Raw genomic sequence first — 69,730 nt, forward strand, 5'->3', positions numbered from 1 at the left:
AGCTTATGAAAGAAATTGAAGAAGACACACAAAAAAAGGAAAAAGATTCCATGTTCCTGGATAGGAAGAACAAATATTGTTAAAATGTCAATACTACCCAAAGCAATCTACATATTCAATGCAATTCCTATCAAAATAACACGAGCATTCTTCACAGAGCTAGAACAAACAATCCTAAAATTTGTATGGAAACAGAAAAGACCCCGAATAGCCAAAGCAATCTTGAAGAAGAAAACCAAAGCAGGAGGCATCACAATCCCAGTCTTCAAGCTGTATTACAAAGCTGTAATCATCAAGACAGTGTGGTACTTGCACAAAAACAGACACTCAGATCAATGGAACAGAATACAAAAACCCAGAAATGGACCCACAAACGTTTGGCCAACTAATCTTTGACAAAGCAGGAAAGAGTATCCGTTGGAATAAAGACAGTCTCTTCAGCAAGTGGTGCTGGGAAACTGGACAGCGACGTGCAGAAAAATGAACCTGGACCACTTTCTGACACCATACACAAAAATAAAACCAAAATGGATGAAAGACCTAAATGTAAGACAGGATGCCATCAAAATCCTCGAGGAGAAAGCAGGCAAAAACCTCTTTGATCTTGCCCGCAACTTCTTACTCAACACGTCTCCAGAGGCAAGGGAAACAAAAGCAAAAATGTACTATTGGGACCTCATCAAAATAAAAAGCTTCTGCACAGCAAAGGAAACAATCAGCAAAACTAAAAGGCAACCGATGGAATGGGAGAAGACATTTGCGAATGGTTAGTATCCAAAATCTATAAAGAACTTATCAAACTCAACCCCCAAAAAACAAAGAATCCAGTGAAGAAATGGGGAAAAGACATGAATAGACACTTTTCCAAAGAAGACATCCAGATGGCCAACCGACACATGGAAAACTGCTCAACATCACTCATCATCAGGGAAATACAAATCAAAACCACAATGCGATACCACCTCACACCAGTCAGAATGGCTAACATCAACAACTCAGGCAACAACAGATGTTGGCAACGATGCGGAGAAAGAGGAACCGTTTAGCACTGCTGGTGGGAATGCAAACTGGTGCAGCCACTCTGGAAAACAGTTTTGAGGTTCCTCAAAAAATTAAAAATAGAACTACCCTACAATCCAGCAATTGCACTGGTAGGTATTTACCCAAGGGATACAGGTATGCTGTTTCGAAGGGAGCACATGCACCCCGATGTTTATAGCAGCACTATCAACAATAGCCAACGTATGGAAAGAGCCCAAATGTCCATTGATGGATGAATGGATAAAGAAGATGTGGTGTATACATATATAATGGAGTATTACTCAGCAATCAAAAAGAATGAAATCTTGCCATTTGCAACTACGTGAATGGAACTAAAGGGTATTATGCTAAGCAAAATTAGTCAGTCAGAGAAAGACAAATATCATATGACTTCACTCATATGAGGACTTTAAGACACAGAACAGATGAACACAAGGGAAGGGAAGCAAAAATAACATAAAAACAGGTAGGGGAGCAAAACATAAGAGACTCTTAAATATGGAGAACAGAGGGCTACTGGAGGGGTTGTGGGAGGGGAGATGGGCTAAATGGGTAAGGGTCATTAAGGAATCTACTCCTGAAATCATTGTTGCACTATATGCTAACTAACTTGGATGTAAAATTAAAAAATAAAATAAAACTTAAAAATAAATAAATAAATAAATAAATAGAAACAATATCTTAAAAAAAAATAATAGATCTTGTAAGTTTATCTGGGTACATAGCCAACAGAGAGGAAGATGATACTTACCAGCCTCCCTTGCAGCTAAGAAAGGCCATAAAGCTAAGTTCTGGACAATGGAATATAAGCAGAGTGTTTTATGAAAATTCAGGAAATATTCTTATATAAGAGGAGTAGTACACTGTTCTTTATATCTTCCTCCTTTTTGATGGCCAGGAAATGAATATGATGGCTAGAAGTAGAATAACCATGCCAGACCATGAGGTAGAAACCTAATGCCAACTAAAAACACTTCTAAGAAGCCTAAATCCTTCATGATTATGAGCCATCTGTACTAAATCCCTATGTATTTTTCTAGAAATATATCCATTTCATCTAAATTGTAAAATTTATTTGCATATTCATAATATTCTCTTACTGTCTTTAGAATATCTGTAGGATCTGTAGTGATGTCTTCTTTTTTACTCTTGATACTGATTATGTCTTCTTTCTTTTCTTGATCAGTCTTGCCAAAGGTATATTAATTTTATTAGTCTTCAAAGATTTGACTTTTAGATTTATTGATGATCCCTTCTATTTATATATTTTCTATTACCATTATAATTTATTTCTTTCTATTGGGGGAGTGTTATTTAACTATTTTTCTACATTCTTGAATGTAGGAATATAAATCTTTCTTGCTTTCGCTACATCTCATAAGTAATCATATGTCATATTTTCATTATCATTCATCTATTTTCTAAATACCAATTCTTGTTTGTCCCATAAGTAATTTAGAAGTATATTTTTTAGTTTCCAAAAATGTATGGATATTCTAGTTCTCTTGTATTTATTTATACAAAAATTGTATAAATTCTGAACAAATACAATTCCTTTTCCACCTCCTATAGAATAGATTTTTTAAAATATCCTGTTTGTACTTAAAAATAACTCTATTCTGTCTTTCTAAGAAATTGTTCTATAATTTGTTCACTCTGTTACTCAAGTCTTTTAAATTCTTACAGATTTTTGTCTAATTACTCTGTCAATTACTCATAGATGTATAGTAAAATTGTCCACTATGGTTGTGAATTTGTTTACTTATCCCTGAAGTTTTTATAATTTTTACTTTATATATATTGAGATTATGCTATTTGATGTAAATTTAGAAATGTTTTATAAACCTAGTGAACCGTCCTTTTGTCATTATCTAGAGATATGTTTATTTCTAGCAATGCTTTTTTTTCCTTAAAGTCTGTTTTATCTGATATTAACATAGCTACTTTGGCTTTTGGGTTTGGTTTTAATTTCTACAGTATATCTTTTTCTATGATCTTAGTCTTTGTGAATCTTTATGTTTTACCTCTGTCTCTTATAAAGAGTATATGGTTTCTTTTTAAATTTTTTTTTTCAACGTTTATTTATTTTTGGGACAGAGAGAGACAGAGCATGAACGGGGGAGGGGCAGAGAGAGAGGGAGACACAGAATCGGAAACAAGCTCCAGGCTCTGAGCCATCAGCCCAGAGCCCGACGCGGGGCTCGAACTCACGGACCGCAAGATCGTGACCTGGCTGAAGTCGGACGCTTAACCGACTGCGCCACCCAGGCGCCCCTATGGTTTCTTTTTAAAACAAACTGCTGATGATGTTAATTAGTATCTTTGCTCCATTTATACTTAACACAATGACTGATACATTAGCACTTATCTGTCATGATGTGGTATTGTTCTGCCTATTCTACATCCTTCCCCTTATTTATTGCTGCATTTGAGTTGATTATATTTTAATCATTCAGTTAGTTGGCTCCCATCCATTTGTTCATAAGCTATATGCTGTTTTGGAATTCTCCCAGTGTTACCCTTGAAATTATCAGATGCATTTGGGGCTTATCAAAGTCTAATTAATTACTGTTAATTAATATTCTCATCCTCATCCTAACAATGCAAAGACCTGAAACATTTTTCACTGCATTCTCTAACCCTTATCTAATACCCACTAGCATGCTCTTGCTGTCCTGCATTTAATTTTGTATATATTTTTGAATTCCAAAAGACATGATGATGATGATGATGATGATAGCAATATTTTTTTCCATTTACCCACATATTAAGATTTTTATTCATCTTGGGGCACCTGGGTGGCTCAGTTAAGTCTCCAACTTCTCCCTAGTCACGATCTCGTAGTTCCCGGGTTCGAGCCCCACGTCGGGTTCTGCGCTGACAGCTCAGAGCCTGGAGCCTGCTTCAGACTCTGTGTCTCCCTCTCTCTCTGCCCCTCCCCCACTCACACTCTGTATCTCTCAAAAATAAATAAACATTACAAATTTAGAAAAAAAAAGATTTTTACTCAACTTAACTTCTTCCTGCTTTTTCATCTGGCATCATATTCCTTTTGCCTGAAGTTAACCCTTTAGTATTTCCTTTACTACTGATGGCAAATTCTGTTTCATTTTGTCTGGAAATGTCTTTATTTTCCCTGCATATGTTAGTACTTTTCTTCTCTCAGCATTTTGGAAATATCAGTCCTCCGTACTTGGTCCCCCACTGTCGCAAGTAGGAAGGCAGCTGTTGGCCTGTTGCTCTTTTCAAGGTAATCCAAGTTATGTTCTTGATCTTTCTCGCTATAATATGCCACGCATCGACTTCCTGTTCAAAATGTATTGGGTTTCTTAAAATATGGATTAATGTCTTTCATCGGTTTTGGAAAAAAATGCTCAGTCATTATCTCTTCAAATATCATTTCTGTTCCTTCAGAAAAAATGTGACAGATGCAATATTTCCCTCCCCTCTTTCCAAGATTCAAATTAAATGATTGTCCTACCTTCTCACTGTATTCTCCATGGTTATGGAAGGCACTCACATATATTGCCTTTTGTGTTTTCTTATTATAAAGACTGCCACTATTTTTTTTTTTAATTTTTTTTTCAACGTTTATTTATTTATCTTGGGACAGAGAGAGACAGAGCATGAACGGGGGAGGGGCAGAGAGAGAGGGAGACACAGAATCGGAAGCAGGCTCCAGGCTCTGAGCCATCAGCCCAGAGCCCGACGCGGGGCTCGAACTCACGGACTGCGAGATCGTGACCTGGCTGAAGTCGGACGCTTAACCGACTGCGCCACCCAGACGCCCCAAGACTGCCACTATTAGCATTAGCTATTTCCTCTTCTATTTCCAGTTTTTCATTTTAGTGCTTCCTCTCAGACCAAAACAAAGTAATTGCTCTAGATGCTTAAAAATTACTGTGCTTTTCAAATATTTATTCTTTTCATACAATTACCTCTTCCTCTCCGTAATGCTAGCAATGCTGACAATGGTCTTAGCTGGCCTTACCCCATCTTACCCAGATCCCTAAAGCCTTGCCAGGCTCATGACCTCATTCTCCCTCCCAGACTCTCTTGCAGAAGGGCAACAGACAAGAAACCTTAGCTGGCCTGGTTTGGGGAGAAGGGGATACAAAAGGAAGGCTCCAATTTGCTACAGGGAATTAAGGTAAATGTTTTTTGCAGTTTTTATTTTGTTTTTAAAGTTTTGTTCCCATAGCAAGGGGCTTTCCTCTAAGGACTGATCCATTGATTCATTACCTCACTGGGATGGGTCACCTTCTCAAACTCAGGACAGAAATTTGGCGGGGGGGGGGGGGGGGGGGGGCGGTGTGAAGGGGGAGCAGGGAAAATGGAAGAAGCCAATGGCCAAGCCAGTAGATGCTGGGTGCCTGCAGATGGGAGGAGTCAGAGGCAAAACAGACCAGAGGAAAAAAGACACAAAAAGTTCCAAGGCTGGGGATGGTACAACAAAATGCCCCGTTCACCCCATTTGCCCCAGCTCCCCCATCTCCCTTTTGGGCAACAACAACACCTTTACTACCCGCTGAGGCCTCCTGCCCAGCCAATCCTCCTTATCCATTCTCAGGAGGACCCTGTCTCTTCCGTGACAATGAAATCCCTTCGTCTGCTACCACACTTCTCTCCTTTCCTTCGCTGCCTGAGCTCCTCGGACCCTGGGTCCCGTCGTCCCCTCCCGCCTGCTTCCTGGGCATCAGCGTTCACTCACACTGGAGGGAGTCTCCCTTGAGATCCACATTCAATACCCACTTAGTTGTCATCCTCATATGTATTTCTCGAAGGCACTTAACATCTTCCCACTATCGAAATCTGGGTCCCCTATTACGTATTCTCCTTTTCAGTAAACAGTCTCCAAATCTCTCTGGTCACATGGAGCGGAAATTTCATACCTTCATACCTACTATCCCTCAAGCCCGTATCTGGTCCACCTGCCTATCCTGACCCCCAAGCCCCTAAACATGTCTCAAGCCTGTCCCCGTTGATCTTCTTAGCCACCACCCGATACCTGCTGACCCATCTGCCTGCACAGACTTTGCTGTCCCATCCATTTCTGTAGCAGCCACCAGGACCTCTGTGAAAATGCAAATCTGACTCCATCGCTCCCTTGCTAAAAATGCGTCAGTGATTCCTTAATGATCTTAGGAAAAAGAACCCAAAAATCCTTAAAATAGTGTAGTAACAGGAATCCTATTTTGAAACATACGCACACCCCCACACACTTTTACCTTCTGCCTTCCCCAAGAAGTCAACTGTCTCCCTAGATGGCAAAGCATCTATCCACTGGGGAGAAATTTGGCCTGAAAAGGAAGAATGCCGAGGGAAGGAAGGGCGTTCGTATCCAGAGTTTTAATTTCAAAATGGAGTTCTGCAGCAAACCAATAGCCATGCAAGGGAGAATTTTCTGAATCCCTTTATCCTCTTTTTTGGCTTAACTGGGAATCAAGACTGACTGTCCACACCACAGGGGTCTCCACAGGACAGAGCCGGTTCCCCCTGCAAAGGCCATTTGGAAAACAAAACAGAAACACAGCAAGACCTGGGGTCAGGCTGAATCATCCAGGGGATAATTGCTGGGCCCTGACCGATTGGAGGGAAGGATAGAGGAAGGGGGGGAGAGGGGAAGGGAGGAAGGGGGGAAGGGGGGGAGGGAGGGAGACCCAGCCACAAGGTGCACAGACTGCCCGCCATGGCCACCAACGTCAGCAGGGCGCTAGGTGGCCAGAGAGACAAGGGGCGCTACTGCGAAGACCAAAAGAGGCGGAGAACAGTCCAGGTCACTTCAGGGCTCCAAGGTCGCTTTTGTCACTGTTGCTACAAGTACCAAGCAAGCCAAAGCCCAGCCCCATGCTCAGGAGCCAGCCTGAGAAGTTGCCCGGTAAGCGTAGCCAAATCTAAGCATGTTTACTCAAAAAGGACTGTTTCTATTTTTATTTCACGCTAAGTTTTGAAGCTGAAATTCTTGTTCCTCAGCAGATGGGAGTTTCTGAGAAAGATGAAATTAGAGACCGATCCCCCCACCCCCCCCCCTAAAAAAAAAAGAAAAGAAAAGAAAAAGAGAAGAGGGCAGGGAAGTGGAGAGGGAAAGAGGAGGGGCAGAGGAAGGGGGAAGGGGAGGAGGAGGAACCATCACTGCTCCCCACCTGTGCCTCTGGCTATGGTGTCCTGGAACCGCCCCCCCCCCGCCCCCCTCCACCTGCTGTCTCTCACACCCCACTCTCCCTCCATTTTCAAGACACACTGTTCCCCCCCCCCCACACCTCCCCGGTCCTTTTTCAAACCTGCTCACCAACAGGCACTTTTCCACACAGTCTATCCCTCCTCCCCTGGCTGCCGCACCCTGCCCGGTGGACCGGACTGTTTGGCCCTGCCTCACTTTCCCCGAGGAAGCCGCCCCAGACCATCCCCCTTGGCCCCACACCCCTCCCCCGCCTGCAGAGGCCCCCCCTCTCCCCCACTTATGGCCCCAGAGTTCCCTGAACTTCTCCTGGTCGCCGTCTCCCCCGCTGGCAACCACGGTGCTGTCGGGTTGTGCCCTTGATTCCGCCAACCCGGAGACCCTGAGCCCCACGCTGGCAGGACCGTTTTGCTCACCCCTGCATCTCACACCAAGGGCATTCCATCAGTCTTTACCGAATGAAAGAATTGCTCCATAAATCTATAAAGAGGTGAACAATCCCATCTGTTCAAAAATGTACTGGGCTGCCCTGTGAGCCAAGCGGCCCCCATCCCTGCAGATTCAAGTTCAGCAGCACGGTTGCCATGGGGGGACACTTTAGCGGCAATGCCCACACTGGATGGTTGGCTAGGGTGCACACGGCTCAAGTCTCATCCACCTCGAGTCCCATGCTTCGCGGGATTGAAGTGTTCCCAGAGCCAGTGCCATTTCCTCAGATCATGAGGGTGGCCAAGGCATCCTTGCCCAGCGTGTGCTTGAGACCAGAGGACGGCATTCTCCACCGCAGGAGGAGGAGAATGAGCGTATGTCTGTGTCTCTGGTGGCCCTGCGTTCATCGCTGGGGATTTGTTGTTGTCTCCCCATTAGCTGCTGCTGCTGCTCAAGGCAGTGTGTGTGTGTGTGTGTGTGTGTGTGTGAGTGACGTGCATGGACACAGTACATATGTACGGGTAGGGGTGAGATACGGAACTGGGGGACCAACTTGTAACCAACATAAAATGTTTTGTGCCAGCCTCAGCATCACCATGGGTGATGCACGTACGACGTGCAGAGAAAGACCTTCTTCCAGGCGTAGCTCACTACCCAACCCCCCCCCCACCACCACCTATATCTTTATCCAAAAGGCTAACGATTTGGTTCCCCTGAGTTTTAAAATATTTTGCTTCTGAAAACCTTGTTAAAATGAAAATGCTTTTGGAAGGGGAACGGTTCAAGCTTCTATACTCCGCGTTGTAGAGACGATTGCGATGGCTAATTAAGAAGGGCCTGGAACATCAGACACAAGATGAGGAGTGGGGAACGTCAGCGAAGGAGGATGGGAAAACCCAGCATCCAGAGAGCTGCCAATGGTGGCCTCTGTCACCTGTAAACGTCACTGTCGCAACTCGGCTTGGGAGGCCCTCAGGATAACTGTCTGTCCTCAAAGGAACACTGCAGATCTCTGAGATAAAGGGGTGTGGTCCGTTTAGTTTAGATTCAAAGAAAAAGTGCCAGGTTCACTTGAGGTTCTCTGATCAAGGGCAACAAGCAACATCTTGGGGGCTCTGCAGCACCGACGGTGACAGCCTGGCCATTTCCAGGTTAGGAGAGATAAGGAGCAGCAGCAGGGAAAGCCACCTATTACTGGTGGGATGAGGTCCACATAACTGCTCTGGGGAGCTCAGGACCACCCCCTATACCCACCCCCTGCAGAGATCCTGCAGCACTCAGTGTCAAGTTTAGGGAGGACCCGGGGAAGTGAGGGTGCAGAAAGAAATGAAGGATGGAGAGAGGAAAACAAAGAAAGACAGAGAAGGAGGAGGACAGGTTAAGCATCTGGAAAATTACTGCAGGCTCATGGCTTTTGCTGCTTCAAAGCCAGGATGAGTCATCGGCTGGTTGCCTAGGCAACAGCTATCTTCCTCCTGCCGCTGATCAATTTCATCTGCACAAATGTCCCGGGAAACCGTGAGCTGTAAAGATAATATGCCCGAGTCACAGAAAGTCCTGCCAAACGAGGTCTGCATTTCAAGTGTTCTGAGCCAGACCTTATGTATGCTTACCCATCGTCTCTGTAACCCACCCCAGCCCCATTCCAATGTTCACACACACACACACAGCAGTGGGCCAGAGCAGGGGTCAGGGATACAGGCAGGAGGAGATTGTCACCTCTGCCTTATTCTGGCTATGCCGGGATCATAACTGCCCAACCTCACCGTCCCCCCCTTAAAGACAGAGTAGATATGTGGTCATTCTGTCCTCATGTCTCCAAGCAGTTCCCTGGATGATGGAATACAGCCACGGAGGGCAATCAGGGGCAACTCCGGGGGTCAGAACAGGGAATAGTGGTCACTGTCTCTACCCTGAGTCCTCCAAAGACATCGCTGTCACCTTCTAATACTTTCTTTTTCCTCCCAACACTTGTCACTACATGTGATAGACTAAGTACGTAATTGCTTTGTCTTACCCACTAGAGCACATGCTCCTTTAGGGCAGGAAATTTATTTGTCCCGCTCTCCAGTATATCCTCACCTCCCAGCCCAGCTCATCATCCTGCACACACTAGGTGCCCAGTGATAGTTGGTTGGCTGAACAAAGGGATGAGTAAATGAATAGCAATGTTTTCGGACCACCTCACAGAGAAGGCCACCCTAAAAAATATTACACAATCAATACCGTCAACCGCCTTCTGAAGGGGTTAACATCCACGGGACTTCTGTACTATCGGCGAGACAACACCTACAATATGACAAGTCAGGAAACCGTCAGTTTCCATGGTTTCCCCCATCCTCCCGCCACCATTTAGGGCGCGAAGAACTCAGGAAAGATCTTACGGGGAAAAAGGACGCGCGTCTCGCATACACGTAGCCATCCCGCAGCACAAAGCTGATAGAGTTTCCAGGCCCGTTCCTCTGCTGCCAGTGTCCTCTAGGGAATGACAGTGTGGCAGGCACACTGCGTGCATTTTTTGTTTGTTTCACCTTCAAAACAACCCAGGTGATACATATTTTATAATTCCCGTTTTACAGATGAGGAAACTGAGACAAAAGGAGGTGATAAATAGATAGATGGACAGACACTTACATACATACATAGATGATAGATAAATAGATGACTGATAGATAAATAGATGATTGATAGACAGATAGATAGATAATAGAGAGATACAAGATAGATAGATAGATAGATAGATAGATAGATAGATAGATGATAGATGATAGGTAGATGATAGATAATAGATAGATAGATAGATAGATAGATAGATAATAGATGATTGACAGATAATAGATGGACACATAGATAGATGATTGATAGACAGATAGATAAGCAGCATCAGCATGCAACCCCAGTTCTGAGTTCTTAGCCACAGCCGGTGTCACCTCTGCTTGCCTCACCCCTGCACTTGTCCCCGTTGTTCCTTTGGTGAGATTTCCAACCCCCCTTTCTCCTTCAAGCAGCCCAGAATGTCAATTTCAGCCTGAAGTGTTTTGCCTCTCGTACTGTGCTAATTTTCCAAGTATCTTCACGTAAATGATGTCCTTTGGGCCTCAAAACAATGCCGGCTGCTAAGCACCGGCTCCCCTCACTGCAGATGGGGAACATGAGAAACAGAAGGGTGATGTGATTTGCATGACACCGTTCACCCAATCAGAGCTGGGGTTTGCACATCGATGCTCAGACGCCACTGTCTCTCCAGTCCAAGTGCGCTCTGGAAAAGAGCATCCGAGGGCACTCTTCGTGTGATCAGCCCCAGGCCCTGCCCGCACCCTAATTTGGCTCTGGGCCCCCACCATTGCTCAGAGCTGTCCGTGAGAAGCCTCAAGCTGGCTCTCACTGATCCCCCTTGTCAGCTAATTCTAGGCAGAGCCAGCCCTGGGGAACCTTAGGGACCTTCCTTCTGCAATAACAGGAAAGCAACCTGAGATTTCAGAGGAAATCTGAGTATGTGAGAGTCTAAATGTTATGGCTCAATTTGGAAAATGGTGCCAGATATTTGTACTAATTTTATCTTCACTCTTTCCTGGCCCTGATCCCCTCAGCCTCAGTCTGCTCTCCACCCGCCCCCTTTCCCCTTCAAAAAGAAATAACCTTGCATCATCCGCCATGCAGTAAAAATGCTTCAAATTATAGCTCTGGGGTCATCCTTCTGAGAAACGAGTTCACAAAATATTCTTACCTGCTCTCTCTCTCTCTGCAAACACTGCTAGGCCAGGTGGGAATGAGTAATTAGAAGAGCCAGAATTATACATTTGAATCCAAACACTTATAAGATGTCCCTACTGGCCGGCAACCAACAGGCATATAAAAGAAACATGCTAATGATCACCAAAAATGAGGAGTCTTGCTTGCTTTGAGTGGTTTCTATGAACGACTCCACCTGCCCGCCAGAGCCATTCTTTTTCTTCAGTATGGCTTCCTTTCTCTATGACTTATCTATATGGACAATTTTCCTGTCTGTATGAAAGCCACATTTTTCCCTCTGTGTCTGAGCCCATGTGTTTTGTGCACACATTTGCATGTCTTCGTTGGTGGGAGGTGGACCGAGAGAGGGCCTGCCATGTGCTGGGCACTGGGCCAGGTGCTTCCGGTATGTGACCTCAGCCCCACCTCCAGGGGCCTATAACAGCAATATGATTGCTAGTGGGTTTTTTTCCTTTTACAGGTGAAGAAACTGGGGCTCGAAGAAGTTAAGGAATTCACCGACCAGCACAAAATAATGTAAAATTAATCCTAGCAGTAGACCTAGAACGTAACTGGATATCATCCACGCGTTCACACAACACTTTTATTTCAGCATGGGACTACTCTTTCCAGTGAATCTGAATGACCATCACCGCTGAGAGACCAGGAGGAGAAAACTATATTGAATCTTTAATAACATTCTTTTCCCCCATTTATAAGATCCACGAAGACAATAGAGTGTTCACCTTAATTTTGTTTGGGCCAAAATTAGTTCTCACAGTTTAACCCCTCAAAAGCATGATGTTATGTGTCAAAATTATTTACAAACCAAGTCAGAGACATTTTAGGTTTTCCAAATCCACCTATCCTCTCAACTATGAGGGCAGGATGATAACTATTTGTTATGTTTCCAGTAATACATCATTACATTAATTCTAATGATACATGAGGCCATGTTAGAATATTTAAACAATTCGTCTGTCTTCAATGATTGAGCTTAAGAAAAAACAAATTCTGATTAATGAAAAAAAATAAGTCTAATTCTTAATCAAGCCTTGTCCAAGAACATACATCTGAAGAAAAGTGGGCCAGGCCACAAGAAAATCATCCGGCTGATGTCTTCCTTAATTAGTCATATCTGACCCACAACTTGGACAGTACTTCTGTTACACTCATGTGCTGACCGATTAGATGCATCATCACCCCATCCATAGAAAGCATAAGAATGGTTACTGCTGACTTTATAAAGAGCAAAATATTCTCAAGCTACTGAATTTTTCAATATTAACATGGATGAGTAAAATTCTTTCCTTTCTTTAGAGCTATGCGCTTTGCCTTACTCTATGATTGTGGTCAGAAAGTTGAGTATAAATCGTGTTTTTATAACATAAAACATATTTTCCCATTCATTCTTGTGTGTGTGTTCTCACTCATTTATGTGATTAACGTGGGCATTTTCCTGAAGGAAATGAAAGTTTCATTAAATATAAATGGCACAAGTTTCCTATTGTTAAAATTGAGGATCTTAAACACGGTGACCTCAAGAAGATCTGGGAAAGCTCAAACACAGGACAGCAAGTTAGGACAAAAAGAGGCAAAAAAAAAAAAAAAAAAAAAACACTGGAAGATGGGGTCTTGGCTGGGTAGTGTCATTGGAGCAAAGGATGTATGGGACCAAGTGACGAGATAAGAGGCTGCAGAGACAAGCAAAAGTCAGACCTTGAAAGGCCTTATCAAGGCGCACATACTGCGAAATCCACTAGCGGGTTTTTAGGCACAGCGACATGGTCAGCTTGGAAACGAACTCTGAGAAAGATGACTCAATCAGCAGTATGAAGGTGCCCTGGAGGACAGACGCCACCGACGGCAGGAAGAATGTTTATAGTAACCCAGTGAGAAGCAATGGAGAACTAATCCAAGGCCATCGATGAGGATGGAGATGTGGTGGTGGGTCCGGGAGAGTTTAGACAGATGGAAGCTCCAGGAGGTTGTGATTGGGCCCGTGGGAAAGGAAGGAAGTACAAGTTAGTGAAGGAGCCAGCCTGGAAAGGATCATGAAGAGGCTGCTATGCCAGGTAAGGAGATAAGAAACACCAGAGCAGGTGCATGTTTGGCCAGGGATTTAAAATAATGAACTTCCAACGTATGTGTACAGCTTGTGGAGCTGTCCCACAGAGCGCTCGGTGGGACTGGAACATCAGAGGGGAAATCGGTGCTCACCCGTGGAAGCCGAAGCTGGCTCTTGGTGAAGTCGCTCACTACGTGGGTACGGAGCGAGGAGAGAAACACGTTTAAGGGGGTGAGTGAAGAGGCTTCCATGAAAAAAGATAAGGCGGGGAAGGCCCAGCAAATAGTGATGACCTTGGATGTCAAAGAGAAAGAGAAGTTCAGGAAGAAAGCAGTCCACACAGTCAAAGATGGCGGAGACGAAAAAGTACTCTTTGTTTTGCAGAGCATGGGTGAGTCTGTTTCAATGCAGTAAGAACAGAAGCCAGAATGTAACAGGTCCAAGAGTTGGAGTAAAGATTGCAGATACAATCACTGGCATTCCAGGCACGTTATATACCTGCAAAAAGGTTTACAATACTTGTTTTTCATTACAGAACAATATACCCATATGATATAAAGCTTAGCAAATAAAGAACACAAGCTCACCTGTGATTTCTATATCTCGAAACAAACCACTGCACTTGGTCAATTTTCTCCCAGTCTTTATTTATTTTTTTTTTAATTTTTTTTTCAACGTTTATTTATTTTTGGGACAGAGAGAGACAGAGCATGAACGGGGGAGGGTCAGAGAGAGAGAGAGGGAGACACAGAATCGGGAACAGGCTCCAGGCTCTGAGCCATCATGAGCCATCAGCCCAGAGCCTGACGCGGGGCTCGACTCACGGACCGTGAGATCGTGACCTGGCTGAAGTCGGACACTTAACCGACTGCGCCACCCAGGCGCCCCTTCTCCCAGTCTTTAACCATGTGAATATACTTCACTTCGAACTACTGTCTCTTAAGAAACCTGAAGGTGAAAACCTACAAAAATTCCAACACTTCCCCCAAAGGTATCTGTAGCTTGCCTTAAATATTTGTCTTACTTCAAAGTATCTTTGCAAGAGCATGGCCCCAAATAATAGGCCTTGAACTTAAAGCTGGGGCCATGTGTTGTTCATAACATACCCAAACTTAAACTTCTTTTCATAGCCTTTAGAAGTCTCACTCCAGCAAAGCCAGCAATCGAGTGTCAAACTCGGAACCTCAGCCAAGTGTCTCCCTGCCCCCAGGGGCTACTCCAGGCTTCACCTGAAACATACAAGGTGTGTGGATCAGGTCCCTGGAAACTGGAATGGAAGTGGGCAATCATCCCACATCAGATCATTTACTAGAAGCAACTTCTTTCTTATTCCATACATCATACCAAACATTCTCCAGCTTCTCACGTCGCCCAACGCATACTTAACGAACTGGGCTTGCTGGAGTAAGAACGAAAAAGGTTCAAGTTTACCTAAGCCTGACCTCACCTCCAGGCCGGCCTGGCGAATGTTGCAAGAAGGCTGGGCTGCCTCCGACGTAACACCTCGTCTCCTTCTTTGATATTCCTGAAAGCAAAACCTCTTCCGAAATTTGCCCTGACTTCACGGAGACAGGGACAAATGGATAAACGTTTTTCAAATGTCAGCAGCCAGGCTTTCATATGGAAATTTTACAAGGGAAGAGGTAATGTTGGAAGTGGTGGGATGGAGGAGTGAAAGTTTAAGACTAAAGATGTCTATGAATTTGTGCTACAGAGGCCATCCCTGGTGCTAGTAATTATGGGAGGAAAGCCACATAAATATTTGCATTTTACTGGGAGTTCCCCAGAGCCACAAGTCTTAACCCCAAGGCAGCACAGCTTGAAAAGCAGGAGTAGGAAGAGTCTGGGGATACTTCAACTTTGTGGTGTCCTTCCAATGGTACGCTCTAGCTAGTGATCTATAGCTCAAATTTTTTGGTATCCAGTTAGGGATTATTCCTTTTGCAAAGAGCTTTTACAAGTACAGAGACTCGTGTTGAATGGGCCCCTTGAAGCGTTGGGCACTAGCCCTCTTCTGTCGGTTGATAGGGTCTGGGTGGCCCTGTCTAACCATGGCTGGATAAACCTGGATAAAACTAAATCTCGTAGGCGGTCCCATGTGGAGTCCTTAGTATGGTAAACAGATCCAAGCAGACCCACCCCAGAGGACGTCAGAACTCTTCCTACTTCTCGATGGCAGCTTGAAAACCACTCATCCAACCCAATGTCCCAGTTTTACAGATGAGCAAATAGGAAGCCCAAAGAAAGAACATGACGTCCAAGGTCATACAGCTAGTGGCAAAACCAGGATCCGCTCACTTCTGGTGCTTTCTCCCGTTCCATTCTGGAGCTGCCAGTGTGACTTTCTATTTTACGCTTAGTACTCATTGGATCACACTGGTCCGGGAGACCATCAAGCCACTCGGACCCCGTGTCTAGGACTTGTGTCACCAGGACCCTCAAGAGCAAGCCAGATTCCTTTTCCACCTCCATCCTTCCAGTCCACGGCCTGATTGGAAATTTAGAATTTAGGATTCAAATTTTAAATGGTCCAGATGAGCTGGGTAAGCAGCCATTAATGAACAATGAAACTCCATTGTATTTGATCTTCCTCTGGTCCCTCCTGAATTCACAAGCAGAGAGCCTTGTAATTAATTCCTTTGCCATTGGAAACAGGGAGAGCATCCAGAGGGGTCAGCAGGGCTCTAAGGAGAGCAAGCCTGGGGACACCCTGGGTAGCATTCCTGCAGGGAGCATCTACTGAGCGCCTACTGTTAGTCATACTCTGTGCCTTGCACGGGGGACGCAAAGACTGTTAGTCCCCAGGCCTGGTCAGGAGGGGTCTGGGTGGCCCTGTCTAACCATGGCTGGATAAACCTGGATAAAACTAAATCTCATAGGCGGTCCTATGTGGAGTCCTTAACTCTACCCCAACCTGTCTTGGGAGTTCCATGATTATCTCTGAGCCTCCGAACGAGGAGAAGCACTGACAGAGTCAGGGACAAAAAGCAAATCTATCAGGTCAGTGATTATGAGGTAAACAGGGCCAGTCCTGGCCACAACCGCACCTCTCCTCTCCCCTTTTCACCCCCTCCTTCTCTCTCTCCTGCTGGGATGCCCACCACCTCCCACGCCCAACACCTGCCCCTCTGTCCCTCGCACTGTTCCCGCTCTGTCGCAGGGCTCGCAAAGGTGTATGCTGTGTTTTTTCCTCGACCTTCTGAACCTCCCCGAGCTCCCATGTGCCCAGAGATACAAATATTCACCTGCTAGGACCGCCAGAACAATGAAATAAGGCAATGAGTAAAAGATATCTATGGCACAAAACAGTTCTCCGAGTTGTTACCCTTATTATTATTCATTTCTGTTACGGTTGTTATCCCTTCCCTTAATGATACTACTTTTCCCTGGGGTATTTGCATTCAATAGGAGACAAAGAGCCTCTAAATCCCAACAAATCGGTTCCTAATGGTGGGGCTTCAAACCAAGAGGAAGACAGCGGGCAGGGGTCCTTCAGGGCACCCTCAATATCTCCCCGGGAGTATACCCACGGTGGGGGGTGGGGGGGGGCTCCCTCCACAGCCCAGCCTCCTGGGATGACTGCGTCTGCTGCCCCACTGAGGGCCCATGTGGCTGTCCTGCTCAGGCACACAGGGCGATCGCCACGCAGCCCGCGGGGACGGGAGCCACAAAACAGATGTTCCCGTGCATCCGCCTTCATCCAGAGAAATGCTTCCCTTGCGGGCAACTAACTTCGTTTTGCAGGCTTGCCGGAGTCCGGGATAGCCCAAGGTCAAGCTCCCTGGGGCCTCATCTAAAGTTTATAATGAGGCCGGGACTCTGCTGAAGCAAGCCTCAGCATAAAACTGCCTTTCAGCTCGAGGGCAAGGCACCACGACTCAGCAGTCTGGTCTACCTCCCCCTGGTCTCTGACTTCTCCCTCCTCCTCCTCATCCGCGGGCTGCTGCCTCAGCCAGGGCTCCTGTCATCTCTCTCTCCCCCAGGTAAACCATAAGCAACCAATAATTTACTAAGTGCTTACTACTCTGTGCCGGGCCATCTAGACAAAAGTTTTTGCATGCAATTTCCCGCCAGGCCTCAACACAAGACACGAGGTGGAAATTATTTGTTGGGAAATATTTGGAAAATTTTGGAAAATATTTGGAAATATTTGGAAATATTTGTTGTTGGAAATATTGGTTGGGAAATTATTTGTTGGGAAATTATTTGATGGGAAAGTTGAGGATGCCCAGCGAAGGTCACTAACTTGACCAGAACTTCCGCCCTTTCACCCCCACTCTCTAGCTTCCTTCCCCCCTGCCCTCCCCGCACCTACTCCCACTCTACCATGAGTCCCCCTCTCCTCCAGCCCACCCACCGTCCGCTTACAAGAATCCCTTCACCATGTCATTCACACACTGGAAATCCTTCAGAGACTCCCCGTTGGGTCCAAATAAGGTCAAGGTCCCCTCAATCGGCATCCTAGACTTTTCCCACCCTCACTCCAAGCCAACCACCCCGTCCCACGATCCGCTCCGTCCCACATGAAGCCACATGTCATCCGAAAGCAGCTCTCCATCCCTCACACCCACCACCCCTTGCGGAATGTGGTTTCCCCAATCTTCTGCCTGACAAACATCTCTTCGTCCTTGAAGACGCAGCCTAAAATGCCACTTGCCCTGTGAAATCTTCCCAAATTCCCTCTGCTCCTTCACTCTGTCTCTCCCTCTGGGGTCTCCCAGCCCTTCCCACTCTTTCCACTAACCTGCTACTGCATCAGATTGTATGCCATTGCTGGTCGGGGGTCAGCACCCCAAATGGGCTGGGAGCTCTCCCGGGGCAGGGGGAGTTTTTCATTCTAGTCCCGGAACCTTCCACGGGGCCTGGACCGGGTGGTCGATTGAACATTTCCTGCATGCTGTATGGAGGAATCATTTATTTATTCGTTCGGCCAGTTGCTTTTTAGTCCGTCGTGGGCTAGTCTGCTGTCAGAGAGCTAATCTTCGACTATGCACAAGGCACCACACTAGGGACTAGGGAGGCAGAGAGGAAGAAAAGTCAGACCCCCTGGGAGGAGTCCCAGCTTTGGTCTAATGCTTATATAACCGTGGGCTTTTATTACTTTTTTCTTGACTCCCTTCCCAGAAAACAAATTGAATTGCAGAGCTTGCAAAATACCACCCAATTCCATCCTATTTAATCTGAACACAAGTGCCATCCATTTAACTGCTTACCAAAAAAAAAAAAAAAAAAAAAAAAAAACCCCTCAATTGTCGGGTCTAAATCACAGCTCATGCAAATAACCAAGGTTAGATGGCTTCCAGCTCCACTGAGATCCTCAATCCATCATGGTGTTAGTTCCCCAAGTTCTACACATCCAATTAACTTTTCTGATTACTCATGGATTAATTAACCAAATTGTGCTGATGAGAAAGCATCGTGGCTTAAGGTGGCTGTCTACATAAGTAGACCTTATTCCACCATGATGATTAAACACTGGAAGCACCTTCGGGCAAGGATCCCACCTCTGTGACCCCTGCCAAACCAACCGGCACACGGTGGGCGGTGGGGGGGGGGAGGGGATCTCCAGAATTGCAGGTGCAAAGAAGCAGAAGATGATGTCATCTGAAAACCTCATTCTGCACAGGAAAGAAACGAGTCCCGGAGAAGGGCAATAACACACCCAAGGCTCTTTAAGGCTGAGCTGGGACCAGCACCCAGGTTGCTTAAACTCGTTTAACGATAGTGTCAACCCCACAGCTACCCATTGTTTATTGCCTGGTGTATCTGCTGACCCGGAACCACGGGGCCAAAGGCTGAGGAGCTGATCAGTATTAGTGGCCTGAGGGACGTAAATCTGAGGTCAGGGCTACCGAAGCAGTGCAAGTCTGAGGGAGCCCACCCTTGCGAGAGAAGTGCAGGGAAGGGATTCTGAATTCTGGACCCCTCTAGGTCTCCAGGCAGTTGCTGACTTGTGAGCCGCAAGCAGAAGCCACTGAGCAAGAGGCTGAGATACAAGGCAAACGTTTCAGCAGCCTCACAGCACTCTGGAGACACAATGTGGAGGACCCACCGAGAGGATGCCGTGGGAAGCGCTCAACGTCGTAGCTGGGACTCCTTGCATTCGCTTCCTGTGGCAACTAATTATCACCAGTGTAATGGCTTTAAACAACCCAAGTTTACGGTCTCAGGGTCCTGGAGGTCAGAAGACTGGCAGGGGTCCCGCTGGGCTCCCATCAAGGTGCCTGGTAGGGCTGTGTTCCCGCTGGAGGCCTTCGGGGAGGAGCTGTGCCCTTGCTTTTGCCAGTTTCCAGAAGCTGCTCACATTCCTTGACATGGGGCCCTTTCCCCACCTTCGACACCAGCAACCGCAGGTCGAGTCCCTCTCGTTGAGCATCACTCTGTTCTCCTGCCTCCCTTTTCCACTGTTAAGGGCCCTTGTGATTCTGCTGGGACCACCCAGAAAATCCAGGATAATCTATTTTAAGGTCAGCTGATTAGCAACATCAACTCCATCTGTCCCCTTTCTTTCCCCTTTGCCATGGAAACTAACAGATTTGTGGATTCCCAGCATCAGGATGCGGACGTCTTGGGAGGGGGGCTTTATTCTGCCAACACACCCTAGAAGTAGTGAAACTGAAACACAGTTCTGAATCACCTCAATCCAAACATGATTAAGGCAACATGCCCCCAGGATAACAGCCAGCCAGAGCAAAAATAAATTCTCTCCGGAGAAAAGTCAGCATCCTCCAGAGCTTCCATAACCTCTCCTATAAAATGCCCAGCACTTGTGGGGCACCTGGGTGGCTCAGTCGGTTGAGGGTCCCACTTCGGCTCAGGTCATGATCGCGCGCGGTCGTGGGTTCGAGCCCCGCATCGGGCTGTGTGCCGACAGCTCAGAGCCTGGAGCCCGCTTCAGGTTCTGCGCGCCCCCCTCTCTCTCTGTCCCTCCCCCGCTCGCGCTCTGCTTCTCTCCCTCAAAAATAAACATTAAAAAAAAAATTTTTTTAATGTCCAACACTTGAGATCACCAAATATGTCAATATACAGGACCAGATGACCCCTTGGTTTCTTTCTGCTCCCCCACTAGAATGTGAGCCCCCTGAGAACGAGGGCTACGTCCAGTGTGTAATACCCAGGCCTCACCCCAGGCTGTGATGTATAACAGCAGCCCTGCAAATACGTAGACAGTGACTGGCCAGATGCCCACCACGACTGCACCTCAGTGGAAAACACAGTGGCCCTGGGCAGGGACTTCGGAAGCCAACATGAAACTCTCGGAAATCCTGCTGCACCTGCAAAAAGGCTACAGCTGCCAGGGCCAGCTTCCCACAGGCCAACCTGAATGATAATAACAACAACAACAGTAACAAGAAGGAACGAAGAAAACCAAGCAGCCGATGCCGCGGGCAGCTCACGACCACCCATCACTGGGACTGAGCAGAGAGCAGACCAGCCGCGCTTGACTCCCACCTGACATCCTCCGGTGACAGCTGGTCACATCTCCAATCCCCTCCTACCTCTTACTTATTTTGAGAGTCTTCCTTTTTTTTTTTTTTTTAACGTTTATTTATTTTTGAGACAGAGAGAGACAGAGCATGAACGGGGGAGGGGCAGAGAGAGAGGGAGCCACAGAATCGGAAGCAGGCTCCAGGCTCCGAGCCTTCAGCCCAGAGCCTGACGCGGGGCTCGAACTCACGGACCGCGAGATCGTGACCTGAGCCAAAGTTGGACGCTTAACTGACTGAGCCACCCAGGCGCCCCTTCCTTTTTTTTGTTTTTTTTTTTAAGTTTATTTATTTTGAGAGAGTGACAGAGAGAGCAAGTTGGGGAGGGGCAGAGAGAGAGAGAGAGAGAGAGAGAGAGAGAGAATCCCAAGCGGCCTCCGCGCTGTCATCCCCCAGCCGGATGCGGGCCTGGAATGCACGAACTGCGAGATCATGACCTGAGCTGAAACCGAGAGTCGGTGGCTTAACCAACTGAGCCCCCCCAGGTGCCCCTATTTTGAAATGTTTCTTAATGTTCCTAGGAGACTTAACCCTTCCAAGATACCTTGCAGGAAAATGGCTGAGAAACAAGAGACGTGGGAGCGTTAAGGCAGAGCTGGGGCATGCAGTGTGAAGCTTGTGCTCCCAGCCGGGAGCCACCAGCCTCTGTGCTGCAGAAAGGCTGGGGGGGGGTGGGGGGGGTGGGGGGGAGGAACCGCCTCGTTTCCGTTTGTCTGCAGTGGAGGCACTTTCTTCTATTGTGCAAAGGTTTAACCTGCGCCAGTGTCAGCCCCGAACTGGCAACATTTCAAGAAATAGCCTAAATGGGAGAAGGAGCCATCATTTCTTTGAGTATCTATTGCGTGCCAGACATTGTGCTAGGCGCTTGACGGGGGTTGTTTATTCTCTAAAATGCCACTTTGCCAAGATACTGCAGCGCAGGGAGGTTAATTACTTGAGTCAAGCCTACCCGGGCAGGAAGCAAGCAGAGCCACTGGCCACGGTGACACAAAACGCCTGTGTGGCCACCACAAAAGTCTGCCTTCCCTTCATTCGCTAGTGTGACCAACTGGTAGAGTTGAACTTCCCAGCCACTCAGAAAGCGAGCATGGAAAGAAAAAGAAGGTGTCTGTTGAAAGCGGGTGGCCAAGCGGCTCTTCCCCCTTGTCTGCCATGCTGGTACCTAATGGTGCCCCCCGCGGCAAGATTTCCGGAACACTCCAGTCCTACAGCAGGACTCCGGGGTAATGGGCCACATGATGAGGTGAGACTTTTCATGCGAAACAGGCGGAGGCGAAGAGTACTGTCAGAGGGCAGACCGGCAGCTTCTTTTCTCTAAAACGTGCAGGGTTTGTGCAAAAAGAGGGTTCTCGGTCCCCCACGTGTCCTTCAGATTATTCCTGCCAGTATCACCCACTCCCTGGAGCCGTCTTCACCCACAGACCGTCCCCGAGTATTGGATGGTATCTCCCTATGATCAAGTTGCATTTGGGGGACAGTGAGGTTCTTTTTTAGCGCCTCATCAAGGAAAGAGCCCTGAGATCAGCCTGCGTGCCCTTGGCGTTGGGTGATCAGGTTGCCAAGGCAACAGCAGCCGCTTCTGACGTCACTGAGGGAAGGCAGGCTCCGCTGGAAGGTGGGCCCTCCCCTTCCGGATCTCCTTTGTCAGACTTCGTTAATTCCCTGAGCTTCTCCAGAGTTCCCAGCGCCACCCGCCCAACCCCACGCAGCTCAGCAAACGCAGGAGGAGAAGAAACTGCCTTTATTGGAAGTCCTTCTCTCCCTGGTCACCCTCTAGCCAAAATCATCAAAAATATAGCCCCAAAAAACTGGAGGGAGAAGGGGGAGTGAGGTCCTGAATGGTTCCCAGGCAAATTTGCCTGTGACTCTGCCTGGAGATTTGGGGAAAAAGGAAATGGGCTGCGGAGAGAGACTAGGGAGCGGTCCACGCCCAGCACATGGAGCAGGAACAGAGGTAAATCTGATCAAAGAAAGGGTGAAGCTCTTCACTTCTCACCCGTTCCTACCTGAAGCATTAATAAAGGTCACCTTTGGGCAGAGCCTCTTGCTTGATAAAGTATAAGGACTTCTGCCCACAGGAACAGAAGGGTAACTAGGCAGCAGGAGTGGAAGCTTGTTCCCAGCTCAGTCCCATGGCAGACATAGCCCACTGCCCACCACGGTCCAAGGCTCCTTTTCCATGGTGTAAAAGCTGTGTTTGAGGAACAGCTACCCAGCCAAGGATGTATTTCCAAGGGAATCCTGCCTCTAGGCCCCATGTTCCTGCCAACAGAAGGTGAGCGAAAGTGAGGCGGCGCATTTACAAGTCAAAATGAGGCCGTCTAGGGGGCGCCTGGGTGGCTCAGTGGGTTAAGCATCCCACTCTTGATTTCAGCTCAGGTCATGATCTTGTGGTCCGATTCCCTCTCTCTTTGACCCCTCTCTTGCTCGTGCGCTCTCTCTCTCTCTCTCTCTCTCTCTCAAAAATAAATAAATGGCAAAGGAGAGGGAGAGAAGGAGCCTGGGTCCCTAAATTACCACCCCGCACACAGTCATCAGACTGCTTGGTGAGTCAGAAATAAAAATCTCCTGGGTTAGGCAGCTGGGATTTCAGAGTGTCTCTGCCGGAGCAGCCAGCATGCACTCCTACAGCTTTGTCACCAGCGGGGTTTAGGCCAATGCGACAAGGCCCTGGCCCCGGGGCTCTCAGGCTCTGAGGGGCCAGCACAACTGTGTCCAGAATGAAAAGCCGCCAAACCAAAGCTAAACACAAAACCTGCTCTAACTGGAGGGAGGACACGTTCCAGCAAAAATCCCTCAATGGGGCTGTTTTTGTCTACAGGACGCAGGAGGGGTCACTGGGCAAGAAGCAGGAGCGGGCGGTAGGCAGAGGCAGGGGAGACGAGGCTGACGACACCAAGGCCTCTGCTCAGCCCTTGAGCATGGCTGTCCTTCGAGCAGCAGCACCACGGGCCCCTGACGTGGATGCCGTCAGGGCAACAGCCAGGAGTGGGAGCCGCGGTCAGGACTGCCGTGGACGGGCCAGTGCACAGTCCCACCGCCGAGGGTGTGAGTGGGGCCAAAGTGAAGCCGGTCCTTGTCTTATTACATCCTGGCTCAGAGCTGGGTTCACCTGAGAGGAAGGTATCTGGTTTGTAAATGTGCGCGTAGGTGACACCCGGGACCCCCCTGGCTCCCGTGGGGGTACCGCACACGAAGGCTGTGGGCCAGTGGTGGCCCCAACCCCTGCGATCCTCGTCCGGCCAGGCCACAAAGTTCCCGCCTCCAAACCAGCGTCAACACTCAGTCACGTTGAAGAAAGCAAAACTCTGAGAACCGAAATGAAATTGGACAGCTGCCCACACGGCTGAAAGAAAAATTCGCTGTCCCCCTCCTCCCTTCCTAGCCTTCCCCCCCCCCCCCAACCCAGCCCAGAATCTGATCCGGGTGCCAAATCCGCTCCCCCGGGGAGGTACGAAACCGACGCAACCTTTTCCGGAGGGTAATTGTGGTCCCTCTATTAAATACTTCCATATTCAAGCCCTTTGACCTCCCGAGTCCACTTCTAGGAACTGAATCAACAGAAATGCACCCCCTCTCGGAAACTGCCAGAGAAATCTCTACAAAGCTGCCAAGAGACACATTTTCGCTCCGTTTTGCCTGGGAACTTTTGTCACTCGTTCCCTTGTATGAGAAACATTATGCATCGTTGAGGATTCAGGATGTCGTCTGACCACGTAAAGGAGCCCCGACCTGGTATTTTACCATTTGTTTTGAAACTGATCTCCACCACCCAAGGGGAGTCCCTTGAGGGCAGGGGCCGCATCCTAGCCTCTGCTCCTTTTCAGACCTGCCGCTTGCCCCCTTTAGCACAATATTCTAGAAGCAGAGCCGCTGGAGGCCCGCCTCATTCTCGGCTGTGTCCTTATTCCCCACTTCATGCAGGCGCTGCTTTAGGCAGGGAAACGGAGAGGTTCGGGAGAAGGTAGAAGGAGGAGAGAGCACGGCTGGGCATTTACGTTTTAAGGTGAAATAAGTCAGAGTTTTTAGCGTGTTGCCCATACCTTGAACCCCCTGCAATTATAGGCAGCCGTTTTCTCGGGAGACGGGGCGGGGCTTTCGTGACCTTCTCAAAGAACTCATGTCCGTGACGCTAAAAAAAAAAAAAAGTCGTTACGGATCCCTGCGTCCGGGAGTTTTGACTCCGTAAAGGGTATGCTGAGACAGCTTCTGAGAAAGCAGGGGAGAAGGCCAGGCAACATCATAAAGAGAGCTACAAGAAGCTCCAACATCAACCGTCCCACTGGTGTGCCGATTTTCCTCTTGCAAGCCCTGAAGACGGTGTTTCAAAGCACTACAGTCCCCGGCCCCCCAAGCTCCTAAACCTACCTCCGCGTTGCTGTCTGTCCTAACGAAGCGTGAAGACGTATGTTCTGACTCCTTAAAAAACTAAGAAGGAACAAAAGAATCTCAGAGAGGAACACGCTCAACGTTCCAAACATCACCTACGAGACAAAATACGACAGGGTGTCCCTACCACCATTGGCCTTGAGGGTGCGATTACTAGTCAAAGATTTTGGGGCAGGCAGTCGAAAGCAGTTGATTTTCTGTGACCGTGGGTTTCATTAGTGCTGAGCTCGGCACCCTTTGGGGAGTGAGTGAGGCGTGAGGATCGTAGGTTTCCCAACCCCTCAGGACGCTGGCGGCTCCCCATCTACCACGACCACTATTGTTTGACCCAAACAGAAATCAACTTAGCCTCAAGTTATTTGCTTTCAAAGAGCTCTGCTGTTCCCCGGTGCCATTACCTTTCAAGGTATCTTGGGTCTTCCTGATGCTTTGTGATCGACCAGAGTTAGATTTTGCAGCAAGAGATGTTCAGACATTTGCCACACTGTGCACGCGTGGTAAATTAACTACCGGGTTCCCGATCATTTTCCGCTACGATGCTTTATGTAAACTGCGGAGCGTCTGGCCTCCCTCCACCCCTTACCCTTCTACCATCTCATTAGCTCCAGTCCTTTCCTTTAACTCGCAGGTTAACAAATAGCTGTGCCTGAGGCCGCCTGGCACGGCACACAGAGAGATGATCTCACCAACGCCATTTACTGGTACTTACCTGCCTGCCTCATCACACTGCCCTGCGTGCTATGAAAAGCAAATAATAAGATGCAGTATTTGGTCTCAAGATACCTACCGATCAAGCAGAGGAAAACCTGTCCTGACAGCAAAAAGCATCCTAGCATGGGACAGCAGAAAGAGAGAGAACCTGGGGGGCCCCGGAGGCCTAGTTGAGAAATGACATTTAGTTTCACGTTCATTCGGTGAGTGACACAAAACAGTCACTGAAGAGGGGCGCCTGGGTGGCTCAGCCTGTTAAGCGGCTGACTCCGGCTCAGGTTATGATGTTGCGGTTCGTGAGTTCAAGCCCAGCATCGAGCTCTCTACTGTCAGGGCAGAGCCTGCTTCGGACCCTCTGTCTCCCTCTCTCTCTGCCCCTCTTCCACTCGGTCTCTCTCTCTCTCTCTCTCTCTCTCAAAAATAAACATTAAAAAAACAGTCATTGAAGAATAAGTAAACACACACACATGATATTTGCACTTTATAACACATTAAGACTGCTTTTAAGATCAAGCACTGCTGCGTAGGACTTGGGAACTGGCCAAAGCCTAGGTCACTAGATATGATCATGAACTGTGGGTCAAAAGACTGGGGTTCTAGTTCCCCGTAAGGTCAGGAACACAACAAGGATGCCCACTCTCACCACTGTTATTCAACATAGTGTTGGAAGTCCTAGTCTCAGCAGACAACACAAAGAAATAAAAGGCATCCAAATCGGCCATGTCGCTCTTCACAAACATGACACTCTGGGTGGAAAACCCAAAGACTCCACCAAAAACCTGCTAGAACTGATGCATGAATTCAACAAAGTCGCAGAACATAAAATCAATGCCCAGAAATCGGTTGCATTCCTATATAGCAATAATGAGGCAACAGAAAGAGAAGTCAAGGAATTAATCCCCCTTACAACTGCACCAAAAACCATAAGATACCTAGGAATAAAACTAACCCAAGAGGTAAAAAATCTATACATTGAAAACTGTAGAAAGCTGATAAGAAATTGAAGAAGGCATACCAAAAAAATGGAAAAATGTTCCATGCTCATAGATTGGAATAACAAATATTGTTAAAATCTCAATACTACCCGTGGGACACCTGGGTGGCTCAGTCAGTTAAGCCTCCAACTTTGGCTCAGGTCATCATCTCACAGTTCATGGGTTCGAGCTCCATGTTGGGCTCTGTGCTGACGGCTCAGAGCCTGGAGCCTGCTTCAGATTCTGTCTCTCCCTCTCTCTCTCTCTGCCCTTCTCCCACTCATGCTCTGTCTCTTAAAAATAAATAAATGATATATTTTTAATGTCAATACTACCCAAAGCAATCTACATATTCAATGTAACCCCTATCAAAACAATACCAGCATTCTTCACAGAGCTAGAACAAACAATCCTAAAATTTGTATGGAAACAGAAAAGACCCCGAATAGCCAAAGCAATCCTGAAAAAGAACCCAGATTTAGACACATCACAATCCCGGACTTCAAGATGTATTACAAAGCTGTAATCATCAAGACAGTATGGTACTGGAACAAAAACAGACATAGATCAATGGAACAGAATAGAGAACCCAGAAATGGACTCAAAAATGTATGGCCAACTTAATCTTTGACAAAGCAGGAAAGAGTATTCAATGGAAAAAAGACAGCCTCTTCAGCAAATGATGTTGGGAAAACTGGACAGCGACATGCAGAAGAATGAACCTGGACCACTTTCTTACACCAGACACAAAAATAAACTCAACATGGATGAAAGACCTAAACATAAGACAGGAAGCCATCAAAATCCTACAGGGGAAAACAGACAACAATCTCTTTGACCTCGGCCACAGCAACTTCTTACTTGAAATGTCCCTAGAGGCAAAAGAAACAAAAGCAAAAATGAACTACCGGGACCTCATCAAGATAAAAATCTTCTGCACAGCGAAGGAAACAATCAGCAAAACTAAAGGGCAACCAACGGAATGGGAGAAGTTATTTGCAAACTACACATCAGATAAAGGGTTAGTATCCAAAATCTGCAAAGAATTTATCAAGCTCAACACTCAAAAAACAAATAATCCAGTGAAGAAATGGGCAAAAGACACAAATAGACACTTTTCCAAAGAAGACATCCAGATGGCCAACCAACACATGAGAAAATGCTCAACATCGCTCATCATCAGGGAAATACAAATCAAAACCACAATGAGATACCCCCTCACACCAGTCCTAATGGCTAACATTAACAACTCAGGCAACAACAGATGTTGGCGAGGATGCGGAGAAAGAGGAATCCTTTTGCACTGCTGGTGGGAATGCAAACTGGTGCCGCCATTCTGGAAAACAGTATGGAGGTTCCTCAAAAAATTAAAGATGGAACCACCTTATGACCTAGCAATTGCACTACTAGGTATTTATCCAGGGGATACAGATGTGCTCTTTCAAAGGGGCTCATGCATCGCAATGTTTATAGCAGCGCTATTGACAAGAGCCAAAGTATGGAAAGAGCCCAACTGTCCAACAACAGATGAATGGATAAAGAAGATGTGGTATATATATATATATATATATATATATATATATATATATATGGAATATGGAATATTACTCGGTGATCAAAAAGAATGAAATCTTGCCATTTGCAACAATGTGGATGGAACTAGAGTGTATTATGCTAAGCGAAATAAGCCAGGGAATGACACATATCTTATGATTTCACTCATAATGTGGAATTTAAAATACAAAACAGATGAACATAACGAAGGGAAGCAAAAACAATATAAAAACAGAGAGAGAGAGACAAACCATAAGAGACTCTTAAACACAGAGAACAAACTGAGGGTTGCTGGAGGGGTGTTGGGTTGGGGGGCAGGATGGGCTGGGTGATGGGCATTAAGAAGGGCACTTGTTGGGATGAGCACTGGGTGTTACAAGTAAGTGATGAATCACTAACTTCTATTCCTGAAATCATTATTACACCATACATTAACTAACTTGGATTTAAATTTAAAAAATGAAACCATTAACCTTAAATATATATTGGAAATAAAAGCCAGTGTTTTAAATAAATAAATAAATAAATAAATAAATAAATAAATAAAAATAAAATTAAGTTTAAAAAAAAAAAAAGGCTGGGGCTCTGGGTCATACAAGCTCTGAGTTCTTGTCTCCTCTGTCTTCCACCTATAATGGTAGTGATCTTTAAAGTCCTGCTATTGGCTCTCTTTCTACTATACCAAACTTTCCTTCCTCGGTAATCTTGGACATTGTAAGAGGCTAAGGGGCCTCCGTAGGTACCACGGCAGCTACAGAACTGGATGCACATAACAGCAGATTACCCAGTGGTATTGACTAGGCTCATAGTCATTACCGATTTGTACAGGTATTTTGACATTTTCTGGTAGATATCAGAACGGTGTCTTGGGAAAGGATGCTTTTTTCTAATTCACATCAAGTTTCCACCTGCACTAGCTGACAGGTCTGAGACAGAGAGGTGAGGCGAGCAAGCCAAGCCCCAAGGACCAGGGTCAAGGCCGGACCCCGTGGCTTGAGAAGCCCAGCCTGGGAAGAGACACTTCCCAGGCTGTGCCTTTCACCGCGTTGCGGCTGATGCCCAAACCCTACCCGCTACACCTGACTTCTGCAGGGCTGCTCTACAAGCCCAGCCAGAGATTCTCGGCGACACTTACCCCCCAAGCATAGGCCCACCTGCTCATGTCACACTTCTGTCAAAGCCCCCATCAGTGTCCCCTTGCCGGAGTCCGAAAGCCTGAGGTCAGCTTAGAGTCCTTCACGCCTCCCCCCGCTGCCATATTCGTTCGGGGAACACGGCCTTGACCTCCGGCAGCCAAATGGTCTCTGCACCCGTCCCCTCAGTGCCAGGCCTCCTGCCACCACCCAGTTCACTCACCTCCTCTGCCCTGAACCACAGATACCCTCCTAACTTGGTCTTCAAACCACCCATCTTCCTGCTCCTGGGTGGTGTTGGTTAATTGTCTACAACGCTGTCCTCAACACATCACTTCTTGCCCCCAAACCTTCACTGACATCATCCTGCTTACTGAGTCAAGCCCACACTGCTCCCAGGCAGGGCAGTACCCGCCCCCCCCCCCCCGCCATGTAGGCAACACTCAGTAGGATCAAAATCCTCATTGTTTACAGCTGACCCACCAGTGAGGTAGGGGGAAACCATTTCTCCAAGCCTGTTTCCACATCCGTTAAATGGGGATGTTAACAGGACCTACTCTATAGAGCTGTTGTGAATACTAAGTCCAATATATACTAAGCACAATACATATACAAGTGCTTAGCCCTCAGTAAATGTGAGTGGTGATAATGGTGATGATGAAGATGAACACGATCTCCCCCCCCACCCCGCCCCAAAACAATCCCTCAAATGGCTGCGGCTCCACTCTGGCTCACGATTGTTCCTTCTCGTGTTTGCTTCCAACCCAGGTCCCTTAGCGGCCACGCCCAATGAATGCATTTTAGCTCACGTCTGTGTTTCAGTTCCCTTTTAACTTCTCCCAAATTGCCTTCTCTAGCCCTCAGGGAATGGAATCTCCCAGGACTCACTGATCAAAGTGAAGTAATGAAATGTCCAGCCCACTTATCTCAACACCCTGACCTGACGCTTGCCCGCCTGTCAAAATCATCCAAATCAAAGTTTTACTAAAGTAGCAGAGGGGCACCTGGGGGGCTCAGACGGTTGAGCATCCAACTGTGGCTCAGGTCACGATCTCGTGGTTTGTGGGTTTGAGCCCCGCGTCGAGCTCTGCGCTGACAGCTCAGAGCCTGGGGCCTGCTTTGGATTCTGTGTCTCTCTCTCTCTCTCTCTCTGCCCCTTCCTCACTCACACTCTCTCTCTCTCTCTCAAAAATAAACACTTAAAAAAAACATTTATTAAAAAAAGTGATAATAAAGCATGACAACTGTGTTCGTTGGCTGGAGCTGCTATAACAAAATATGATGGACTGGGGACTTAAACAGACATTTATTTCTCACAGTTCTGGAAACTGGGAAGTCCAAGGTCAGGGTGCTGGCAGACAGGCGAATTCTGAGGCCTCCTCTCTTGGCTTGCAGGCAGCAGCCTCCTCACCGGGCGCTCACGTGAGCTTTCCTCAGTGCATGCTCATGGAAAGCGAGCAAGCCCTCTGGTGTCTCTTTTACAAGGGCACTCATCCCAGTCAGACCAGGGCCCCATCTTTACAACCTCGTCTAACCTTAATTACCTCCCCAAAGCCCCTTCACATGCCATCACTTTGGGGGTTAGAGCTTCAACATGTTAATCTGGTGGGGGGGGGGGGGAGGAGGGTGCACAACATTCAGTCCCTTAACGACATTATTCACCACTGCCCTTATTCATTATTACGGGATCACCAGTCTGCCTTCTAAGTCTCCACGGCTATGCAGGGAAGACTTCCAACAGTCCTGTCAGCCACCACACGGCATTGGCCAGTTTTCTTCTCTCCTGCTCCAGCCCTGAGGTCTCTGTAATTCCCGAAAGTTCTGCCAAGGCATTCAATCTCCACAGAGTCCCTGGAAAAGGCCCTCAGCCATAGCCAGAGCCACTGTTCCCCGTTACTGCTTCCTCTGAGTCCGCTGAGCCCCAGGAAGCTGCCGGAGTCAGGGCCACAGATGTGGTCAATGAAGGCCTGCCACCCGTGGCAGCCACGGGCCGCAGTTGTCCTGACCCCAAAAGCAGCAGAGGCGCCCCCCTCCCGCCCCCGCCTTTGGGCCGACCGTGTCACAGATTCCAGACAAAAAGCTTTCCTCCTCCTTCCCAGGATGCAAGCATGTTTCACAGGGTCTTCTGTTCATCGCACAGAGCATGGCATGGAATAATGCTCAATAAACGTCATTTCACTGGTGGTGGCATGAAATACAGCCAGTCCTACAGGATGAATGCTGTACTCAAAACCGACCCTATCTCTAGCTCCAAGGCAGTATTGATCAGTGAAGCTTGTGGGCCTCAGTTCTCTCTCTCCCGAGCAAGATAAGCTGCTTCCTCAAAGCCGAGCTTCCTTCCAGCACACTGCAAGATGGGTCACACCCCTTGGTGTGCCAGGAGGTATCATTCCCTCAAGGTCTCCAGGGTTGCTGGGCCGGGCCTGGGGGCCAAGAGTCATAGGCCGGACCCCTCCTGTGATCAATAGCTCCCACAGTTAACCCCCGTGTGCCACCTGATCACCACCATTCTCTACGTGCAGGACAGTCATACTCATTGCTGTCCAGCATGAACCGGAGAAAGTTGGGAAGCACTTCCTCACGCTGAAGGAGCCCCAGCAGGCCTTCCCTCGTTCTGTCACGCGTGCACCCTAGGACAAGCCCAACTTGGGTTCCAGATGCCCTCTCCCACCAAAAATGGTGAGTGAAATATCATCTGCCTCTGTATCCTCTCATTTGCATCTGTATCCTCATTTCTACACGTACGTTGGTTCTCACTTTTCTTTTCCTTCCTTCACATATCTCTCAGTCTTGCTTGACCTCTTCATTCTTTCCTTTGATAACCCGATCTCATCCCCTCACTATACCTCCTCCAGCCATCCTTCCTGCTGTGCCGTCACCATCCATGGGACTTCGTGGGTCTTCTAGAACAGTAATTTATTCCCTAACAATTATCTGGATGGAATTCCCAAAAACTGAGCCCAAAGAGGAAGAACACCAAGATACCTTTGTATTTGAGGGCAATTTTCTAGTAGAAACCACATCCTACGAACAACTCTGTGTGTACAGATTTGAGATTCTAGATTAATAACACAATTCCCTGACAGGCACCGTCTAGGAAAACTCACACACACACATGCACACACAACTCACACAAGAATTACTAGACGGGGGGCGCCTGGGTGGCGCAGTCGGTTGAGCGTCCGACTTCAGCCAGGTCACGATCTCGCGGTCCGTGAGTTCGAGCCCCGCGTCAGGCTCTGGGCTGATGGCTCAGAGCCTGGAGCCTGTTTCCGATTCTGTGTCTCCCTCTCTCTCTGCCCCTCTCCCATTCATGCTCTGTCTCTCTCTGTCCCAAAAATAAAAATAAACGTTGAAAAAAAATTAAAAAAAAAAAAAAAAAAAAAAAAAAAAAAAAAAGAATTACTAGACGGTCTGAACAGGCTTATATCTATTAAATAAGTTGAATCAATAACTAATAACCTTCTAAAATAGAAAGTACCAGGCCTATTGAGTTCATTGGTGAATTCTACCAAATATTTAAATTCTCTACAATCTCTTTTAGCAAATAAAGCAGAAGTGTTTCTTTCTAATTAATTTGATGAGGCTGATATTACCCTAATACGGAAGCCAGACAAAGGCATCACAAGAAAACTACAAGCCAATACTTCTCATAAACAAAGATGAAAAATCCTCAGCAAAATACTAGCAAAGCAAACCCAACAATGTATAAAAAGAATTATACTGGGGCGCCTGGGTGGCTCAGTCAGTGAAGCATCCAACTCCGGCTCAGGTCATGATCTCACAGTCCGTGAGTTCGAGCCCTGCGTTGGGCTCCGTGCTGACAGCTCAGAACTTGAAGTCTGCTTCAGATTCGGTGTCTCCCTCTCTCTCTGCCCCTTTCCTGCCCACACTCTGTCACTCAAAAATAAATAAACATTAAAACAAAATAAAATAAAATAAAAAGAATTGTATACCATGACCCAGTGGAACTTATTCCAGGTATGCAAGTCTGGTTCAACATTTGAAAATCAGTTAACGTAACCCATCACATCAACAGGCTAAAAAAGAAGAATGACACGATTATATCAATAGACGCAGAAAAAACATTTGACAAAATCCAACATCCATTCATATGTCATCAGGAAAATGCAAATTAAAATAACAATGAGGGGAGCCTGGGTGGCTCAGTAGGTTAAGACTCCAACTCCTGATTTCAGTCCAGGTCATGATCTCACAGTTCACGATGCCGGGCTCTGCACTGACAGTGTGGAGCCTGCTTGGGATTCTCTCTCTCCCTCTCTCTCTCTCTCTGTCTCTGTCTCTGCCACTCCCCTGCACACGTTTTCTCTCTCTCTCTCTCTCTCTCTCTCTCAAAATAAACAATAAACTTTAAAAAATAAAATAAAACTTAAACAGAACCAAGGTGCCCTTCGGTAGGCGAATGGATTAACAAACTGGTCCATCCAGACGATGGAAGGTTATTCAATGATAAAAAGAAATGAGCTATCAAGCCATGAAAAGACATAGAGGAACTATAGGCTATTATTAAGCAAAAGAAGCCAACCTGAAAAGGCTATATACTGTACAATTCCAATTACATGATGTTCTGGAAAAGGCAAAACTATAGAGAAGAGACCGTCAAAGTGCAATGGTTTCCAAGGGCTGGGAGAAAGAAGGACAAATCAATAGAACACAGAAGACTTCGAAGGCGGCAAAAATACTCCCTATGATACTATAATGATGGATACATGTCATTCCACATTTGTCCAAACCCACAGAATGTACCAATACCAAATACTAATGTAAACTATGTCAGTGTAAATTCATCAATTATATAATAAACTCACCACTCTGGTGGAGGATGTTGGTAATGGGGGAGGCTGTGCCTATGTGGGAGCAGGAGGTACCTAGGAAATATCTGTACCTTCTTAATTTTGCTGTGAACCTAAAACTGCTCTAAAAAAGTGTCTGTAAAAAAAATCATGCTGCAGGGGCGCCTGGGTGGTTCAGTCAGTTAAGCATCCAACTTCAGCTCAGGTCACGATCTCCTGGTTCATGAGTTCAGTCCCCGCATCAGGCTCTGTGCTGACAGCTCGGAGGCTGGAGCCTGCTTCGGATTCTGTGTCTCACTCTCTCTCTCTCTGCCCCTTTCCTGTTCGCGCTCTGTCTCTCTCACTCTCAAAAATATATAAACATTAAAAACTTTTTTTTTTTTTTTTGTTTTGCAGCTGAGGTCAAAGAGGTTGTTGCCTGTTTTGTCCTCTAGGGTTTTGATAGTTTCCTGTCTCACATGTAGGTCTTTCATCCATTTTGAGTTTATTTTTGTGTCTGGTATAAGAACCTGGTCTAGTTTCATTCTTCTGCACGTTGCTGTCCAGTTCTCCCCCACCATTTGCTAAAGAAGGCTGTCTTTTTTCCATTGGATACTCTTTCCTGCTTTGTCAAAGATTAGTTGGCCATACATCTGTGGGTCCAATTGTGGGCTCTCTATTCCATCGGTCTATGTGTCTGTTTTTGTGTCAATACCGTACCGTCTTGATGATTACAGCTTCGTAGGGGAGGCTCTGGCACTGGAGGGTATTATGCTAAGTGCAGTAAGTCAGAGAAAAGGCAGATATCGTACGTTTTCACTCATAATGTGGGGCTTGAGAAACTTAACAGGAGACCATGGGGGAAGGGAAGGGAGAAAAAATAGTTACAAACAGAGAGGGAGGGAGGAAAACCATAAAAGCCTCTTAAGTACAGAGAACAACGGAGGGTTAATGGGGGGGGGGGCCGGGGGAGAGGGGGAAATGGGTGATGGGCATGGAGGAGGGCACTTGTTGGGATGAGCACTGGGTGTTGTATGGAAGGAATCTACCCCCAAAACCAAGAGCACATTGTATACACTTTATGTTAGCCAATGTGAGAGTAAATTACAGTTAAAATAAACAAATAAACCATTTTAATAACTTTGTAAAATGTCTTAATCATGCTGTAAAATCAAAATGTTGTTCAGTTGATATTTTTAAGCAAATGAACACATTAGTCGGCATCCACGGTCAAGTGCTGCGTCAGTCAGTAAAAAGGAGGAGGAAGGCGGCGAACGGGTCTACAGTTGGCCACACAGTGGTACTCCAGGTAGCTCACCTACATTCAAGTTCACTCGCAATCACGCTTGTCCCAATTGCAAGTAGGCGACGGTTTCCCTGGACAGCTGCGTTACTCCCCTAATTTTAACCTTCCTGAGTCCACTCCCCTCGTTTCTCATTAAACCGTGGCCCCAAGAATCCACGCTACCTATCACAACCACCTTGCGGAAGGAAAGAGGAGGATGCTCCCTCTCACAAGAGAAGAGGGTTGCTTCCTTCGACACAGGCATCTGCTACCTAGGATTCGCCGATATGGAAAAACAGATTTACGCGCTCTCGAAAAGAAACTGAAGAGTATTTCCCGGTAGGCTGTAGGGTTCGATGCCCGATCCTATCCAAAGCAAAAAGCCAAACACAGACCCAAACTCAGATCCCACCATCCACGGATGGAGCTGGCCGGTCAGCCTGTCTCAAGTCTTCCCCCTCCTTGCCTCCCACATCTAGCCGGTCCCCTAGTCTGTTGTTCAAGGATCCCAGCTATGCCTGCGTCCCAACCCCAGAGACCCTCACCTTCCTGAAGTCAGGCAATTGCCTGCAGGGCCCCAGGCCTGTCCTGCCTGCCCCACCCTGTCCTGGCAAACCCACTCTACACGATTCAAAATAACAAGCATTCACTGAGCACCTATTATGTGCCAGGCCCTGAGCATTAGGATACGGCAATGTAGGATTAGATCCAAGGGTCCTCCTTCCAAATCAGGACTCTCTGTTTTCGTGATCCACCAGAATCCCATGGATCTTTATTTCAAAGGTGAAAATGGTAATAATAATGCCTAAAAGTTATACAGAATTTAGGATGTGTAAGGCACCATTCCAAGCATTTTGCCTACACTGACTCATCCAATCCCCATACCATCCCTGTGAGGTACTGTTCGTATTTAACAAATGGCAAACTGAGGCGGAGAGATGGCCTAGGGAGGCTACCCGCCAGTAAGTGGCAAAGCAGATGTAGCACAAGCAGCCTGGTTCTGGAGTCAAGGTCTGGACTACCGGGCCAAGAGCTGGTGGGGGCAATAGAAAGGGAAACAACATTCAATGCAATATGTATTAATTTAACACTTACTGGGTGCTCAGACCAAGGAGTCAGAGATGAAGGTAAGTGCCTCCAAGAGGGGGCTTCCTTTCTCCACCTCCCTTTCAAAGACAAGTTCAGCCCCGCACAAACACACGTACAACACAGATGATATCTTAGCAGACGGAGCCTCCCGCCTCTACATCCACTCTACCGTATGCCAGATAATGCACATAAAATGCTTTATTGGCATGCGGGAGTCCTCATATCCCCCAAGGTCTCCCTTAGGCTTTTATTACCTTCATCCTATACATGTGGAAGCTGAGCTCTTGGCCCTTGTATCAAGTTCTTGGGGAACCGTTGGCCAGGCTGTGAGCGCCCTGACACTGAGAATACCTTTCATTTTTCTGCCCCCCCCCCAGCCCTCCAGCAGGCACTCAGAAAACAGCCGTGACATTGCACTCCATCAACAAGCCAGCGGGGTGCTCTGAGCACCCCGACACCTGATAATATCCAGCAGGGATCTTGCCATCGGTGTCCTCTCCCGTTCGTGTTCACACAATAAAACTTGACCTGAACATCACATTTTATCAGCGGCCACTACCAGAGCTTTGCATGCGAGGGTTGGTTAGAAACCTCACTCTCACCACATCTCCCAGGGAACGGAACCAAAAACACTCCTCCAGGGTGAGGGGGTGCACACACAGGCATTGAGGACCCCTGCTGGCCAGGTCTCCTCCCGGGGAGGTGAGCTTTCCGTGCGGGCACCTGGAAATAGAACCCACACACTCTCTGCTCCTTGTTGCCCTGGAGCCTTGACAGCTGTCAGCTGTTCGGACATCGCCTGACAATAACGAGCCCGTAATGCCTCTTCAGGGTCTTGCTAAGTCATCAGATCCCCTGGTGATGCCATCTGCCGCCGGGGGGGAGTACGTCCAGAGATCCTGATCCCCAGGCGGCAGCCTGACAACGGGATTTTAGCCCAGGATTTATGCCAGGCACACAGACCCAACCTGACACTGCAGGGTTTAGAATTCAGAGCCCATACGCCAAGAGTCCCCAGGGAGAAAAGCAAATGATTTTCTGAAGACAGTGGGACCTGCTGTTTCCTCTTAGGAACCCATTAATAACATGCTAATAAAAACAAAGTATCATCAAAAGAACATATTTAGATCAACTGTTCCCTTCAGCAGGTTGGAATTTCTGCAACAATCAGGGGAACAGCTTTGAGCTCTGCATAGCAGCTCCCACGCGAGACACAATCTGTCTGTTGCAGAGGGGATGAGTCAGCCTGGGGGAAGGGGGGGAGGGCAAGGACAACCTCCTACCCCAACCCCGCCCCCCACAGCAGCAGGGCCGCTCAGCTGGGTTTTCTTGTGAGATGAGCTCTTAACCTGCCTAACAGGTCACTTCTCTCTGCTTTAAAAGGAAGAATGGTATCCCAGAGGCTCCCAAACTTTGAGGGAAGTGGCCTGTCACCGAAGCAACGACCCTCCTTCAGAGCAGGGGTGAAGCCCACCCAGCTCCTCCTCTGTCCGGGTTTCCAAAATGCAAAGCTGTATAGATACCTTTGACCCCTCGTTTCTGTCTGTTCCTCTGTCTTCTATACCCCCAGCTATAAACTGGGCTTTGTGCCACTTCCTGATGGGCGTTGCAGGCATTCATTCATTCAGGAAGGCATTCATGCATGCATGCATGCAGGCAGGCAATAATTCATGCGTGCATGCAGGCAAGCATTCATGCACGCATGCATGCAGGCAGGCAGGCTTTCGTTCATGCATGCAGACAGGCATTCGTTCATGCATGCAGGCAGGCAGGCATTCGTTCATGCAGGCAGGCATGCATTCGTTCATGCGTGCATGCAGGCAGGCCTTCCGCAGGGCTGGCTGAGCACCATTACATGCTGCGTCAGGTGTTAGGGGCGTTGGGCTGAAGTTATAGCCCAGCACCAGCCTCCTGGATCCCATCTACCCAGCCCTTCCTCTTACCCCCGCTTCCCACGGCAACAAGAGAAGCCCTGCAGGTAAAAAGGCTAGACACCAGCCTGTCCGCCCAGGTTGGAGGGGCTCCTGCTGGCTCCCTGCTGGCTTCCTGCGGGCCGGCTACCGTCCCGAGAGCTGAGCCTGGCAGAGCAGGGCCTGCTTCCTCCCGTCACACCTCTGCAGCCACTCGAGGGCCCCCCCGGCTCCCCCACTGCGAGGATGTCTCCTAAGGGCCCCTCTTCCCCGGCCTGCCTGGAGAGGCAACTGGGCCTCTGAGTCCCTCCCCCCCACCCAAGTCCACAGTTTGCCCCCTGGAGGGTGCGCAGACCTGCCTTCCCTCCTCTCCGCCCCCCACCCCTGCTTTCTGTCTACCTGGCTCCCAACAGCGCTTTCCACAGGAGCCTTCGGGGGGGCCCTCAGCCCAGCGACACCGGATTCCGACCTTCACCGTCCTTTCTCCGTTTTCTCCTGTGTCGCCAAACGGTGGGGGGGGTGGCAGGGGATGCCACCCCACAGTCTGCCACTCTGACACGTGGATTGTTGTGAGCGGAAGGCAATCGGGACCCAGCTGACTCAGGAAAGGTTGTGTTGTGTTGTGTTTCACCCTTCCCTTAACTGCCTAAAAAACGTAGATCAAGGGCTTGTGCCAGGAGGACAGTTCCTACCAGAGATGACTTTTTATATCAGGCTGAGCCACGCAACCAACATCTGTTTCCCAGACATTTGCTCTCCCGTCGACCCGTGAACTGCTTCCTCCCCCCAACCCCAGACCCCTTCCCCTTCTCCTTAGCTCCCAGCCTCCATTGCCTGGTGTCTTGGAGCTTCCCCAGTCTTTGGGGCTCCCGTATGTATGGAATTAATTGGAATCAATTAAAAAGCGGCTCTTGCGTCCGTTTAATCATGAGACCCGCCCACGAACCCACGAGGGAGGGGGGCGGGTGTCCCTCCCCACGACGCCCACAAACGGGCATCCCTTCCAGCACCTGAAGAGGGAACTGTCCCGAGACTCTGTCGTCAGCCCCACGCTGGCAGTGGCTGCCAACCTCCCCCCCCCCCCCCACCCTCCGCCGGGCTCAGGGGTGGCACCTGTGGGCTGGCTGGTTCCTGAACTCCCGAGGTTCCCAAACACAGCTCCGGCACAGCCCGTCTCCTCGCCCCGCCCAGCTCGTCCCTCACTGCGTTTCTAAAACTTCTCCCCGCCCCGTGTCGCTTCTCTGCTTCTCTCCCTAAAGCCCTCAGAGGAGGCCACAGAGCACCGTGGCTACGATCGTGACCGCAGACACTGGACTGTGTGGTCTCAGTCCTCACCATCCCATCGCTACCCGGGCGACCCTGAGCGGGTGACTTAACTTCCCTGGGCCTTGGTTCCCTCATCTGCAAAAAGGGGATGATCGTAGCGTCTTCTAAGAGGTGCTGGAAACGCTGACACGGGGCTCAGATCCACATGTGGCACAGAGTGCGTGTCCTGAACGTTCTGACCGAATAAAGAACGGCTCCCTGCTGCGCAGCATTTAAACCCCGGGCTTGGGGCGCCTGGGTGGCTCAGTGGATTAAGCGGCCGACTTTGGCTCAGGTCACAATCTCGTGGTCCGTGAGTTCGAGCCCCGCGTCAGGCTCTGGGCTGATGGCTCGGAGCCTGTGTCTCCCTCTCTCTGACCCTCCCCCGTTCATGCTCTGTCTCTCTCTGTCTCAAAAATATTTGGACTTTCTTCTGCCTAGAAGGTTCTTCCCCACTAGCTCCTGGCCTCCCTGCCCACCCCCGTGCTCCTCCACGCCCCACCCCTGTTTTTCATCTCCCTCCTAAGCTTGCTTGCTTTCCACGGGCCTAACAAACCAGCCCTTCTCAGCACATCGCGCAGTGTTTATTGACTAGTAGGTGCTCAATAAATATTCGATGCAAGAACAGATGTCCAAGCTGTACGATAGATCAGTCATCAGTAGCCATATCTCCAACTCCCCAGTCATTCCAGATATAATCGTTGTTTGGGCTCCTCAGCGCCAGGAAGAAGGTTCTTTCCCGAGGATATCTGAATCCCAGATAGGCAAGGGGGACTGTGGCCGGGAAGGGGCACAGGCCGAGCCTGGTTCCCCAAAAGGTGACAAGTGCAGTGTTCCAGAGAGCACAGGACCCCGAAGCGCTGAAGGCAGGGCCCCTGGACACTGGGTGGGATCAGAGGCCTGACTGGCCCGAGGACCCGCTGAACAACCTTCTTGCCTCTCTGGGCCTCAGTTTCTTCACCTTCAAACTGAAGGGCTTGACTCTATGCTAAGGATTCCTCCAACTTAAAAAATCCTTGAGTCTGTCCCAATATCGAACGTGACTTGATTCCCGCCATGTCATTCCTCCACGCCAACCGTCTTCAGTGGCTCCCCACTGCCCTGAGAATCCAGACTCTGCTTATACTGGTGGCTGGATTGGGTGTTCTCACTCCGGCCTTCCTGTTCCTGTCTAACGGCCCCGCTCCCCATTCAGGTGAAACTCTTCCCGCCGCCTATTGAACAGTTCCCTTCCCTGTGCCTCCTTTTTCCACCTGAAGAACCTTCCCTCCTCTCTGCAAACCTGACATCCCCCCTCTCTTCTGAAACCGCGTCAAACCTCTGCTCCTTCGCGCAGCTGTCCCCGGGCCTCCCCAACCCATGGCGCCTTGGCCTTCCTTGTTGGCCTACCGTTCGGGTCCGCGTACCTGGTATCGTACCGCGTTATTTATCGCCCCCGACCTTGCCTTCACCGATTCTTACATATTGGTATTTTCTCCTCGTTAAGGAGCGCGGGCTTCTCAAGGAAGAGACCCTGTCTTCTCCCTTGCTACACTTTCCTCTTACGCGGCCTCAATAATCCGTTAGCCAAGAGAACAGTATTTAGTAAACCACTGGCTGAATAAGGAACTTTCTGGCTGAATCACGCGTCTCTGGAGAGTTCAGAGGCTGGAGCTAGATGCCAGTGATCACATAAGGACCGCAGGCTTATCAACCACAGAGGCAGTTTTCGAAAACCAGATGCCTCTGTATTGGCTGCCTCGAAGTGACCAGCCCGTCATCAGCCACCTCCCTTGTGTACCCGAGGCTCCTTCCACTAAGAGACCCACACGTGTTTACGGTCATCTTGCTACCGTCTCACTGGCCCCCCTATATCCTTGGCCCCATCACCGGCGTCACCCGAAAAATCAAAGCTGAGAGGCAACGGAAGAGAGGAAGAGTCTCTCCAACTGCCCCACCGCCCCGTGGCCCCCTGCCCAATGTGAGTCGGGCTCTGGCCTTGCGGACCCAGCCTACTTTTCGTGACTAATTTTTGCCTAAAATGGACCCCCCCTGACTGCGTGTTTTCTTCTTTTGAACAAGAATGCCGGGAATCCTCACCCAGCGGCATCGGCCTGAAGGATCCAGGTCTGAAGGCTGCTCTTCTCCTGAGTCTTCCAAAAACAGAAGCATCTCGAACTCACCTCCTCACTTCCCTCCCTTCCTCTGTGCAAGCTTCGCACCTTGTGTGCACGAATGACCAGGGGCCAGGGGCCACCGAGCCCTTCAGGCCCTCGCCTGGCTTCCGTGGAGAACCAGGAACAGAAGGCCGGTGGCCCCGCTCCCTGATCCCGCCACAGCCACACTCGTTCCCAGACTTGGCCTCTGGGGACAGAGTGGCTCGCTGTGCTGAGGGACAGTGTCCAGACAGACAGAGCGGCAGGAGCCAGGAAAGGTGAGGGAAGGGGCCGTGGCAGGAGGAGCGGCAGAAAGCCAAAACCCACAGACGGCAGTGAACGGTCAATGCAGATAACGGGACCCATCCAGAAACCTGTATCTACCTCTCGAGGCCTCACTTCCAGCCCGGGGTTTTCTCGGTTGCAAGATAAGGTCGGGAAGGAAAAAACACAGACAGCGGCACTTCCTTTTCCCCTAAACACCAGATGGTGCCAGATACAGAGTTCTTTCTGCCGAAGTCGGTTACTGACAGGGAGCTGCGCTCCCGCAAAGCACCCCCTGCAGGCCCGTGCAAAGGGACGGTGCTCTATTCGTGCCCAAGTGGGTTTCACCGAAAAGGCATTTCAGAATTATTTTTGTAAAGGGTGGCTGGGTTCCCAAACCACCTGCAAAAGCTTACTTCCACCCGAAACGTAGCTGAAATAGTGAGCGCTTGCAAAAAGAAAAACCATTTAGTGGAGGAGGTGGCGGGTGAGCGGGAGATAAGAAATGAAAGCAAAGAAATGATTCTAAATAACCAGTAAAATTGGGTTGAGAGTTCCTGGAGGGCATGAGCCTTCCTTAGTGAACTGTTCGTCTGCCTTGCAAGTCACAGCTCACAGCCCGTCACTGCACGGTTTTGCTCACTGAACTCCGGGTGCTTGAGAATAAAGCCGGTTTCGTTAGAGGTGGATAAGGAGGCATCTGAAGACTTGTGTGGATTTCCTGGAATGGCTTCCCGGGATGTGGACCCTGACTGCCCTAGTTGTCTATTATCACCTTAGGTCTAGAAGTTTCCTTTCCTCCACACAGATACATTGGTAGCAATCATCATGCACTTATTAATGATAACAAGCATCCTTTTTTTTTTTTTTTTTTTTTTTTTTGGTCCAAACATGAACAAAACGAAGTAAAAGGGAAAACAGAGGAGACCAGAAAAGGAACGAAGGGAAGGAGGGAGATTTTCCTCGGGTGTCTCTGGGCAAAGGTGTGGAAAGAAAGGAGACATTCTTAAGCCAGAAGAGAGAGGGCAAAAAGGGAAAAAAGGAGAGAAGAGGAGAGAGGAGGAGGGAAGGGAAGGGAAGGAAGGCACTTAAAGATCACGGGCTCGGTTCACGCGCTTCCTAAGCGGAAAAATCATCCCGTCGAGGACGTGAGGGTTGAAAGAAACATGGCGTCAGGCACAGCGCTTGGACCCTGGTGTCTTCTCACACATGGTAGCCGGCCCTTCTGTTACTATTGCAAGACTCTTATTAGTGTTCCAACACCACGAAGGTCGCAGTGGGGACCACGTCACCTCACGCCAGCCCTCAGTGGGGGCCCACAGAGGGACACCCTGCACATCCCCAACCAGGATGACCGGGAGAGGAAGAAACAGCAAAAGGAGAGGCTGCTGGCTGGGCACCCAGTGCAAATTCACAGCGTCACCCAGGCCTGCGGGGCAAGGCCGTTCTCCCCAGAGAACCTAGAGCTCCCTGGAGAGACGGGCACCCAACAGCGGGCGGGGGGTGGGGGTGGGGGGGTAGGGGGACTTTGCCACGTTGTCCAGTTATCCAGCAACCAACCCATCCAGCAACCCCCCGATCAGGGAGGGTTCACAAGAGGCTTCACAAGAGAGAGTCGACCCTGTTCCCACCGCAGAAGCCAGCAAACTGGGTCACCCAGAGTTACGCCCAAGGCACCTGGTGCTCCCTGCCTCCTGACCCACCGGAGCCAACCTCGTTGGCGCCCGCTCGTTTGCCATGTCTGCTTCTCCAGCTGCCCAGCGAGCTCAAGCACCAGAGCTTCGGCTTCTGTTATTTACACCCGAAGGAGTCCCACCCGGCGCCCAACTTGGGGGAGTCCGTCGGTCCTCAGCTGCTCGTCTTGCCCTGCGATGACCCTTGTGCCTTCATCAGGCCGCTTCCCGACTCAGTGGCTGCAGAGGACCTTGAAGATCTGCCATCCCCGCCCCCCAAGCAGAGACGCTCTGTGCCCCGCCCCCAAACCAAGGGCCAGGAGTCCTTCCTGCGGGATCTCCAGTGCCTGGGGCCACCACCTCCCGTGACAGCCTTTCTGCTCCTGAAGAGCTCCGATTCGGGGCAAGTTCCCACGTACAACAAGATGACATCTGGCTGCTGGAAACTTCCACCCATTAAACCGATTCCCTCAGCCAGTTTTCAAAGCGTCGCAGGACTGAAAGCGAACAGAGTTCCTGCTTTTATACATTCTGGCGTGGTGACAACGAACAGGAACAGAGAGCAGCCACCAAGAACGCAGGCAGGGCTGCTTCTAAGCTCTTTGCAGGGAGCCAGCCACTTACCGCTCACACCTTCCCTGTGAGGAGTACGATGGCTGCCCCCCCATTTTATGCAGGAGGGGGTGGGGTCGGGAGAGGTTACCAAACATGCCTGAAGTGACACACCCGGAAAGGAAGAGAACCAGGGTCTGAACCCTGCAGTCGGAGGCCACAGCCCAGCATCCTTGGCAAAGTCACGCTGCGACACAAAAACTGCCCGGAAACAAATGGATCTGTTGTTCAGATGCTGACCTGCAGAGCCGAGGGCGGTGATTGACGGTCCCAATCGCGCGCTCCGGGGGGAGGGCCCCTGCGGGAGCAGAGCTGCTGAGGACCCAGAGGGTGGAGGAGGGTTTGGTGGGAGAGGGGGCGGTGGGAGCACGGGTATAAGGAATGGTTCTGGCCCATGATGCCACCTGGAGCTCTGTCTACAAGTAAGTCTCATGTCCTCTTACCCTTCCCTGCACCTCCTTCACACACCCGTACGTTTTTTGTCTTTTGTTTGCTCGGGAGCCTGCTAACCCCCTGGGTGCCTGCTCTGCCCAGGCCCCTTGGCTCCGCACGACTTCCCCGATGGCGATGGCAGCTGTGCAGCGGCAGCCAGGCTGGGCCGGGCCACGCAGAGGGGCAGCCTCAGGTTCGTGCCCTCACTGCACCCAGACACATGCACCTCTGAATTGTCACCATTGATTCGGCTGCTCTATCGGATGACTCCCAGATCTTTTCCCAGAAACAGCCCTCATTCTATATTTGGACAGTTGCTTTTTTTTAAATCTGCAAAGTTCTAACTTCCTCATGTTAGTTTCAGCCTGCTATTCCGGGCCACTGAAATTATTTTCAAATCTCTGTCCTGCCATCACTGTTACTAGGTTCTTCTGAGCTTTGTCTCATCTGCTGGATTATAAAATGTTTCTTTCTTCAGTTGAAGCATAAATAAAATTGTTGAGCGAGGCAAAGCCAAGGTCAAGGACAAAGTCCTCTGCCTCAACCAGAGATCATTCCCCAGGCTGACAAAGGATACTGTTTATACCAACGAGTCTGGGACATCTGACAATAGCATCCAGTCAAATATTATACACTCTCCTCCCTCGAGATCACACAGAGCACATTTTCCTAAATGCCAGGCAGGAATGGCACATGCTGTATCCCCAGCTTTCCTTAAACTTGCAAATTAATTGCCCTGTTTTAAAAAATAGAATGATGTTCATTTCTTATATTTTTTCCCTGTAGGAAGTGATCCCTGCATCCATTTCAAAATATTCAGAATCGTTTTAAGAAATGGTTTTTAATGTGATCTCTGTCAATACCTTGCTTATCTTCCTGATTTCTCAGGGTTATCTGCAAAAGCTCTGAAGTCATCCCTACATTTTTCTTCAGGAGAGCTCACCACCGCCTTGCCAGGAGGAGAGTGGCCTGGCTCTCTTTAATTGTCCATTCTTTCTTATGGAGAAAAGGAAACTTGCATCAGAACCTTTTTAAAACACATTGGGGAATAAACGTAATAAAAGAATCCCAAGAGAAGATTAATTTTTTTTTTTAATATTGAGCAGCTTCTGTATAGAGTGAGAATTTCCGGACCCAAACAAGATTCCAAAGGCCTTTTCTATGCTCAGCAACGTCTAGAAGTCTGCCCTAAGACCCCTTCCGAACACGCTCTTCCCTAGGTATTGAGTATAGCATTCTCTCCTTTTCTTTCAAATTTCCTCCTGCAGGCGGCACCCTGAGTGGGAGGGCCGTGGAGGAAGTCTGCACCCCAAGGTGCCAGACCTGGTTCCTCCCTAGCTTGGTGCTGGTCTGTTTTGAGTCACTGTGCAAGTTCACGCCACCCGTCCTCAAACCTACCACCAGCCCACCCTTCCCTTTAGACGGCCTGCCTTCAAGGAAATTGTCGGAGGTGTCAAAGCAAGGGGTTGATAGGAATCTAAGTCAACGTGTGAGCATTTCCCCTCGAGGGGGATAAAAAGAAGACACAGACCACAGTGAAGAAAATAAAAGCAGAGATACCTGATTAAGATCTCCCTGCCATTATGTATGCATGGCCTCAGACCAGGCGACTGAAGGGCAATCAGTTCTGCTTTTTTCCGGCCATTTTGGACTTTTGTGGGAAATGAAATGATACCTTTGGAAAAAAGTAAAAAATGATCATTCTTAATGCTAATGGGCACATGGCAAAACTAGTATACTTATTTATGGCCTGTCCCAAGCTAACTTGGCCCGATCACTTTGCACTGTCAATGCAAAGCAAGGATCAACAAGAAACTCACACTCCAAGGAAGTTACCCTGAAGAAACCAAGAGAAGAAAGCTACATACGTAGGCCCAAAACTGTTCGATGCTGCATAAAAAGGTCAACCCGGCGCAGTCCCAGGTAGATCTTACGCACTCAAAACTATCTTTTGAAAAGCTAAGTAGGTCCAACAGTCTGATGATGATTTAATAACTTTGGTCAACAAGATGGACAAGAACATGAACAAGATGAAATAGTACACAGAAACGAAAGTCATAGTAGAAAGTCTATAAAAATAAAGGGACGGGGCTCCTGAGTGGTTCAGCCAGTTAAGCATCCAACGCTTGATTTCAGCTCCAGTCATGGGGTTGAGCCCCGCATCAGGCTCCAGGCTGAGTGCGGAGCCTGCTTGGGGAAAAAAATATACATATATATCTATGGATATATATATATATATACAGATATATATATATGGATGATTGCACAGCATAAAATTAAATAAATATGCTACACTTCAAACTAACATCCAAATTGATTGCAATTAAATAGATATGTGTGTCAAGAGGATAATATGAGAAATAGAAATAGTTATGCAAAGTGAGAGAATTGAAAGCAATTTTCATAATTTTATTAACTTTTACTCTGTTGCATTTTCTCTACCACTTCAGAAGTGCTTTCGGCAGAAAGAAAAATGCACCGCCTGTGAAGGCGAGAGACTATAAAGATCTTAAACAGTTATTTTAGAAGTCATCGTGGACGCTCTTGGAGGGTTAAAATGCCTGTCCAGGGGCGCCTGGGTGGCTCAGTCGGTTGAGCGTCCAACTTCGGCACAGGTCATGATCTCACGGTTTGTGAGTTCGAGCCCCGTGTCAGGCTCTGTGCAGGCAGCCCGGAGCCTGGAGCCTGCTTCGAATTCTGTGTCTCCCTCTCTCTCTCTGCTCCTCCCTCGCTCATGCTCTGTCTCTCTCCTTCAAAAAATAAATTAAAAAACATTTAAAAAATTTTAAAAAAATAAAATAAAATGCCTGTCCAAAGGTGGGGGCTGCCCTGTGGGAGACACGGTTGGCATCCCTTAGACAGAACTGCCCAAACTGGATTCCTCCTTCTTGAAACGTACTTGACTTCATGGCTCAATAAAATGGAGGTCGAATTATCTACTTTGACCCCGGATTCTCATACTGTTTCTGAAAATACAATCACTCTCTTTTTGACATTGTCACCTAATCTTCCGGGGCTGGTTTTGGAAGTGGCCAGCAGGGCTTTTTCCCTTCCGAAAGGTCACAAAAAAGAGTGGCCCCATGCAGCCCCAATTTTCAAGTTGGTTTTTAATCGATCTTAACACAGCTCACAGCATTGTCATTATGAATGTGTATCCAGGACCTAATGAGGTTAAATTTGGAACAGATTAAGCCGCCCAAACAAGGCTTTGGACTTCAGTATCCAAGGAATTGGATTTCGAGAGAGGTTTTGATCCCCGTCCCCCGCAAGAGCTTACACCTTTGACCTAACCTTTCCAGACACTTGCTCTCGCCTGGGTTTCCAGCTTCGCCAAGAGGGGAGGGGGCATGCGCGAGGGGCCCTAGCGCATGCGCACAACGGTGCTTCCCCGCCCCGGAGTTCAGCAGGGCTCTCCAGGTCCATGCAGCTCCTGCTGGTGCACGATCGCCTGCTGAGTTTCTTGGGAGAAGGACACCTGGCCCCAAAAGTCATTCTGAGGCGGCAGCTTTAAACGGGGTGACGGTCACCATTGGGACTGGTTGTGTGCTGGGACCCCCAGCTTACCAGTCCTCAGGGCTCCCAGGTGTCTGTTTGCAAAAGATGTCCCTGCAGCCTGCCAAGCAGTGTAGACTCCTCCAGCTTTCCCTGAAGGGACAATACGTGCATTGGTGTCACTTGGGGCTTGGAGTGTGATAGATGCCAGATGCCCCCAGTAGCCCACTCCTGCGACCCCGCCTCTCCCAAGAGCTGCTGTCTTCTGGGTCCCTGGCTCCCCTGACCTGAGTGTCAGCTCGCACCTGCACAGCAGGCACCCCCTTGTCTGCCCAGGGCTGCCGGAGCCGTCCAGGCCTGTGGAGCTTAGGCTGGTCCCGAACCGCCTGCAGAGGATCCGGGTGGAAGGAGGCTCTCCACCGCACAGATCTCTTTGAGGCGGGAGCTGCCTTTGGACTTGATACATGGAGGAACCTGGGGCTTCTCCAGCACTAGGGCAGCCCTGAGTCACGGGAAGACACTCAGGCCAGCCCTCCCAGCACCCGCCCCCCACCCTGCGTTGCAGTTGAGATTCCTCCAGGGAATTGCCTTCAGGGAAAATGTTCACTATTGGGTAGGTTATGGCTTACACTTAGACCGTGTGTTCCTCCAAAAGACAGCTCCTGTGACCTGGCCTCCCTTGAACCTTGCCCTGTGCCCTACCCCCGGTTCCCCTGAACTATGTGGACATGAGCAGTAGGCACCCCTCAGCAGGCCTTGGGCAGCCGGAGCGCTCCAGGCCTGAGGAGTTGGAACCCACCCTCAACCACCTGCACAGCCTCAGTCGTGGAGGCAGCCACCAGCCCACAAATGTCATTGAGGCGTCAGCTGCAAATTGACAAGTCAGACCCCATCTGAACTTGGTGCCTGATGAGCACCCGACCTTCTCCAGAAACCAGGGCTCCCAGCTGTCTTTGACTAAAGACTCACCTGCGCTGCCCTGGGAAGACGGTCGCATTCCCTCCAGCTCTGCCTTCGGGGTGAATATGCCCATTGGGTAGGGTGGGGCTTGGGATTATGGGGCTGCCTTATTCACCCAACAGGCTCCTGCCCCTTGCCATGTTCTAGACCCCTGTCCTTCACTGAACTGCTGGGCGTATGCATGGACGATATACACCCCCCCCCCCAGCAGGTTATGCTGTGTAGTTCAGGGTAGGCATAGATCTTGAATAGAAGAGTGCCCCATACCAATGCCCTACTGTATCTATCTGAGCCTCAATTTCCCAATTAAGACGTGGATAGTAGTCTTTGCAAAGGTCAAGTGAGATAAAAAATCCTTGACATCTCTTTGCAAGTGACAAAGCGGCCATGGCCATGTTTTTGCATGTTATAGTTTATACATGGATTTGCTTGATGGTCTTCTTGTCTGCCTCCCCATTTGCATGCCCTCTGGCAAACAGAAATCTGAGACACAGCAGAGTAATTCTGGAGACGCGGGGAAAACGCCAGTTATGAGCAAACCTAGCATTCATACACAAATTTGCCAGGAACGGCTTTACGCTGTCAGCAAAGACATGAAGCAGTTTCGGTGAGGTCACACGTGAAAACAGAATTGTAGAGTTTGAATGTGTGGGATCCCAACTCTCCTTCGTTAAGCAAAGAAGGCTTTCTGAGGAAGGAGGGATTTCAGGTAGCATGTAAATATCAGAAAGATGAGGCTTAAAACGCACACTATGTGGGTGAAGTGGTCCACTGACCGGGACGGGACAGCAAGTAGATAGATCTCATCGATCACCCAGGCTCTTAAGAGAATGCAAGGTGCACGCGGGCCACTTTATGTCTCGCTGAGGTCGCAGGGAGACTTTGAAAGGTGAGGACGTCAACACCGCCGCCCAGATGGGTGTCTCATCCTCTGTAAACGTACAGCTCTCCACTGCCCTTGAAACTGTAGGCTGCTTAGGTGATGAAAAATGAGAGAAAGAGTAATCTGACAGGAGCTCTCCCTCTCTCTCGGATTCTTGCTTCCTCTCCTTGCCCTTTCGCAGCTTCCAGGCCCACCCTGGAGCCACGTAAATAGCTTTCGGGCAAGCCAAAACACTGGTCTTCAGCAAGAAGATTGCTTTTCCAAGCGCAGCAGGCCCAGCTGAAACGGGCTGGCTTCTTCAAAGAACTCTGCTGGCCCTCTAAAAATACCCTGCTGAAGCAAGAGTAGGGGTGGGTGTGGGGAGCAGGGATGATGGGGGCAGGTTCACTAAATTCTAAGAACCATTCGGTCTTTGGGAGACGGGACTCGGGGGTTTCAGACCCTAGCAAAGTGCTTGTTTTCACCGCCCTTTTCGGTCCCCCATTTGTCCCTCTCCTTGCTCTGGGATGCAGCTTGGACAGGGCTATGTCATGCGATGGGCCCAATGGTCTACTCTCCCAAGGCTCTGCCTTAAAAGCAGGTGGATTCTTCCTCCCGAGCTAATCCCTGTCAGTTAGAAAGAAACCCCGTGTTAACATCAGTGTGGGATCCACGTGTTGATCTACACAAGGCCCCATGACGCGAGGTCACCATGACGGACGTCACCAAAGCGTGCAAAACCACCTCCTCTGCGGCCAGTAAACTTTCATGAGACTTTCACATTTTAGGTGCCAAACTGCCAGGAGAACGGGCCTCAGAGAATATCCACACCCAATATCAAATGATCGGCTCGAAGCATCGACCAAAATTGCATTGTATAGGGGCGCCTGGGTGGCGCAGTCAGTTAAGCGTCCGACTTCAGCTCAGGTCACGATCTCGCGGTCCGTGAGTTCGAGCCCCGCGTCAGGCTCTGGGCTGATGGCTCAGAGCCTGGAGCCTGCTTCCGATTCTGTGTCTCCCTCTCTCTCTGCCCCTTCCCCGTTCATGCTCTGTCTCTCTCTGTCTCAAAAATAAACGTTAAAAAAAAAATTGCATTGTATCGTCCTCGGAGGGGTTTCATAAACGATGGCCCGTTGCGGTGGGGGCGGGGGGGGGGGGAGGGTGGTTTGTTTGCCCATCCTATTCAGAAGGCATTTTTGTCCTGACGACTGTTCAGTTCTCTCTATTGCTGTCTTTACAGCTGCTCTGCTTGCTTGGGTGGGTCCTTCTCTGAAAGGAAAATCTGCGGCCCCACTTTTTTTCAAGTTCTGCCGCAGAAGACTGCAGACGCTGTTGGGCCGGCGCTTTGCTGCCACCTAGTGTCGAGCCTCGGGGTTGCAGCGGTAAAGAGGTAGAGGCGTCCGGAGCATGCGCTCTGCGGACCTTCACAGTCGGTGGTCCGCCGGTGGTCCGCAGGCTCCCAGATCCAGTGCTGCACAGACACGGGGGTGCAGAGTTCTGGGTTATATGGCTGATTTCAAGAGGCCGACCATGCATACCCAGAGGCAGAAAACCCAAGCCTGCCCCCACCCCCCGCCCCACCTCCAGCCACCTACCCTGCCCCTTGTCCTCACCAGGGCAAGGCCGAGGCCGGTGTGGCCAGCACTCTCCCACTCCCCGCAGACCTTTCCAGTTTGCCCTCGGTGATTTCTCCCGCCCACCTGAATCCCACGCGCTAGAATTGAATCCCCTGAGACACCCCCCCCCCCCCCTCCTCTGGGCTCCTCAAGCCCCTACAGAAAGTTCTGAGCACTAAAACCAAGGGGGAGAAAGCGATCTTAGTGAAATCCGTGCGCGGAAGCCTCCAGGAGACGCCAGCCATCAAGGTGATGAGCCTGCTTTCCTAAGGGCTGGACAGCACCCTGTGACTCAACTACAGACATTCAAGGAAAAAAAGCTAAAGCCAGCTTTACTAAAAATGTCTGCTGGCTGTTTGGGGTCCATCTGCAAATCCAAAGCCCCAGTAGCTCCTGGTGTGTATTCTGTACGGGAACACAAGGGGGAACACTCACACAACACTGGCTCAAACCTTTAATAGTAATGCTATGAACTCGGGGCGCCTGGGGGAGCTCAGTAGGTTAAGCCTCCACCTCGAACTCGGCTCAGGTTCTGATCTCACGGTAGTGAGGTATAGCCCCACATCCGGCTCAGTGCTGCTGGTGTGGAGCCTGCTTGGGATTCTCTCTCTCTCCCTCTCTCTACCCCTCCTGTGTGTGCTCACTCACTCTCTCTCAAAATAAATAAAATAAACTTAAAAAAAAAATGCTATGAACTTCACTTACTCAGAAGGATCAGGGTCAGGGAGGTTTAATTCAAATTTTTCGTTATCTGAGAGCTAAGGCAAACACGGTCTCTGATCCAGGAAAGTAGCTTCTGGTAGTTACAACTCTCACAGTCTGTGTCCTGTGAATATTTCTGCTAATACATAGGAAGAAGATTCGGAGATGTGCTGATCAAATTCCGTATTGCATAAGCTGGGGAAGACTGATAATGCATCCTGTGACAGAATTTCCTTCGAGAATAATTCAACAGACTTCTAACAGATGAGACTAAAAGCCTGCCGATAGCTTTTTTTAAGCTGATCGCGCAAATAAAGGATGTGCCAACTTGGCTTGATGGCAGGTGATGGGGTTGCTGACTGCCTTTGACCTGGAACCGCTGTCCAAAAAAACGCCAAACTGGTCTTAGGCGGCGCCGATAAGAGGAAGGTGTCAAAGGCAGGTGCTAAACAGGTAGGGACAGATTCAATCAGCGATAGGGAAGATTCCAGCAGGAACTGAACTCCGCTTTGACTTGCACAGAGGTAAGTGGGTGTTTTAAAAAATTTTTTTAATGTTTATTTATTTTTGAGACAGAGAGAGACAGAGCATGAATGGGGGGAGGGTCAGAGAGAGAGGGAGACACAGAATCCGAAGCAGGCTCCAGGCTCTGAGCTGTCAGCCCAGAGCCCGACGCGGGGCTCGAACTCACGGACCGCGAGATCATGACCTGAGCCGAAGTCGGACGCTCAACCGACTGAGCCACCCAGGCGCCCCAAGTGGGTGTTTTAAAGGGAGTCTGAGGGAATGCGAGGGGGGCCAGAGGGGGAGCAGGGGCCCGGCAGAGTCTGGGAAGTGAAAAATTACAAAAAAGGTGGGAGGGGAGGTGGGTGCAGGTGACACGCACCTGGGCTTGCTAACCGGCGCTTACTGAAGTTAGGCTCCTACCTCTCAGAGGATGGGAGACCGAGACCCTGCCTTCAAGTGTTACCGGAGCAAACGGGAAATTCTTTTGGCAGCCTTGGGTCTTCTAGCACTCTGTCTCCTGCCCCATCTGTCTGCTTCTCTCCCAGCTGCCCGGAGTCCTCAGCCTCTCCAGCTGCACGGGAGAGAGGGCAACATGGAGGACAGAGGGTGGAAGGTGGCCCCTCCTCGGCAACCTCGGCCATGGCCATCTCTCGTGCACTGGAAGGCCAGCTGAAACTGAACTGGAATCTGACGACGATTTCCAGATTCCTGGGAGAGAGCAAAGAGCGTGGGTCAGAAGGGACCGTGGAGGCGAAGGGGCGGGTGTGACAGAATACAGGGCGCGGCTGTCAAGGTTCTCAGCTCCCCTGGGAGGGAGGGAGCCAAAGGGTGTGTGATTCACCCACACTCAGTGAAGAGTGTGATTTCGGGGCAATGTCACCAGTAAACGGAGTGGGTTTACACCAAGCCCCCTGGCGGGACTGTCAGGACCAAGGACACCTCCCGATGCCTTCCGGGGGCCCACACACCCCTCAGGTTCCTATTTCCTAGAACTTATTTGTGGGGTTCTAACAACCCCTCCTTAGAGCCGCGGCCCGGAGTGAGGGCCGGTATGCGGTCTGCCCCTCGGAGACCCCCAGTGTGCCTCTTTTCTCCCCAGCCGACACTGATTTCACCCGAGGACACCGTCGTCTGCCCCGCACCCGTGTCCTCGCCTGTCTCTCCTGCCTACTGTTTCTCATGTAGATGGGGAGGCCCCAGTTCTTTTGGTCTTTCCAAGCCAGATACATTTTTTTCTCAGAAACACTAACTTTTACGAGTTGTAAGAGGCTATTTTGGATCGCAAAAGCGGATCTATGTCAGGCGTGGGGGGCAGGGGTAAGTGACGCGTGCCAACAAGGAAGGTTCAGGTAGTTACCTCGGGGGCAGTGGAGAATCTCACTTTTATTCTGCTTCGTGTTAGAGATAATCTAGAAATAAGGGGGCCGTGATGTACATGACCTCACCCTCGAGTTTGTTGGCCCCAGTGTCCTTTCCTCAGAGACCAGAGATAAACAGGAATCCCAAAGACTTTTTAAAAGGGGGGGGGGGGTTGGTGAGAGACAGAGGGGGACGCCACTAGGTGGTATTACCATAGGCAACTTGTGACATTCCCATAGGGCATGGCTGAATGTGAGAACATTCAGCATTAACGTTAATTGAAGGTAACTCTGCCCTCCTCTTTCTCGCAGGCTCAGGAATGAAACGCATGAAATAGTCGAGCCCAATTTCAACGTATCAGTCACCCCAGACTCACATAGCCATTGTCCCCTCCTTCTCCAACCGCCAGCTCTCGCTATATTCCGCTCAGACCCTGCTGCCTCAGGACCCATTTGCGGGATCCTTGCCTAGGCGTCAGTCTTCAATCTGCCCACGTAGATCCCGCTTGGGAGCAGGGGGGCAGGGCAGTCTTTTCTCCAGAACGCTGGAATGCCATATATTAAGTCGACCCTTTGCCCCATGCTCAGAGGCCTCCGTTCTTCAGGCAAAGGAACAGCTGACGCGCCTAGCCCAGTGCCTGGCAGCTGAGGAAAATTGGGACCATCCCAGGTCCCCTCAGCCCTGAGGCTGAAGCAACTGCCCGGTGACACAAAGCTCAGTGGCAGGCAGCAAATCTGGGGAAAGCGTCTGGTTCTCCACCAGAGGGTTCTCATACCAAGAAGTGCCTTTCCAGCTGGACCCATAGGCCCCCGGTGTTGAAACTTTCTACGTGCAGGGCGTGCTGACGGGCCACTTGAAACACAAAGAGACGTGATCCCTCCATATCAGGAGGTTGCAGAATAGCCGAAGAGACAGGGTGTGCTCATTGGAAGGGAAATAGCCACCGAAGGTAGTAAATATCACAATGGAAAACACGTCCGCTGGTCGCAGATCACTTCGCGTGGGTTATCTGCTTGGGTCCCTGCTCCAGTAAATCCTTGGGGGGTTGCTCAGTGACAGCATTGGCCCAAATCTCGCCCCCTTTCTAACTCCTGTACCCCCTCCGCCCCAGTGGAAGCTCAATCCCCTTCTCAGAGATCCCTTGAGGACTCCAGTCTGTCCTCGGCCAAGGCTTCGTTCTTGGGAACCACTCTCATCCTCCCCAGAGGCTAGAAGGTGTGACCTACATGATGGCTGCTATTCAGGGTTAGACGTCCATCTAGCGGCTAGAGAAATAGGGCTGGATCTTACCTGAGACGCACAGTCAGCCTCTGCAGGGAGGAAGGCTTCCTGATCTGCCCCAGAAGTCATCACTCTGGCCTCATGCTCTCCACGTTGTGCCCGCCTCCGCTGCAGGGTTGACACGCCGTGTCCACGCGGGAGGGAATCGGGTTCTCTTCAGCTCGTTGTCCCCAGCACCTGCGCCTGGCAGAGCCAGTGCCCAGGGGGCATTTGCTGCCTCATCCTGCATTTGGTTGAATTGAGAGGTATCCAAGCCGATGTGAGTTTAACAAGTCACATGTATGGCACCTTTGTTTTTAGGGACTGGCGTCTACTTTAGAATTTGACGCAGCTTACCTGAAGAGGTTTCTTCTTTTGTGGGCCAGTGCTGCCAGGTCACTTGTTCGGTCCGTCTTCCGCTCGGATGCCCCTTATTGGCACAGGGTCAACGCTCGATAAGCCCGTGACGTGCCAGAGGACAACGTGCCTGCCACCCCACGGCACGAGAGGATCAAGAGCAAAGACCCTCCACATTATCATGACCCTATTCCAGGATACTGTTTCCCAGGATGATGAAGTCACAAATTACGTTAGTGACTGCTTCAGAAACGCCCTAATGATCCATGCATCTGAATAATACATGACTCAAATGTTCCCCCAGACCCCCAAATCCTATAAACATCCATCCTGGATTTTTCTCTTCTAAGACTATGAAGACTCTATCAAGGTGCCAGGGACTCCTTTACTGCAATCAGTAATAAATTCAGTGTTGCTTTGTCAGCAGGTGACCTTGGTGGTCTTTTTGAAGGTTGGCATACTGCGTTGTATTGAACTGAACCCTGTTCCAGGCCTGGCCCTAAAGCTTTCCTCAGTTCAAGATCAAAAAGCCCCAATCCTTTGTGCGGTTCATTGGAAGGTGCATTGGAATTAAGGTGCATTGGAAGGGCCACTAGACAATGAATGGACAGATAATGTTCTTTCCAGTAACACAGGGCATTTGTAATGGGTGGGAAGTAAATTATCAAGATTGCACTGTGGATAGATTCTAGTTGCTACAAGAGAGAGGGCCAGATGTCTCTAAGAGGGCCCATCATGGTTGTAATTTGGATACTCTTGCCCAGACCAGAACAGCCTGACAAGAAGAAAGCCACCCATCTCCATGATGGGGTTTATATATTTTTATTTATTTATTTATTTATTTATTTATTTATTTGCGAGAGAGAGCGTGCACACAAGCGGGGCAGAGAGGGACAGAGAGAGAGAGAAAATTCCAAACAGGCTCCACACTCAGCGCAGAACCCAACACGGGGCCCAATCCCACGACCCTGGGATCGTGACCAGAGCCAAAATCAAGAGTTGGACGCTCAACCAACTGAGGCACCCAGGTGCCCATCCATGATGGGGTTTAAGGGTCTGCAGACAGAAATAACCACAGACTACCTCTGAGCACCTGAATCGCCACAGTGTAAGCCTTGTTTCTTTTTCACTTCCAGGACCTTGTACTTTAAGTGGAGTTATCATCCCGTCATCATTTCAGCCATTTGCTTTCTTGCCATGCAGTTTAGAGCAAAGCTCGTCTTGGAACAGAGGAAAAATGATCCCAAGAGCCAGAGAGGAAGCCCCAGCTACAAAATGTCAAGGAGCTGGCCATTCCTTGTTCTTAAGTTTCTTGATGTGGAGCATACTCACTGCAGGTGAATGAGACAAAAATGACCCAGATTTGTCACTTGTCTCTGTGTCCACACCCCTTGTGGAAACAAATGGCTTCTTCTAACCAGAAAGCCACATCAGAAGGTCGCATTGAGTGCAAACTACAGTCTTGTCATATAAAACTACTGAGATTCAGGGTTTTACCTGTTGTAGCATCTAGAATCCTTACAAAGACTGTACCTACCTAGGTAGTAAGGAAAATTAGGTATGTTTAAAATTAACCAGTTTTGTGGCACAAAAACGGACACTCAGGTCAGTGGAAAAGAATAGAGAACCCAGAAATGGACCCACAAACGTCTGGCCAACTAATCGTTGACAAAGCAGGAAAGAATATCCAATGGAAAAAAGACAGTCTCTTCGGCAAGTGGTGCTGGGAAAATGGGACAGCGATGTGCAGAAAAATGAACTTGGACCATTTTCTTACACCATACACAAAAATAAAGTCAAAATGGATGAAAGACTCAAACGTAAGACAGGAAGCCATCAAAATCCTCGAGGAGAAAGCAGGCAAAAACCTCTTTGACCTTGGCCACAGCAACTTCTTACTCAACACATCTCCGGAGGCAAGGGAAACAAAAGCAAAAATGAACTATTAGGACCTCATCAAAATAAAAAGCTTCTGCACAGCGAAGGAAACAATCAGCTAAACTAAAAGGCAACTGATGGAACGGGAGAAGATATTTGCAAATGACATATCAGATAAAGGCTTAGTATCCAAAATCTGTAAAGAGCCTATCAAACTCAACACCCCAAAAAAACAAATAATCCAGTGAAGAAATGGGCAAAAGACAAGAATAGACACTTCTCCAAAGACATCCAGATGGCCAACCGACACATGAAAAAATGCTCAACATCACTCATCATCAGGGAAATACAAATCAAAAATCACAATGAGATACCACCTGACACCTATCAGAATGGCTAACATTAACAATTCAGGCAACAACAGATGTTGGCGAGGATGTGGAGAAAGAGGAACCCTTTTGCACTGCTGGTGGGAATGCAAACTGGTGCAGCCACTCTGGAAAACAGCATGGAGGGTCCTCAAGCAATTAAAAATAGAACTACCCTACGACCCAGCAATTGCACTAGTAGGAATTTACCCAAGGGATACAGGTGTGCTGTCTCAAAAGGGCACAAGCACCCCAATTTTTATAGCAGCTCTATCAACAATAGCCAAAGTATGAAAAGAGCTCAAATGTCCATCGATGGATGAATGGATAAAGAAGATGTGGTATATACATACACTGGAGTATTACTCGGCAATCGAAAAGAATGAAATCTTGCCATTTGCAACTACGTGAATGGAACTAGAGGGTATTATGCTAAGCGAAATTAGTCAGAGAAAGACAAGTATCATATGACTTCACTCATATGAGGACTTTAAGACACAGAACAGATGGACATAAGGGAAGGGAAGCAAAAATAATATAAAAACAGGGAGGGGGACGAAACAGAAGAGACTCTTAAATATAGAGAACAAACAGAGGGTTGCTGGAGGGGTTGTGGGAGGGGGGACGGGCTAAATGAGTCAGGGGCATTAAGAAATCTACTCCTGAAATCATTGTTTGCACTATATGCTAACTAATTTGGGTATAACTTTAAAAATTTTTTTTAAATTAATCAGTTTTGTGTGTGTGTTTTTTTTTAATCAGACATAGGGATCACACAAACAATATGGGGTAGGAAGCTAATGAGGGAAAGATCTGTTTGATCATCAGATGGATTTTGTGCTGAACATTTTGTTAATGTTTACTTAATTTTGAGAGAGAGAGACAGAGCAGGAGTTGAGGAGGGGCAGAGAGAGAGAGAGAGAGAGGGAGACACAGAATCCGAAGCAGGCTCCAGGCTCCGAGCGGTCAGCACAGAGCCCGATGGGGGCTTGAACCCGCGAACCACAAGATCATGACCTGAGCCGAAGCTGGACACTCAACCGACCGAACCACCCAGGCGCCCCTCAATTCTGGAATATTTTAAACATCAGGCTAAGGAATGTGACCTTTATATTTACATCGGTGACTGCGGGCCCTTGAAGATTTCTGATCAGTGACGTGACACAATCCAAATTAAAGACGGCACCACCAGCCGTGCAGGATGCTGGGAAGGCAGAGAGCCAAATCCGTGGCCACAGCCCAGGAACGTGCTAGCAAGTGTCTGAATGAGAGCAGCGTTTCCAGACAATTCTCCGTGGAGCCATCACCTCTTACTTTGCAAAATAGTGTGAAAATGTGCTATAAACTCCGAAGCATCCAAAGCACGGTACAAATATCAGTTATGATTCTCATTACCATTCACATCATTAAACGTAAAGGAATGGGCTGAAGTTCCAGTAAGCCAATGTAATCAAGCAACCCACAGAATAGCTAGATCGCAGGGAGGGGGCAGAAGGTTAAATGATGCTAGAGTGAGGTTGGGGGTGGGGGGGAGGGGCTAAGACTTAAAACAGCCCCAGGCTCCCCATCGGCATGGAAAATTCAGAGTCATCCCCGTGAGAACCAATGGGGAACATTTGCTGAGGGGAGGAGGAGACGTACAGATATTCTGGGAGAATTGTTGAAAAGATTCTGCCATAAATAATGGTTAGGAAGCATAACATTGTATTTTAGTTGGCGGTGGGGGGGGGGGGCACCTGGGTGGCTCAGCTGGTTGAGCACCTGACTTTGGCTCGGGTCTTGATCTCGTGGTTCGTGGGTTCGAGCCCCCCGTCAGGCTCGCTGCTGTCAGCATGGAGCCCGCTTCAGATCCTCTGTCCCTCTCTCCCTCTCTCTCTCTCTCTCTCTCTGCCCCTCCCCTGCTCGTGCTCTCTCTCTCCCAAAACTAAACTAACATTTAAATTTATTTTATTTTTTATTTTTTTTTTTAGTGTTTACTTCTCTATTTTGAGAGAGAGAGGGAGAGAGAGCAGGGGAGGGGCAGAGAGAGAGGGAGACACATAATAGCTCAGCACGGAGCCCGACACAGGGCTCGATCCCCACACCCTGAGGTCGTGACCCGAGCTGAAATCAGGAGTCAGACACTCGACCGACTCAGCCACCCAGGCGCCTCTAAAACTGTATCTGAAACACACTCTGTCCGTGGTTTATTTCTCCTAACTGCATTTGTCCCCAGGGGGACAGGCTTCGTCGGTTAGATCCACAAACTGCATCACGGAAACGCTGACCAGCAGCTCTGGCGAAATGGGAACACAGAGAGCTCAGCCAGGACCGAGGGGGGCAGCTCTCAACCCCCAAACCTCGCTCACTGTTGGAGGCCACAGCCTTTTTAAAGGACCCCCGATGTCCACCTGAGATACACTGCAAGGAGGAAGTATGGAATTTGGATTTTCTTTAGAATGCGGCTAGAACAAGAATGGAAGCATCACCCCGCAGAGGCACGGGGGGGGGGGGGGGGCTTTTTTACCCTGCTGCCTTCTGAGTGCATTGCACTGAGATATTTATGCTTGCTGCTTTGCAAATATAGAGGATCATATAAAGGCTAAACCAACAACATTATTAATTTATTGGATATCTACAGGCCTATATCTCCAGGAACGTCAGGGAGTCTTTAAACAACAAATCATGTTTTTAAAAAAACACCAAGATGAAATGTGATGAAGTCAGCAGGAATGAATGGCTACTGAATAAAGGACAGAAGCAGGAGGTCAAAATAGAAGAGAGTTCGTGTCCCTTCAGAAACACTCGGGGAGCATCTACCAGAGAACGGGTGTCTGCGTTTGTTGTTAAATACAAAGTGGAGACACAGGGGCCGTTCTGGGGGAGCTCCATCCAGTGAGGGAGAAGGATGCCTAAAAAAAAAAATAAAACAGAGGCAGTTATAGGAACCCTGACCTTCAGAAGGCAACGTTGTCCACAAAAGACTGAACTTGGGAAAGTCCAACTGGCATAGAAAGAATTATGTGGAAGATTATCCACCCTTGTCTGGGCTCTGAGTGGGAGAAAAGTTCTCCCGTGATAGTCTAAAACTTTGAATTGAGACGTTGGATTTAGCGTCAGTCAGTCTAAAACCTTGGATCTGAGGCTCTGGACTTGGCGTTGGGTCAAAATTTAGGAACAAGCAAACACCAAGTGGAAAAGGTAACATTAAAACTGGGACTGGACAGGGGTACCCGGGTGGCTCAGTTGGGTAAGCATCCGACTCTTGATTTCGGCACAGGTCATGGGCTCACAACTTGTGAGACTGAGCCCCACATCGGACTCCACGCCGAGAGCTCAGAGTGTGCTTGGGATTCTCTCTCTGCCTTGCTCTCTGCCCCTCCCCGCTGCTTGCGTGCTCTCTCTCTTTTTTCTCCCTCTCTCTCAAGATAAATAAACATTTATAAAACAAACAAACAAACCGGGACTAGACTGCTGTGGCAGACGGGTTTTTCCAACAATGGCCCCAAGAACGGTTCCCGGGGCCACATTCGCTTCTCCCTCCTCGATTATCCAAAGGTAGAGCCCGCATTCCCTCCGAATTAAATCTGCGTTGGTTGGGACGGGGACAGAAGTGATGCTAGGCCCTCCAAGGCCAGGTCATAAAAGACAAGACGGTATTTTTTTTTAAGCAGACTTTATTTAGCAGAGTGGTTTCAGGGTTCATAGAAAACTCCAGAGGAAGGTGCAGACCCGTCCCATACCCCCCTGCCCTCACACACGCACAGCCTCCCCCCCCCACGCCATTATCCATGTCTCCCCCCAGAGTCATCACCACCGATGACCACACCGCCTGCCTCCCGAGCACCCAAACTCCACATCAGGGCTCACGTTCTGTGGGTGGGACAAACGAATACCGTGCAACCCTCACTAGACTACCCTGCACACACCATATGCCCTGGAAACACCACAAAGGCGCTAGTCACCGCCCTAGCAATCCTCCGTGCTCCCCCTATGCATCCCTCGCTCCCCCTCCCCACCCCAATCCCTGGCCACCCTGCTGCTTTCCCCGTAACCCCTGCCCTCTTAACCAGCTTCTTTCCCGATTCTCTTCTGGAGGTTCCCTCGCGTCTGGCCTCCCCACCGCGAGCCCGGACGCAGACGTCCCAGACGACACTTCCCGCTGAGGTCCCAGGTATTGTGGATCAGAGAACGGCCGCCCCGGCTCTGCCCGTTTCGAATTCCTGTCCAGCAGAAGCATCCTACGTGGCTGCGGTTTCAACGTCCCCCCCGAAGCTTGCGGTGGCTAGTCCGGCCGCAGCAGCAGCCAGAACAGCAGGGGCACGAGCCAGACGCGAGTGTCAACCTTCCTCGAAAAAACACGCTCACGGGTCAAAGCAGCCAAAAGCACAAACACGCAAGTGAGAACTGCGTCACGAATGTCAGGCCGCAGCCCCCCACCGTAGGGCTGCAGCGTCAGACGCCAAGAACCCAAGATGGCAATGCGACGATCAAGAAGGGCGCATAAAGTGAGCCTCTGTGAAGTGACTCAGGGGCGCCTGGGTGGCTCAGTCGGTTACGTGTGCAACCAGCCGCAGCTCCGCTCATGGGTTTGGGCCCCGCGTCAGGCTCTGTGCTGGCCGCTCAGAGCCCAGAGCTGGCTTTGCTGCTCTTGTCTGTTTTCAAATAGAGGAATCTGCACAGTAACTCATGTAACCAACACCGCTGATCAAAGGGTGTGGTGGGGTTGGTTTTTGTTTTGGGGGCGGAGAGTCGGTAGGAATATTTTAGAGCAGTTCCTTTCCTCTTCACAACTAGCTAGTGCTCATTCCATGCAAATTTCTGGAACTGTCAGTTTTTGGAAAGCTCCGATCAAGTTTCTTTTACGTCTGAGCCCTTGCACATACATCTGCTCTTTCTGGTACTGCTACAGGTCTGTGCCTTAGAAACACAAAACCTCTAATCCATCTTCCGTAACTTCCGTCACAAGAGGAAGAACCGTGGTGCATTGATACTTATTTTTTATGCTCCACTGAGTATATTCCTGGCAGGAGACAATTTCCACTTGGACTAGGTGTCAGTGATCACCACGTTCTCCTACTGACAGGTCCGTACACGGGACGGCTGGATGAAATTTCCACAGAGCACCTTCTGGGTCTGCACATCTCAGTCTTGTTTGTCTTCCGTGACCCAAACTCTACGCCAGGCGCCGTAGGACGTGTTTGTATCACAGTGTAGTCCCTGGCACTAAATTTCCATGTCACGAACAGTAGGAGTCTGGCCGGCTGCCATGTGTCTCACGGGGCGGGGGTCCAGCAATAATAGGGAAGAGAACCCCATACACATATTTCCCTAACTCCAAACTAAATGGGTTTCCAGCTCAGTTTCCCTTTAGGTGCCAAAAATGCCCGACACCGCTCGCCACAAAGAGAGGCGTTACGGAAGGGAGTGGAAAGAAAAACCGGCATTAACCAAGATGCATCAAAATCTCTTACAACTGCAAATTTTACAAAAATATATGAGCATATTGTTGTGCCCTCTCCCAGGGCATTGGAGGAGGCTTATACAAACAAGGGGGCCCATGGCTAAGTCTCACTAGCTTTACTGTAGATCCAGGCTTATCAACAAAGAAACACCGTCCAGAACCTGTAAAGAAAGGTTGAACTACTCGTAAGAATTACGGACGTAAGAAATGAAACCGCTCTTCATAGAAGAGGCAGCCCAGACGGCCATCATGCTCTGCCAAGATATTCAACCTCAACAAACATGAAAATTAAGACAACCAGATGAAATGTTATGCCATGCAAACTGGATCATGTTAATAGCTCAGTAATGCAGGATGTCGGCAACGTTGGAGACTTACATATGGCTGCTGGACTGTAACTTGATACAACTTGACCATACTGACCGAAGTTGAATCGCACAACATCCCTAAGTTTCTGGGGAGTCCCCAGAGCAGACCCCCACACACCTGCGCACAAGAGACACGCACAAGGATGTTCACTGCAGCGCTGTTTGTGACATAAAGCAAGAGGAGACTAACTGTCTGGGTACAGGAGTGACAACTCGTCTAAGATTTGTTCATAAAATTGAAAATGATCCAACCAATGATAATGAAACCACTACAATGAATTAACGGTTTAATTTTTCGGTTTTAGAAATATGGATATAGGGGCGCCTGGGTGGCGCAGTCGGTTAAGCGTCCGACTTCAGCCAGGTCACAATCTCGCGGTCCGTGAGTTTGAGCCCCGCGTCGGGCTCTGGGCTGATGGCTCAGAGCCTGGAGCCTGTTTCCGATTCTGTGTCTCCCTCTCTCTCTGCCCTTCCCCCGTTCATGCTCTGTCTCTCTCTGTCCCAAAAATAAATAAACGTTGAAAAAAAAATTAAAAAAAAAAAAAGAAATATGGATATAATATTTGTCAAGTAGGCTTCATTCCCAGTGGAGCCCAACACGGGGCTTGAACTCATGACCCTGAGACCAAGACCTGAGCTGAAATCAGCTGTGGGATGCTTAACTGACTGAGCCACCCAGGGGCCCCATTATGGATATAATTTTCAATCATTTAATTTAAATCATATAATTTTGAATCATCTCAATCAAATCACATCAATGTCAAATGACTTATAGAGGTTAATATCACTTACCCACAATTTAAGAGACATGAAACCGTTATTTGTATTAGTTATAGAGTCATATATACTAGGAAACTTACCAGAACGTACATGGGAATGATATACATCTGTAGCAGGATTCTCTCACAGGCTTTTTAATTTCCAGGAAGCAACTTGATTCATGCTGGCCCTGCTCGATTGGGTTCGTACCCAAAGAACTGAGCCCCAAACGTCACGTGGCGTAGTTTTTTTCTACATTTGCTATTTCTTTGTCTCCCATATACGGCAACACACACAGACATGCAGTCCGATTAAGTAGTCTCGGTTTACGAGGTCATGAGGGATGTTGTCACGGAGGCGCATAGCCAGGTTACCTTGAAGTTTTCTCTCCCTTTGTTTTCTCTCTCCTTAGGGAGGAGACGGTAACCACGCACCCACTTCAAGACTGTGGCTACTGTCAAAAACTGTGAAGGATCTCAGATTTTGCCCTCCTTCCAAACGAGCAACGTAGCCCTCCAGGGCCAGGGTCACGGATGTCGGAAAGAGACATGGGATTCCTGGGTCAGAGACAAAGGACTTCAACCCTCAAGGCAGAGCAGGCAGCGGGCACTTCACGTTTGCATCGGTTCCCCCTGCTTCCCAAGGTCCACGGGGGTGATGCTAAGTGGCCCTGGTGGGGGCCAGGGTTCTGATTATAGCTGAGGAACCCCAAACCTGTATGATTTTTATCTGTACACAGACCAACACACACACACACGCGCGTGCACACTTCCATACATGATCTACCGGTTCTGCCTCTCCAGTGGAACGCCGACTGGTACGGAGGCCATCTGACTCTGTCAAATCTGCTGCTACGGGACTCAGTCTTATACAGATGAGGAAACTGGAGTCCGCTGACGTGAGTTGCTCCGTGCCGGTGCCAGAGCTGGGATGGAAATTCACGTCCCTCTCTCTGTGCCCGTTGCTCTCAGTGCTCTTTCCTCGGTGCCGTTTACGCCAACATTCCCCAGAGGCGAAACCGTATTGGTCTTCGAGATCTTCGCTGCAGAGAATCTTTACTCCTTACAGCGTGAAACTTAAAACTCTCCGGGGTGCCTGGCGGACCCGGTCGGCAGAGGGTGTGACGCGTGATCTCGGGGTGGTGAGTTCGAGCCCCACCCTGGGTGGAGCGATTACGTAAAAATAAAATCTTTTTAAAAAATATTCTGCACAGATGCAAACGCTTGCCTGTCCATGCCAGCTCCGCTGAGCCTCGGCGACAAAAATGGCCTATTCTCTTGTCCCTAGTCCAATTCCAGATGTTTGGTGGGTCCTCACGCGGTGACTTACAAGTTAGAAGTGGGTTACTTGCTCATTTATCGCCCTGTCCCTGATCCTGTCTATCGTCACCACCAACTGCAGAGGAAGGGGACACAGCGGCCCGGGTAAAAATGATTGCTACACGCCCTCCACACCTGCTGATTCTCCTCTCATTCTGTGCTTTCTTATTGTCTTTGGCTGCCGCCCATAGCCAAGTGTGATGCCGTCATTAACAGTCACTTCACCTCCATCTGATGTCCTCCTCTCTGGAACTCGCTTAATTACTAGCTAAGTGACCTGATAATTTGTACGGCCGGCAGTATTGTAAGCCAGAAAAAATTAACTAGATATTCGCCACAGATAATCTTGACATAATAGAAGAGGGTTTGTTTGGTTTTTTTTGGTCTCAACCCAAAAAAGAATCACAAATTGGGGCGGGGCGGGGGTGGGGGGACTAGAGTAGGTCAGGCTCCAGGAGATACATTCTTAGGGGGTTCTTTTTCATTGGCTTTCAAATCCTCTCACTTGTTATGACCGACTCCATTCATGGGTGAGGCTAAACCAGTGTTCTTTTCATCTGAAAAGTGAATGGACTACAATAGATGTATTCTAAAACCCCTGTGACAAAACCACCCTTCGGCCACCAGCAGTGTGCAGGGGCTAAATTTACTTTGCCATGGTGTGGTCGTCATTGGGGGAGAGGGAGAGAGTAAGGATCTGTGAAAAGAAGGTAGACACTCTCCCTGCCAGTGATCCAGAGAGAAGGTGGGAAACCACAGAAGAAACATGCCAGCGTTCTTCTGGGCATCAGTCTTGGTTTGGAGATCAACGAATTTCACTGTCTGCTAAGAGTATTTTGACGAGTGAGCGAAAAGATAATCTTCCAGAATGGAGGGCTGGGTGGGAGCTCGACAGGGAACTACAGACACAGAATTCAGACGCAAAGCGGTCCTTCCCATCGGATTCCATGTATATGAAGGTCAAGAACAGGTTAAATTAATGGTCAGAAGAGTGTTCCTCTTGGAGGTGAGTATCGCCTTGGAAAAGGGCAGCCTTCTGGGCTGCTGAAAACATTCTATACCTTGATCTTGTCGAGAGTTCTGTAAGTAGTTACATTTGTAAGCATTCATCAAGCCATATGCTTAAGGTTTATTTACTTCCTGAATGTTACATCCCAATACAAATTTTAAAACATCTTATATAGATTCCAAGAAAAATGAAGGTTATTGAATTCTTGGTAGAAGAAAAACTTGGTAGTTTTCTAAATGTATGTAACCTGTTATGTTTAGTTTTCCCCTATAAGCACTAAGCTTCTAGAAAAAAGAAAAAGACCTTCCAGCCTGGTTTGTGGGTCACTGTGGAATGGTCATGTGTCCTCACCTGAGCCAGCCATAGAGCCCAGCACAGTAGAGGCTGTGGTGATTTGAAAGATTGGTCAGAAATCTAGAAGCTGGAAACTCAAACTGCCCCTCCTCATAGAACATTCTCTCTCCATTGCCAACCCAAGGGGATCTGGGTTCGATTCTGCTAGGGAGAACAACAGTTTCCCTTCCCGGTCCCTTCTGTACTTTGGTGCTCGTGATCCAAGATCCTAACAGCAGCCCAAGAGCCAGGATGTGTATGCTATCACCAGGGAGACGAGCTGAGAGCCGTGGGACCTTGACCGTGCCCGAACTAGGAGCCAGCCCCAGCATGGAGACAGCCTCCACAAGCCAACCGGAGAGAGAGGTTGGTCCAGCTGGAGCGTGCCTTGCGCCTAGCACAGAATCTTGCCAGTAGAGACCCGCAGAGACTGTATGTTGGACCCTCCCGTGGGAAAGTCTTTACCTAAAGGGATGATCTCCCTTTTCTAGTTTAGATCAGCCGCGCGCGCTAACAAAGCTTTCTACTCGCCACGGTTTTTAACCATTGGCCTTAAGAGGTGTTTCCAGGGGCGCCTGGGTGGCGCAGTCGGTTAAGCGTCCGACTTCAGCCAGGTCACGATCTCGCGGTCCGTGAGTTCGAGCCCCGCGTCGGGCTCTGGGCTGATGGCTCAGAGCCTGGAGCCTGTTTCCAATTCTGTGTCTCCCTCTCTCTCTGCCCCTCCCCCTTTCATGCTCTGTCTCTCTCTGTCCCAAAAATAAATAAACGTTGAAAAAAAAAAAAAGAGGTGTTTCCAATTCCGTTTTGTTCACGATAAATGTCAAGGTTCAGCTCCATTTCCTCCACCTTGAAGGCGTTTTTGGTGCCTTTGTATAGGCCTAACACACAGGCCTAACGTGGCCTCTAACACGGTGAAACTTGGAATTAACGAGCCTCTGCGTGACCGTGTTGGGCTGGCGCAAATGGGACACCCACAGCGAGTGACAGAAACCCCCAAACCAACCAACTCAGCAGGAATGGAATGTGGGCCCCTGCCCCCTGCCTGCCGAGTGGGAAGAGGGGAGGCAGTCCCCCCAAGAGTGTGGGGAGGGGGGGGGTGCAATTCTTGTCCCAGAAGGCCGGGGTGCCGGGCAGACAAACATGTCTCTATAACGAGGCTCGAAAAGATTTAATACCCTCAGACCACAGAGGCTCTTCCCTGCACCTTTTTCAGCACCGCATATCCGCCTCCCCCCCCAAACCCCCCGGAACTCTGCTCCAGGAAGCACGTGCTCGCTCTGTCTACCAACCCCACCAACCGGCCTGGAGCCAGCAAGGGGCTCAGGAAGGTGGGAAGGGGGTAAAGCGAGTAAGAGGGAGGGCGCTGAGACAAATGCCAGAGCAATGCCCCAGGTGCCATTCTCCAGCTTTGACACCCAGTCCCTAAGCCAGAATCCAAATCCTGCACAAATGCGCTATTTCAACCCGCTCATACTCACCCACATCGAGTCCAGTCTTGGGGGAAAGTGGCAAACACCCACTGCCTCAAATATCTTTTATGGAGATTTGTTTTAACGGCATAGTTTTTACACTCTCCTCATATCAGCACCTCCCCTCCCCTCCGCTCAGTCCCAGGAGGTGCCCCCGGAGCGACAGGAAGCCCCTGGAAGCATCTGGAAGGCCTGGCATAGGTATGGTGTGGCGGGCAGAGGCCTTTGGTGGCGAGGCCGGCTCACCAGGAGCGGGGAGGGCTGCGGAAGCCACACAGACCAAATAAAGACCCCACGAGGGGAGACACCTTCGACAGAGCAGGCTCTAGGGAGAGTTACAAATCTCTACTGCCTGCCTGCCTAAAAGAATTGTATTAACTCTTTATTCCGGTGCGATTTACGTTTCTCTTCAACTCAGTGTGACAGGCTTCAATCTCTGAAGCGACGTCACTGTTGTCTTATAAGAGCTGCATGA

The 69,730-nt window shown here is 49.1% G+C and overlaps 1 long non-coding RNA gene across 1 annotated transcript; it reads right to left on the reverse strand.

The window, feature by feature from the left end:
• Positions 1 to 8,334: 8,334 nt before the first annotated feature.
• On the reverse strand, positions 8,335 to 47,356 carry LOC123585164. The gene is made up of 3 exons (XR_006705960.1): positions 46,755 to 47,356; positions 24,979 to 25,067; positions 8,335 to 9,171 (listed from the first exon to the last, which is right to left on the reverse strand). It is a non-coding gene; the product is annotated as an uncharacterized LOC123585164 (long non-coding RNA).
• Positions 47,357 to 69,730: the final 22,374 nt, after the last annotated feature.

This window comes from Leopardus geoffroyi, chromosome C3 (genome assembly GCF_018350155.1).
Source record: "Leopardus geoffroyi isolate Oge1 chromosome C3, O.geoffroyi_Oge1_pat1.0, whole genome shotgun sequence".
In the NCBI taxonomy this organism is placed as follows: domain Eukaryota; kingdom Metazoa; phylum Chordata; class Mammalia; order Carnivora; family Felidae; genus Leopardus; species Leopardus geoffroyi.